General features: G+C 34.6%; 4 protein-coding genes, 1 long non-coding RNA gene and 1 other non-coding gene across 7 annotated transcripts; 3 read left to right on the top strand and 3 right to left on the bottom strand.

Annotated features, from left to right (window-relative positions):
* Positions 1 to 17722: 17722 nt before the first annotated feature.
* Positions 17723 to 21402, bottom strand: LOC101897739 (FACT complex subunit Ssrp1). Of its 2 annotated transcripts, none has more exons than XM_059127570.1 (5): positions 21175 to 21402; positions 20154 to 21100; positions 19458 to 20094; positions 18259 to 18705; positions 17723 to 18179 (listed from the first exon to the last, which is right to left on the bottom strand). In XM_059127570.1, the coding sequence occupies exons 1-5, from the start codon at positions 21223 to 21225 to the stop codon at positions 18036 to 18038; spliced, it is 2226 nt and encodes a 741-aa protein (XP_058983553.1). In that variant the 5' UTR covers positions 21226 to 21402; the 3' UTR covers positions 17723 to 18035. The 2 variants fall into 2 exon arrangements, with proteins under 2 accessions (XP_058983553.1, XP_005180369.1); XM_005180312.4 differs by having other exon boundaries at positions 17723 to 18188; positions 21175 to 21401.
* A 1705-nt stretch (positions 21403 to 23107) lies between these two features.
* LOC101898480 (NTF2-related export protein) lies at positions 23108 to 23891 on the top strand. The gene is made up of 3 exons (XM_011292900.3): positions 23108 to 23233; positions 23303 to 23389; positions 23450 to 23891. The coding sequence occupies exons 1-3, from the start codon at positions 23225 to 23227 to the stop codon at positions 23771 to 23773; spliced, it is 420 nt and encodes a 139-aa protein (XP_011291202.1). The 5' UTR covers positions 23108 to 23224; the 3' UTR covers positions 23774 to 23891.
* A 449-nt stretch (positions 23892 to 24340) lies between these two features.
* On the bottom strand, positions 24341 to 26685 carry LOC101898010 (gastrulation defective protein 1 homolog). The gene is made up of 2 exons (XM_005180314.4): positions 26341 to 26685; positions 24341 to 26278 (listed from the first exon to the last, which is right to left on the bottom strand). The coding sequence occupies exons 1-2, from the start codon at positions 26584 to 26586 to the stop codon at positions 24578 to 24580; spliced, it is 1947 nt and encodes a 648-aa protein (XP_005180371.2). The 5' UTR covers positions 26587 to 26685; the 3' UTR covers positions 24341 to 24577.
* A 2570-nt stretch (positions 26686 to 29255) lies between these two features.
* Positions 29256 to 71692, bottom strand: LOC101898182 (facilitated trehalose transporter Tret1-2 homolog). Its single transcript, XM_005180315.4, has 5 exons — positions 71261 to 71692; positions 42717 to 42891; positions 33666 to 33822; positions 33388 to 33596; positions 29256 to 31368 (listed from the first exon to the last, which is right to left on the bottom strand). The coding sequence occupies exons 1-5, from the start codon at positions 71275 to 71277 to the stop codon at positions 30304 to 30306; spliced, it is 1623 nt and encodes a 540-aa protein (XP_005180372.1). The 5' UTR covers positions 71278 to 71692; the 3' UTR covers positions 29256 to 30303.
* On the top strand, positions 31375 to 33449 carry LOC131804539 (uncharacterized). Its single transcript, XR_009343160.1, has 3 exons — positions 31375 to 32223; positions 32305 to 32408; positions 33362 to 33449. It is a non-coding gene; the product is annotated as an uncharacterized LOC131804539 (long non-coding RNA).
* On the top strand, positions 42268 to 42339 carry TRNAE-UUC (transfer RNA glutamic acid (anticodon UUC)). Its single transcript has one exon. It is a non-coding gene; the product is annotated as a tRNA-Glu (tRNA).
* Positions 71693 to 72089: the final 397 nt, after the last annotated feature.

The raw sequence follows: 72089 nt of genomic DNA, 5'->3' as shown, positions 1-72089 counted from the left end.
GGTAGTTCCCATTACGAACTCTAAATACGAAATTTGAAACAATTCCGGTGAATATTGTACGTAAAATCGTCAAAATACCGAATATCGGGTACCGATATATGGGACCTATACGAAGACCTGAACCCTCATAGACAATTTTCTGTCGCAAGCTGGAGTACCCATTAGGAACTTCAAATACGAAATTTGGAGTAACACCGGTGAATACTGTCCCTTAAATCAACAGAATACTTAATATAGGGAGTTACCGATATATGGGACCTATACGAAGACCTGAACCCTCATAGACAATTTTCTGTCACAGGCTGTAGTACCCATTAGGAACTTCAAATACGAAATTTGGAACAATATACCGAATATAGGGAGGCTATCGTTATATGGAGGCTATACGAGGACGTGGGCCTGCATAAACAGTTTTATGTTATAGGCTGTAGTACCCATTACGAACTCTAAAAATGAAATTAAAAACAACTCCCGAGAATAATGTCGCTAGAATCATCAAAATACCGAATATCGGGGGTACCGTTGTATGGGGCTATTCGATATCGTGGACCTGCATAGACAATACTAATCCAGGGGATAAAGTACTCAGAAGAAACTCCCTATGTAGAGTGTAAATAAATCATTTGTGTCTCGTACCATCGCTCATTACCGTGATACTGGTAGCATAGCCCGACGTCAAGGAAGTGGATGGAAGAAAACAGCAATATCAGCAGAAATGATTCAAAAAGTAAAGAAGCGACTTGATCGAAACCCGCGTCGCAGTGGCCGAAAAATGCCTTGTGAGCTGAACATATAGCAATATTCCATTCGGCAAATATTGACAAATGAGCTCGGGGTAAAGGCATCGAAATTGCAAAAAGTGCAAGAACTTACACCGCAACAGAAAGAAAATAGACTCAAAATAGCTAAAGAGTTGCTTCGCTTTTCCGAATTTGGTTTTCTCCGATGAGAAAACATTCGTCGTCCAGCAGTTTGTAAACAAACAAAAATTATCGTGTTTACTTGCCAGTGAGGTCAGCTGAAAATGTCCAGCTTCGGTTGACCACCAGAGCTCAAGCGACAGTCATGGTGATGGTGTGGGCCGCCATAACAGCCGATGGTCGCTCTCCGCTCGTATTAATCGACCGTGACATTAGAATAAATGCCGAATATTATCGCGAAAATATTCTGGAGGGTGTATTAAAGCCTTGGGCACGCAAATATTTTGGCCGCGGACCTTGAACATTCCAACAGCAGTCAGCACGGGCCACCCAAGAATGGTTACAAAATGAGGTTCCTCGCTTCATTTCCAGCGCACAATGGCCACCAAATTCTCCGAATATCAATTCGTTGGACAATTGTGTCTGGAGTATTTTGGAAAGCAAGGTTGGCACTAAAAAATGCCAAAGTGTCGATCATCTAAAGCAAGCGCTTCGCCGGGAATGGACCAAAATACCGCATAGCAACATTCGGGCAGCGTGAGACGGCTTCATTTGCCGTTTGAAGGCTATAATTCATGTCAAAGGTCACCAATTCGAACAAATCTGCACTTATTCTAAATTTTATGCTATTTTCGAGATTTTTTCCTTTCATGCAATAACATTTAAAAAATTTAAAACTTATGGCATTTGACTTTGTTGCAGTTTTTTTATCTCACACTGTATAGCCCATCTTCGAACTTCATCTGCATGTAGAGAAAAGACTGATCTGTGCAAAATTTTAGCTTCCTATCATTATACGTTTTGACTCTAGCCTGATTACAACAGACGGATAGGGCTGAATCGTCTTAGAATTTTACGCTGTTCAAGAATCCATATTTTTTGCTAGGTCTAAATATATTATTTCGATGAGTTACAAACGGAATGACGAACTTAGTATACCCTCCATACAATGTATGGTCGAGGGTATAAAACAACCACCCCAAGTGATTATTACAAAATTATTACAACTTGATTATAGCCGATTATAAATTCATTATGATTTTTGCTTACATTATTGAAATACAAAATTCAACGGCGATGACGTCTATTTAAATAGCACAAAATCGTTTGGAGGAGGGAGAAAAAGTGAGTAACTTGTGTTTCTCCATTATAGCACATGTTGCATACATATTCATAATTTCTTGTTGTTGTCATATTGAGAAAGATCTACTCTTTAACAAATTTATAAAATATCAGGTTTTTCATTTACATCTGTCTTGTTAAAAAAAACCGTTACATTTTTAGAAGAAATTAACATAGTTTTATGGGCGATGGGAGTAAAAAGAAACGTGTCGTTCATCGTTGGGTGGCTACTTCGATTATTAGGTGTTCATTATTCAAAACAAAAAAACGATATTATTTGTTGCAACATATTTGTGAGATTTTTATGATTTTTTTATCATTTTGGCAGGGGAATCTTTTTTTTTTTTGGTAGCCTAAAAATGTAAATTGCGTGAGTTGATGCTGATGGGGGCATTTTAACGTCTAAAAATCATTATAAATTATGTTATTTAACAGTTTCATTTTTATGGGAGCGTGTGGACCTATTACATGCCGGTTTTTTGAATCTGTTTTCCAAAAAGAAACTGATGGGAATTTGTTTCAGAATACATAAATAGAAATCTAATTTAATGAAAAACAGGCAATCTTTATATATTTTTAGAATTTCCTATAAAAAAGGACGTTTATATCGGGCATTTGTACAGGCTCCGATATATAACATTTCCTTTACAAACTAGTTTTATAGGGTGAGTTAAAAAACTGCAACAAAGTAATAATAATATATAATTTTTACTTTTTTTAAAATTTATTGAATGAAAGCAAAAAATGTCGGAAATAGCATCAAATTTTAGAATACGTTTAAATTTGTTCGAATTGGTCACCTTTGGCATGAATTATGGCCTTCAAACAGCCAATGTGTTTACTTCATTCAATAAAATTTAATAATTATGGTGTTTGAATTTGTTGCAGTCTTTTTTATCTCACCCTGTATGTTTCATCCGATTTGGTGTTAAAGTCCATCACATATGCTCTCCACAACCATAATCGTAGGTACCAGATATCAGATACAGCTCAGAAAAAGTGTTTAAAATATTGTCAAGATCGGTTCAGATTTGGATATAGGATATATTCTTTTCCGATATTAGGTTCATTGTGCACCAAATGGCTAATATTAGCTCAAATGGACTACCTCAGTCAAATTTTATGGAAATCGGTGCAGATTTTTTATAAAGCTTCGATATATATCTTCATTCGATTTAACGGTATTGCTCACCATATATGTAATAACAGCCCAAATTGAATAGATTTCTTTATATTCAACCGAATTTTACCATTACACGGTCCAATATATCTATTGATCCAATGAATATTTCTATACCCTCCACCATACATACTATGGAGGGAATATTATGTTATGATATTATGAAATAATAATTTTAGACCCACCAAAGTATCTTGGTCACCGTAAAATTCTAAGACGAAGGGCAGGGCTACCCTTCGATCCGTCCGTCTGTTTGTCCATCTGTTGTGATCACGCTAGAGTCAAAACGAATTAATATATGAAGCTAAAATTTTGCACAGATCTGTCTTTTGTTTAAAGATGGGTTCGAAGATGGCCTATATCGGTCCACGATATCATATAGCCCCCATATAACGGTAACCCCGATCTTCGTTATTTTGATGATTTTTGCCACATTTTTCAATGGAATTGTCTGAAAATCCACACAATGATAACTTGTGAGCACTTTATTTCTTGGAAGAGAATTATCTATATAGGTCCACGATATCGTATAAGAGTACCCCCCGACATTCGATATTTCGATGACTTCTGCCAAATTTTTAAATGGAATTGTCTTAAAATCCACAAAAGGAGGTCCATGTCAGTATATTACCCCCTGAAAGAGAAATAGCTATAAAGATCCACGAGATCATACATAACGGGAGGAACCGTTATGCTCCCGATGTTCGGTATTTTGATGATTTTAGCCACATTTTTCAATAGAATTATCTGAAAATACACACAAGGGATACCTTCTGAGTACTTTATCCCCTAGAAGAGAATTGTCTACATAGGTCCACATTTTATTATAGTGCCCATGTAACGGTAGCCCCAGATATTCGATATTTTTCATGATTTTTGCGACATTATTCACCGGAATTGTTTCAAATTTCTTATTTGAATTTTGGAACCGTTACTACTGCCTATGACAAAAAAATACTTATGCAGGACCACGTCTTTGTATAGCCCCCCATATAACGGTTTTCATATGAGTGGAATTTTTCAACAGTTTTTTTTTTTTTTTTTTTGAAAATTTTCAATTTTCTTCCATATGGTGGAGGGTATAAAAATTTCTGCCCCGCCAAACTAAGCTGTTTTTTTTACTTGTTTAATAAAATTCTTATCGAAGTCATATCATGTACAGCAATGTTATTTGGTTCATATTTGGTATGACCTACTTAACATAAATTCCCCATAAGATTTTTTTTGTTACGGGAGCTCTATTAAATACGCATGGTGGTGTAGGGTATCATATAATGTGCCCCGACCGACTTTTGACCTTTCCTTACTGGACCCCTCTTGGGAGCTTTAACCTGCTATAATAAACTGATCTATGCTTCAGTTATGTTTCCAAGGAACATCGATGGAATAGCTACCCTTCTTGTACAAAAACTATTTGAAATCATACAATACTGACCTTCTCAAATAATGTTAATTTCTTCAGAAATTGTCACACATTTGTTGTCAAGGGTGTTAATTACCCGGCTGCCCTAGACTGAGAAAATCCCAAAACAAAATTTGTCAAAATTAGTTTTTGGTTGAATGAGTTGCGAGGTTGCTTCGGTCGGTCGTTGGTGGTTGGTTAGTTGGTGTGAATTTCATTCTAGCCTGAATTGTTTGTTACATTTGTGTATATTTGTTTTTTTTTTTATTTTATTGTTGTCTTACATTTATCTCGTGTCATTGGCAACTCCATAGAGAAAACAACAGCAACAACAACACGAAACAAAAAAATAATAATTAAAAAGTCACAGCAATTGTTGGGGCCAAGTGTTGGCTTTTTGTTGCTGTTGTTGTCTTTGTTGTTCTTTGTAAAACATTAGAGGCTTTGTGCAAATAATTGTGGCGATGTCAAGGTTTGATAATTTAAACAGAGCTGTTGCCGTTGTTGTCGTTACATTTTATTTGTCCAGACTTCTTGAAAAACCTCCAAACACTTGAGTGCAAAAACCAAAAAGGTACATTTTTATTGGAACGGAAACGAAACATTTGAAGTTGGCAAAAACAGAGAATGCCTTAGGTGGAAAGGGGAGGGTGGGGTGCCAGTTTTTAAACTCAACGTAAAAAATGTCACAGTCTTACAATCATCATCATCATCATGATGGCTATGACGCATAATTGCAACAAAAAAAAAAAAAAACAATAACCAGCGCAACAAGGTGAACTAGAATTCGTAGAAATTAAGCCAAACATACCAACAAGTTCTGCCGGCAGCTAGGCCGCCAGCCGGTTGCCTAGTTCAGCAATGCGTGTAGCCGGCCAAGTATGTGTCTTAAGTCTTTTGTTATGGTGATTGCATTCATTCCATTTGCGGTGCTGCAATAATAATTGGCCAAAACATAGGAAATACAATATATTAATATATTTTTTGTTTTTTGTTAATTTTTTTAAACCACAAATTATCTCCTCTTTGCAGCCAGGAGTAGCATGTTAGTGTATTTTGAACATGCAACATTGTTAATTCGATAATTTTTGTATTAATTATTTGTTTGAAGTATATTTATTATGAAAGGTGTATACACAGATTCTTGGGAAGGGTTTTAGATTTAATTTAATATTTACGCTACACACAGGGTGAGATGAAAAAACTGTAATAAAGTCAAATGCCATAATTTTTACATTTTTTTAAATTTGAATTGAATGAAAGCAAAAAATAACGAAAATAGCATCAAATTTTAGAATAAGTTTAGATTTGTTCGAATTGATCACCTTTGGCACGTATTATGGTCTTCAAACGCCCAATGAAACCGTCACACACTGCCCCAATGTTGCTCTGTGGTATTTTGGCCCTTTCCCGGCGAAGCGCTTGCTTGAGGTGATCGACACTTTGGTATTTTTTAGTGCCAACCTTGCTTTCTAAAATACTCCAGACACAATAGTCCCACGGATTGGTAACCGGAGATTTTGGTGGCCATTGTGTGCTGGAAATGAAGCGAGGAACCTCATTTTGTAAACATTCTTGGGTGGCACGTGCGAGTGCGATGGAGCTGAGTCCTGTTGGAATGTCCAAGGTCTGCGGCCAAAATTTTTGCGTACCCAAGGCTTTAAAACACCCTCCAGAATATTAATATTCGGCATTTATTCTGATACCAAGGTCGATTAATGCGAGCGGAGAGTGACCTTCGGCTGTTATGGCGGCCCACCCCATCACCATGGCTGGCGCTTGAGCTCTGGTGGCCAACCGAAGGTGCTACCCTACCAGTACGGTAAAGAGCGATGGTACGAGATACAAAAGATTTTTTTACATTTAAATGCTGGAATGCTCTAACGATAACCACTTGGGGTTTTCCAGACAAATATAAAGAAATAACACTATCACGCTTGAATCACGAATATCTTTTTTCTGAAAAATTCTCACCAAAATGCCAGCAGTCTGAAGTTGGTTATAGTTTTTTCATCTAACCCTGTATATGGGTGCTATATCCAAATCTTAGCCGTTCCCGATAGTGTTAAAAATCTGGTACCAAATATCATTGCTGTCGAATGCATATTACGCATGTGAGGGAACACTAAATAGGATGAAACAAAAATATATGGGAGTTAAAGCTATATCTGAACCTATTTTCACCAAATTTGATGTACTTGCTTCTAGATTGAATTCGGTCGGATGTGCCAAAATTTTGCCGATTTTCACTTTCTTCTAGACTGAATTCGGTCGGATGTGCCAAAATTCAGGCCCATTGGACTTATATTGGCCATTTGGTGCGCAATTAACCCGAAATCGGTTGAAGATGTATGGGATCTGATCCGATTCTCACCAATTTCAATAGGGCTCGTCCTTGGGCCAAACAAATTTTGTTTGGAAATTTTCATCGCAATCGGATAATAAATGCGATCTGAATTTTGTTCACAAGAATACATGGACAGACGGACGGACAGAGGGACAGGCATGCATAAATCGACTTAGAAAGAGATTCTATGAAGATCCTCGAAAGTAACGATGGATATATCTCGCTTCCTTCTCCATGTTACAAAGAAATGCACAAAGACATAATACCGTTACCACTATGTGGTGTAGGGTATAAATATTTCGTACCTGACCTAGTACTGATACAAATATTGGGATTTGCAAAGTCGGAGCAAAATCGGATTATCCTTTCTCTTTCCGTGCAGTTAAATATTCCTTTTTTAAATTTCGACCTTTTTGTGGCGATCTAAGTTTGATAATAATATTATGATGTACCAAGTTTGGACCAAATCGAATACTCCGACAGTTTTCGTGCTCCAAATGTTCTGAAACGGATTTGGTCCAGAGAGACGTGGGATCTAAAACCGTTTTTATTGATGAGGCAAGTTTTGACCGTATTAAATGATATATACCCTCTCTAGCCATATGATAAAACGTCATACGTGGACTATACAGGAACCATGGTACAATAAGGAGGTAGAACAGCTTCTTAAATCTACAGAAATACAGCCCTGAAGTTATGCCCGCTTCCTGTCAAATTTGTATGCAACAAATTGTTTTCATTTACTTAGTATTTTTCCTCATTTTTAAAATCTCGTAAAACAGCGGGAAAATGAGTGAAATGTCTGGATTTTCTTTCAAAAACATGATCTAAACATTTCTACCTTTCAATTCCATGGCAAAATTGGCGAATAGCTTTAATGCGCGCCTCGCAATTTACGCGTCTCCCAATCATTGATTTTGAAAATATTCTGTTTTTATTTTTCAAAGCAATCAATACATACACAAAATTGGCAGAAGTCGGGCACACTTAGAAAAAAATTGTGATCAGCTGGTAGCTCTACCTTACCTTTTTATTGTACCATGACAGGAACTATCAGCACCGATAATTTTTCTTTAAGATGAAGAGTTTAAAATCTCTATCTTTATATATTTAAACTTCAGACAAAGAATGCGTCTTCCTAAGATATGGAATACATAACTATGCCAAGAAGCGCCGAAAATAATAGATTATGTATTACTTTTGTAAAATATGCCACTCGTCATACATAAACATTTTAGATAAGAAAAAAATTTGCTTTTGAAAAATGACAAGGTCAAGTTCGTCAGAAAAGGGTTGCCATATTCGATTTAGCAAATGAGTATTCCTCTATTGTTTTGCCATGTACCATGGTAGAAGAATATAGGTAGACGCGTCGATACAGCTGCTGGGACAATGAACTGTCAAACCAATTTTGGAATTGAAAATGTTGAATGAAAAAATATTTCAATTTGTAGAAATTGTTGAAAAACGCGAATTATAATAGCCTCCGAATGACATATTTTAAGAAAACATATAAAAAATCTTCTTATATTTGAAAAAAACATTTAAATTTTTTTTGACATATCAATGCTCCTAAGCGTTGATGCATCTACCTGTATTTTTCTGCCATGCCATGTACTATACAAGAACTAACAGAACAGAGATTGTTTCCTTTTGATAAAGAGTTAAACATCTCTATTTTTATATGCCTTAGATTAAGACATGACTAATAAAATTCTCTTCCTAAGATATGGGAGATGTAACTGTTTTTATGTGCCAAGGAACATCGAAAATAATAGATTATTTATTATTTTTTTGTAACATTTGTCACTAGTCATACGTAAATATTTGAGGTATGAAAACAAATTTTGTTTAAAAAATTACAAGGTCAAGTATTTCAGAAAAGGGTTGCCATATCCGATTTAGCATATGAGTGATTCGAAACAAATTGTCCTGTGTAAACAACAGTATAGAAATACATTTAAAATAAAAATTTTCCGCAATATGGGGTTCTTTCTTAACTCTTTTCGTACTTGTTTTATTTTAAGAGAACACTCCAGTATAAAGTTTTTGGGCCATTGGGAACAGTAGATTACCCAAAACGGATAGTCATTCGACCCTGATATCCTTTAGAGGATAGAAAGAAACTTCTTCACTGCAGCAGCCTGATAACACCTGCGTGAATTGCATCTTATTTAAATGCATCTTCCATTTTATCAATTCTTTTGAATAATGAATCCATTTAAAATGTCAATCAATTTTGACAGATCTCTTTCTTTTATTTCAACAAAAACACAACAACTCATAGCTGCATATGTATGGACTTTATTTTTATTTCAATAGAAACATTTCCATCTATTTTTGAAAACAAATCTCCAAACATCAACAAAACAATGGAATAATCGCAGTCATTAAAATGTTTACAATTGCACCCTCTTTTTAATAAACAAAACAAACATTTAAATACACAGACGCAAAAGAAATTTGCCAAATGTCGTAATAATTTTAATACAAAATAACCCCAAAAACTTTCGATAGCATCAATGTTTATAGCTTGTTTTGTTTTCTCATCTCCATTCTTAAATTCCTAGTAATTAAAGTTTATCATCGTCATCACCATTGCTTTTAATTGTTACATTAAGTGAATCTTGCGTCTGCTATCTGAATCACGCAGTTCGCTTGTCCTTTTGCACGTCATGCTACTTAACAGAACAATAACAAAACAAACAACACTCTCGCCTGCTTAAAAAATCTTCCGTCAATTTCGCCAAAAAAAAATGTCACAGGCTTGTCGCTTGCCCTAAGCGTTATTAATGGCCGGCTAATGAGTGTCGAAAATAAAGTCCCATTTGTTGACATTTTTGATGGATATTTCCTCATAAATTTTTCGGAAGCGTTAATGTATGCGAGGAGTTATTGAAAAAATGCCGCTGCCCCTTTTTACTCCATCGTATTGGGGTATTCGTAGTACAAAAGCGCAATAACCTTTCTGCTGCTGGGGACAAGTGTATGCGCTACTTTAGAGGAAAACAATTTCTGATGAATTAATTTTAAATGATTTTTTGAGAATAAGAATTGCATCAATTTGTCACATCGAAAATTTTATAACTCTTTAAAAAAATTGAAAAGTTAAAGGGAATTCGTATTCTTTTTATGGGTAAACAATGGAGGTAGAATAATTTGCTGAATCGAATATGGCAACCCTTTTCTGAAGTACTCGACCTTGTTAATTATTAGATTCTTCTGGAACAAAGGAATCATTTATTAACTTTGTAAAATCTGCCACTCGTCATACGTAAATATTTTAGATATGAAAATAGATTATATTTGAAAAAATTACAAGGTCGAGTTCATGAGAAAAGTGTTGCCATATTCAATTTATCAAATGAGCTTACCTCTATTGTTTTGCCATGCCAGTGCTAATAGTTCATGTGTAGTTTTCGAATGACATTGTATTTTAAGTCAGTCTTTAAAGATCAAATAATAATCAAATGACCGGCTGAATGTTTGCAAAAACTTCACAATACCTGCTATATGGATTTTCTATACAATGAATTCCAACGCTGATAATTTACTGCAACGAAATTAAGGTCAATTCGACTGAAAATTCGGGATGACAATCTTCTACCAGTATTATAGCAAAACAAGCTGATATTTATACTTGTCTTAGCCTTACATGAGGATGATATTTTACTTTTTATACCCTCCACCATACATTGTATGGAGGGTATATTAAGTTCGACATTCCGTTTGTAACTCATCGAAATAATATTATTATAATAATATTATTTACCGGAATTGCGTCAAATTTCATATTTGAAGTTCGTAATGGGTACTGCAATTTATGACGGAAACTTGTCTTTGTATAGCTACCATACAACGGTACCTCCCTCCACCGGAATTGATTCAAATTTCGTATTTGAAGTTCGGAATCGTTACTACAGCCTATGACAAACAATTACATATCCAGCACCATGGCTCAATACGGAAGGTTGCTCAGCTTCAAAGAAACTAGAAAAATATAACTCTGTGCTGGAGTCTTATAGTATCAAATAGACTTTAAAATATGCAACAGTTGTTTTTGTTTATTTTTTAACAAAATTCTTATTTTGGGGAAATCCCGCAAAACAATAATGGAATTTTGTGGTTCTTCCACAATATTAAATATAAAATAGTAGGACACTTTTACACCAAAATTTTTAAATTAACGTCGAAAATATGTACTTATTTTGCAACCGAATTTAAAATAATTGCAAATTATTGTATTTTTATTATTATTTATTCAAAACATTACACAGATATGCACAAAATGTGTATATGTTTTGACAAAATAAGCTCACAAAAGAAAAGAATTGTATCTAGGGGGTAGCTTTGTTGTACCTTCTGTAGTTGTGCCATGTCCAGCATCGCGTCTTAGTATAGCCCCCATATAAAGTTTTTTTTTTTTTTTTGTTTTGAAAGGTATTTTCCGATTTTCCGAATGGTGGAGGGTATAAAAAGTTGTAATATCCTTCCTTGATTTTTTATACGGATATATTTAAGGAATAACTACAAAATTTAAATTTGACAATTTATTGACATCAAATAAAAACATTTTAATCGTATGATTGCATGAGATTCCCTTGGAAATGGTGTCATGTATTCTTCTACAAAAGATTTCTCTCGGTGGAAGTAAATTTATTACTTAAATATCCAGTAATTGTCTTCAACTTAAACTTCTGCCCAGTGAAATAGCATTCCATTCAAAACAATGATCTGCAGATTCATTCAATTCATTTCAATTACAAATCAACTGTCAAAATTCTATCTGAATCATGCCAAACAAATATTATACCCTACACCACAAAGTGGTCAGGGTATTATGTCTTTGTGCATTTGTTTGTAACAGGCAGAAGGAAACGAGATAGATCCATAGTTCCTTTTGATGATTTGCATAGAATCACATTCTGAAACGATTTATGCATGTCCGTCCGTCTGTCTGTCCGTCCGTCTGTCTGTCTTTCCGTCCGTCCGTCCGTCTGTCCGTCTGTCCATGTATTTTTGTAAACAAAGTACAGGTCGCATTTATTGCCCGATCCAGTTGAAATTTTGTACAGATCTTTTGTTTGACCCAAGGACGAACCCTATTGAAATTGGAGATAATCGGTCAAAATTTAGATATAGTTCCCATATATATAAATTCATCCGATTTGCTTTTTATTGTGCACCAAACGTGTAATATCAGCCCGAATTGTATGGAATTTTGCACATACACCCAAATTAGGCCTGAAAATATGTATGCCAAATTTGATCGAAATCGGTTCAGATATAGCTATAGCTATATTGTTCATCCGATTTGTTATTTTTGTTCACCGCCGCCGTAATATGCACTCTACAACAACAATATTTGGGGAAATATATCAAATACAGCTCAGAAATACATTTGCTAAATTTTATCGAGATCGGTTCAGATTTGGATATAGCTCCCATATATATAACTTCGTCCGATTTACCTTTTATTGTGTACCAAACGTCTAATATATGTCCAAATGGGATGGAATTTGGCACTTACGAACGAATTGAGTCTAGAAGCTAGTATGTCAAATTTGGTGAAGATCGGTTCAGATATAGCTATAGCTTTCATATATATTATTCATCCGATTTGTTATATTTGTTACCCACAACCGTAATATGCACTCCGTAACAACGATATTCAGGGAAATATATCAAATACAGCTCAGGAGTATCTTTGCCAAATTTTATCGAGATCGGTTCAGATTTGGATATAGCTCCCATATATATCTTTATCCGATTTCAAATTAATTGTGCACCAAATGGGCAATACAATTCCGAATTTAAAAGATACAAATGCTTCGGCATATTTAGTCCTTTAAACTTTAAATTATAATTCTAATCATAGAGTGTATGAGTAAATTCTCCGATAAAAACTTTTAATTGTTATGTGGAGCTCTACTTAATTAGCAAAGTGGTGTAAGGTGTCATAAAGTCGGCCCGCCCGACTTTAAGACTTTCTTTACTGGTTTTTAATATTGTTTTCTATTTTATTTCAAACATGATATTGCACTTTCCTTGTGTTCTATTATTATAAAAACAATTTATTCAAATTGCATTAAATTTATTACAAAAAAGAATAATAATAATAAATGTCATTAAAAAAAGTTTAATATCTTCATTTCAAATCTGCTGATTCCATTCGAAATTGACTTGTCAATAATTCAAATGAAATGTTAGAAAGGTGGGTAGGTGTCTGTCAATTGGGCATCAACAACACCTTGTTTTGTGCATAAATCTTTAACAATAACAGCGAAACAATGTTTTCTCTTTTTTTGCATTACAATTCAAATGTCATAAACAATAATTACAGTTCATGAACTGTACATTTCTTTTTTAAAAATATTTTTAATAATAACAATTTTCGGTTTCACTTCTTAAGCACACAGTTTTATATTCCAAACAATAGATTAATCCCCTAATTACTTAATTGAAATTTCAGAATTAAAACAAATTTCTTTTGTTGTGGTTAAAACAAATAATTACTCATTGTTCTTAAATGATTAAATTCATACTATTTACATTCATTTCATTGACAGTTTTATTTCAATGTAACAAATGAAAACCGCATCATTTTCCAAAATTTTGCAAAAGTTAATAACCTTTTTATGCATTCGCTTTTTATAGCGAAAGTTCATGTAGGTGTAATTGAACTTTGCAGCAGCGTTTAATTTAGTTCATTCGATTACCTTTTAATTGAAATCTGAATCAGAATTTTTTGTAATTTACAACATGACAGTTGTGACAGAGCGAGAGTGAAAACCATCAGTTAAATGAAATTCAGAGTCTTATTGTGAGTCAACACATACGAAGGTGTTGGGGACCCATTTGGAGTATTTTGCGTAATAGAGTATTTGAAAAAAAATCAAAAAAATAGATATTTTGAAGAAAAAATCATTAAATTTATTCAATATGAAACAAGTAAAAATGTAGTAAGTTCGGCCCTCCACCATTTGGAATGAATTTAGAAATTTTCAAAAATAATAAAATTCGTTAAAAATTCTTTTAAAATCTTAAAATTACCGAATATAACCGTTATATTGGGGTCTACACGGAGACGTGGACCTGCATAGGCAACTTTCGTCATGAGCCATTACAATATGCAAATACGAAACTTGAAAAAAATCCGGTGAATAATGTAACTGAAATCATCAAAATACCTAATATGGGGAGATACTATTATATGGAGACTATACAAAGACGTGGGCCTGCATTCGCAATTTTTTGTCATAGGCTGTAGTCCCCATTACGAATTCTTAATATGAAATTTGAAACAACTCCGGTAAATAATGTTCCTAAAATCGTCAAAATATCGAATATGGGGGGGGCTATACGATATCGTGGAACTATATAGACATTTCTCTTTCAGGGGGTAAAGTGCTTAGAAAGAATTTCTAGTATGCATTTTTACAACAATTCCATTGAAAAATGTAGCAAACATCATCAAATTACCGAATATGGACCTAGAATAGACAATACTCTTCCAGGGGTAAAGTAATCAGAAGGAACTCCTTTTGTGGATTTTCAGACAATTTCATTGAAAAATTTGGCTACAATCGTCGAAATACCGAATATTGGGGGCTCTACGATATCGTGGACCGATATCGCCCATCTTCGAACTTGACGTGCCTGCAGACAAAAGACTGATCTGTGCAAAATTTTAGTTTCTTTGGCTTCTTTATGGCTTCTTTATTGATTCTAGCCTGATTACAATAGACGGACGGACACACAGGGCTTAGTCGTCTTAGAACTTTACGCTGATTCAGAATATATTTACTTTGTTATGTCTAAAATTATTATTTAAATGAGTTACAAACGGAATGACGAACTTAATGTACCCTCCATACTATGTATGGTGGAGGATATAAAAATGAGGGCTTTGTTCCCACTTAAAAAGATTGCCAAATTTGACCCTAGATATAAACCATTCAGGAAATAGCTTGAAATTCCTTAAAAAAAAATCAAGCCAATGGACCTTTGAGGGTCCTCTTGAAATTCCTTAAAAAATCCAAGTCCGTGGACCTTTGAGAGTTCACTTGAAATTACTTAAAAAACCCACGCTAAAAGACCTTTGAGAGTTCACTTGAAATTTCTTTGAAAATCCAGACTTATAAGCTTTGGAGAGTCCTCCAACAATTCTCTAATAAATCATGCCTAAAACCTTTTAAAATCCTCTTGAAATTCCTTAAAAAATACAGACCCATATATTTTTTAAATCCTCTTAAAATTACTTAAAAAAATCAGGTCTGTACAACTTTGATAGTCCTTTTAAATTTCCTCAAAAAATCCACGCCGAAACCATTTGAAAGTCCTCAAGAAATTTCTTAACAAATTCAGGCCTGTAGGACTTTGAGAGTCCTCTTGAAATTCCTTAAAAAATCCACGCCTTTAGACTTTTGAAATTTTGGAATCCCTTCAAAAATCCACGTTTCTTGACCTTTTAGAATCCTTTGAAATTCCTTTAAAAATCAACGCCTGTAGACTTTGGGAGTTATCTTCAAATTACTTAAAACGTGGGAGTCCAATTGAACTTCCTTAAAAAATCCACACCTATAGACCTACCTTTTTCACTATACTGGGGTGGGAATGGGACTTCCAGAATTTCAAGTGTGGGAATACATAAAGCACATATTTAGGTGGCTTAAGTCATCGGCTGGCTTCTTCGTGGAGGAACAAAGGAGTTTTAGGTTGACTTAGTTCGATTTTGGCCCTAGGTGCCTTTATTCATTTTCGAAGAAACCAGTCGATGACTTGAGCCAGCCAAATAAGCGCTTTATGTATTCCCACCTTTACGTTGAAAAATGTGATACAAATTATCAAAATATCGAATATCGAGAGGCATCGTTATATGGGGGCTATACCAAGACAAGGACATGCACAGTCAATTTTCTGCTACAGACTGTATCACCTATTAGTAACTTCAAATACGAAATTTGAAACCATTCCGGTGAATTATGTCTCTAAAATCATCAGAATACCGAATACAGGGAGGTGCAGTTATATGGGGGCTGTACCTAAACGTGGACCTATATATAGCCCATTTTCAATAACAAAAGTCCTGCATACCAAAGACACACCTTAATAAAATTTTATCAACCTTCTTCAATTCCTTTGGAAGCTGTGATTCCAACGGATGGACAGACAGACGGACGAACATTGCTAAATCGAAATCGAATTTGATGCCGAATATGTATATATTGTAAGGTCTAAAATTCGATGAGTTACAAACAGAATGACAAACTTAACAAACCCTCCATACTATGGAGACTTTTAAAATCATATTTCGCAATATCACCGATAAATAACACAATATTCGAAATTTCAGAATTGTAGCTCTAACAGTACAAATGTAAGTACCAGTATACATGTAGTAGCATTTTTGAATGAAAAATAATTAAAATTTGTATAAATTGTTAAAAAATATATTTCCTAACAACCTCTGATTGGCTTCGTATAGGAAAACATATGCATGCCAACTTATTTTTGAGGAAACATTAAAACGTGGTCCCAAGCGTTGATGCATCTACCTGTATTCTTCTACCATGGTACAGAGCAATATACAAGAAACAGGATTCATCGCCCACATGCCAAATTTCAAGATTCTAGGCCTTACCGTTTCTCCTGACATTAAAGAGAAAATCAGACAATCATGCTTCCAACTATTGACATATTTTCAATAACAATTTACCTCTTACAAAAACAACAATGTTCTTTTTGCTAAACTGTAAATTGTTGTATTTAAAGTCTACACCTTATTCATTGCACCATGCTACCTTGTTATAATTCTACCATGACCTTTCCTTTCAAAATGATTAATGTAATATAATAAAAACATTTTAGATCATAAATTCAAATTCAATTATTAAAATGTGTTAAATTCTAAAATAAAATCGATTCCCATAAAAAACCTCAAATAAAATAATGATATAAAACAATTTATAATTGTGCTGTAATGCTGTGGAATATATTAAGTGTGGTTGTCGCGTTGATATCAATTAAAATGGAATTTCACAATTTTGAAAGGTATTAAAACCAGGGAGAGGTCAATAATCTGCACCGTATAAAGTTTATACCGGTAAAACGAAATGTTTTCATTTGTCGGTAATATGCTCTCTTGTTACACTGCCCCCAAATGTATAAATTATGGATATATTGATCCCGTCTTTAATTTCATACATGTGAGTATCACCATCAGCATCGTATCTGATCTGATCTTGAATTTTGATTTTATTTCGATGTGAAATTCATATCAAGGGGTGAATGAACAAAAAAACACAAAAATATATTAAAAAGTATGGGAAAAGCAAAGGTTTTGAGGCAAAGATCTGTTTTGCTAATTCCAAAGGGAAAACATTCCAATACATTTTTTTTTAATTAAAATACGAATTTTATTTTATAAATCAATAGCTACAAAATACTCTGCAAATGTATAGTTTGCGGTGCCAAGTTCTCTCTGACATGCTTTTTTACTTCGGACATCTTGGCCCAATTTTTATCTACTATTCTCACTTTTCAAGTCAAAAATGTAAAGGAACAAATCTTTCCTTATCTTCCTTCAGAGTTCCTTTTTCTTTAAAACATGCCTTTTTATTCATAAACCAATAAACATAAAACATTTTGAAAATATGTTTTCTATAGATGTTATAATTCTCTGGCATTTTCCCTTAACTTCGATCATCTTGGCCCAAGTTTTTCTCTGAAAACAAAAATATTCCTGTATATATTTTTATATGTACATTACAATTTTATTAATTTATCATGGAATTCTTTTTGTTTTATTTTGTGAACTACAAAAAAAGATATGGATGTTAAAGGAAAAATTAAACAAAATTTTCACCAATAAAAATAGAAAAATGCATGGTGGGAGAAGCAAGTGAAACATTTAACATGGAAATGTTGGGGTTACAGTAGGTAAACATAAAGAATATAACATGTTTGGGGTTGGTTGTTTTTGTGTTTTGCTCTACAACTAAACTATGAATATTGGTAAAAGTATGGGGATGTTTGTTTTGCATTGAAAAATTACTAAAGGATCTAATCACTTTCATCACCGCCTTCTTCAGATTCTTCTTCTTCCTCTTCGGATGCAGAGGCTTCTTCTTCCTCCTCTTCTTCTTCACTTTCGGCTTTCTTTTTGGAATCTTTTGATTTTTTGTCCTTATCACCTTTGCCCTTGTCCTTGTCACCCTTGAAGATACATAAAAATTATTATAAAAGGAATATGTTTAAATTTGCAATTTAAGTTGCATTATTTTACCTTTTTACTCTTTTTATTTTCTGGCTCTGAATCGGATTTTTTCTTACCACCCTCATCCGATGAGCTATCATCCTCTGATATATATTCCTTGGACTTAAATGAACCTGAGGTATTTGCCGATTTTTTGGGTGAAGCACTTTCCTTCTTGCGTTTCTTGGTCGCTTTGCTTTTTGAGGCAGCACCACCTTCATCATCACTGTCTTCGGCTGCTGGTTTATAGTCTTTCATTTCATCAATATAACGTTGTTTATCCTTGGCTGCCAACTCTTCCCATTTTGACTTATCTTTAAGTTCCTTCCACAGTTCGCCAGCCTTTTTGGCAATTTCGGTGACCTTAATGCCGGGGTTGTCGTTTTTGATTTGCTCACGAGTATCATTAAGCCATAGCATAAACGCAGTAGTGGCACGTTTGGGTTTGTTGGCATCTTTCTTTTTGGAGGCTTTTTTCTAAAAGACAAAAATTTTGTTGGAGTTAAAAACTCAAAATTGGAGGATAAAATAATTTGTTTTAGCAAAAAGGGGAAATATACTAGGTAAAAAGGAAGTGTTTCTAATGAAATGTAGGATGTGTCGAGAGGAGTTGTGCGGCTTGGATTCTTTGCTCTTCCATTAGTTAAGTCTTGATCTCCCATTAGTCAAGTCTTGGGATAGTAAATGTTATAATTCTCTTTATATTGTGGATTATAGATGTCCTAGATAGAATGTAACATTCAATGTGGAATTAGCTCCCAAATCTTGGATCCTTTGGCCTCCCATCAGTCAATTCTTGGAGCTATTGAGGTGACAAAGTTTGGGTTCGCTTATATATATCATAGATCGTGTTTATATATCAATATAGGATTTGCTTCTAAGTCTTGCTGTTAGATTTCATAAAATATCCTTTTTTTATACCACCGTTATTGGTTCTGATCTGCGAGAACACAGCAAATTTATGCCTAGACCTGCAAACTCGTTTATTACCAGACTCCTCAGTAGAGGAGACTGGTACTTCTCCTTGTGACATGTTTCTATTAACCAAAAAGGAAAGCCTATCCAATGCTGATTTTATGCTTGATTCTAACATTTTGGTATTTCATTATTTTAAACCATTTCCAAATTATCACCAAAGAACCCTCTAAGACAGACCTCTCATAAATATTAAATAAACGATAAAAATTTATAAATCTTTCTATGTTGGATAATGAATTATTCAAACTCACCGTCTTCTCTTTCTTTTCCGTCTTCTCCTTTTTCTCTTTCTTTTCCTTTTTGGGTTTTTTCTTCTCCTTCTTTTCGGCACCACCCTCATCACCGCTACCGCCGCCACCACCTCCACCACTGGCATCTGAATCTTCCGAGTCACTGGCCACATTCGAGTCATATTCTTCGGCAACATCTGATTCATTTTCATTGGGTTTGAAATCTTCATCTGTCGATTCTTCTTCAGAGCCGTCTTCATCATCTGAATCCTTTTCCCTGGCTTCAGCCTTAACACGGGCCAAATAAGCATCCGGCTCATTTTCATTATCCGAATCGCCGAAATCAACATCTTTATAGCCACCCTTATCTTTGCCCACATTACTTATATTCAATTTCTTCTGGTTGATGAAGTCAAATAATTTGGAATATTCCTCCTTTTCGATGGAAGAGAATGTGTGAACTGTGCCATTTTTGAGGGTCACCTCAAAATCAAAACTACGTGTTGAGCCACCGCTACGGGCAAAGTTAACAGAGGCTATTTCTTCGAAACGTATGTGCACTGGGGGTTTGTGTATGTATATAAAGCCACGTTCCAAAGGATAAAGATAACCTGCGGCAGCTTTGAAAGAACAACCCACAGCAGCTGTACCGGAATGACTAAAACATAAATGACAGATTACTAAAGTTTCTAAGTTTTCTCAACCCTCTAAACTTACCCCACAAAGTTTCCAGGTCCAGTGATCTTGCGGCCAATTAATACCTTCATTACCTTACCCATTACCTCATACAACGGTCCAGAAATTTCCTTTTCCAGCTTGCCTTCATATTTCTCTTTCAATTCCTCCTCGGTGAATGGCAACTCAATAGAGGTTTCCTCTTCAGGACTAAACAACAACACCAAATAATGATAACGTGTCTGACCTTGTTTGATCGGAGGATCCAGGGATAAGACAAAGAACATCTGCCGATTATCTTTGTGTGGCAACAGGAACAGCCTCAGCACAGAATCCATGGGAATTTTGTAATCAAATGTTTTGCCATGAAGTTGAAAGAATGTGGAGAAAACTTTGATATCATAACGACCTCTGGGTGTAAGACAATGGATTTCCCTGAAGATGGCAACGGCATCACCAGACGCTGAAATAACCGAAGCTTTGCTCATAACATTTGTCTGGAACGTCTCAACAGGGTCTTCTTCGGCCGATTCCACAGCCGGTATATGAAAACGCATTTCCATTAGACCCACAGGGGCATCATCGTTTTGATGAAATTCAATGGTCACCTCGTTCTTGCCCGTTGTACATTGCGATACATGAGACAGCGGTATTTCGAAGATCATTTTACTTTCTTTGTCAAAACTTAGCACAGATCCTTTAAAATTGGCTGTACCCCAATTCCAACCCTTAACACACATTTCCTTTTCCACCATATCCTGATGATAAGCCTTCTTAATAAATTTGCCCAATTTCTCATTTTCACTGTCTTTGAAGCCAACAAATCGATAGAGATTTCCAGATTTGGTGAACACCCGTATGCCCCAATTACCCACGAATTTCTGGGAGTTAATTAAATCTATATCATCGGCTGATATAGTGTCCACTTTGCCTGTTTTACTATTTTTATAGACAATATTCTGTTCGGACAGTTTCAAACGGCCGGGCGTCTGCAAAAATATTTAAAAAATAATTAAATGCTTTTACTTCCTTGTTGCACGAAGAATTAAGGCATTCAACTTACCATTACACCTCGTACTTCTGCTGAGATATCATATTCCAGTGCATCAGTCATGTTTTTGCAAAGATAGTTTTGATAGTTTAAGGACAAGGAATTGATGAATTTTTATGAAATTTTGCGTATTTAATTTCGCAATTTTTTGAGTGCCGGCACGCTTTTCGATTGATTCTCTCGAACAAAACAATGCAGACACAAGCTTGCTTTGCGCCTTCTGCAAAATGATGGAATGAAAGAATGTCAGTTAAGAATCGCAATGAAGCAAAAAATAATTCACTGTGAATTGATAACTTTGGTATAAAGAATTGCCATATTAAATCAATGTCGGTGTTGCCATACTAAAAATATATTTTCTGCTAGAAGTTTAGACTATGGATCATGGTAGAAGAATATAGGTAGACGTATCGAATGTCAAACCAATTTTGGAATTGAAAATGTTGAATGAAATTTTTTTTAAATTTGTAAAAATTGTTGAAAAAGGCATTTTATAATAACCTCCGAATGACGTCGTATAAGAAAACATATAAAAAGCTACTTATATTTGAAAATAAATTAAAAAAATTTTGACATATCAATGCTCCCAAGCGTTGATGCATATACCTGTATTTTTCTACCATGCTATGGATGCACAAGAATTCAAGATCAAATTAATGCCAAATAAATGAAAATAGATCAAGTATCAGTTTAAAGGTTTAAAAGCAGCCTGAGCCTATCTTTAAATTATAAAGTGTTCAGACAACGAAAAAGTCGTTTTACCTGTGTAAATGGTATGTTTACACACACACAGCTTATACTTTTTTAAAAGTAAAAAACAATTCAGTCCATGTATAAAATATTTTTGGTAGACCCATTGTAGAAGAATATAGGTAGTTGCATCGACACAGCTGCTGGGACAATGAACTGTCAAACCTATTTTTAAATTGAAATTTTTGAATGAAAAAAATTATTAAAATTTGTTAAAATTATTAAAAAAAAATGCATATCATAACAAACTCCGATTTGTGTTGTATAGGAAAACATATATAAATATACTTATTTTTGAAAAAAATAAAAAATAAAACATTTAAACATTTTTGACATATCAACGGGTAGACAATACCATGAGTAGACTCATGGTAGAAGAATATAGATAGACGCATCGACACAGCTGCTGGGACAATAAACTGTCAAAACCAATTTGAAATTAAATATTTTGAATGAAAAATTATTAAATTTGTAAAGATTCTCCGAATGACGTCGTATAAGAAAACATATAAAAATCTACTTATATTTGAAAAGACATTTAAAAATTTTTGACATATCAATGTTGATGCGTTGATTGATCTACAAGTATTCTTCTACCATGGGTAGAGCATAGAAAACATCTGAATACAATTTTTTCTTTTTTCTTACGAGATTTTCAAACACAGCTGACAACTATACATTCAGAACAATGGCGCAATAAGAAAGGTTATTCAACTTCTAAGCATTATTGTGTCAAATAGACTTTCAAATATGCAATAGTAGGTTTTGTTTATTTTTATTTTTTTAACTAAATTCTTATTCTGAGAAAATCCCGCGAAACAAGAAATGAATTTCGGGGTTATTCCACAAGATTGAATCTAAAAGAATAGGACTGTACAGTTTTATCACAAAATTGTATAATTTGTTATCCATTTTGTCGAAAATTCGCGTTTATTTTGCAACCAAATTTGTAATAATTTAAATTATTGTAATTTTTATTCAAACAATACACACACAAAAAGAAAAAATCGCATATAGGGGGTAGCTTTGTTCTACCTAATTTATAAATTAAATTTATATAAAATTATTCATTTTTACCTTTTGTGGGGGTTTAAAGCTAGTCATTATCATAATTTGATTCAATGTAAACACATTATAAGCATTAATGAACTAATTTCCTAATATGGCAAGGCTACATAGTTGTTTTATACATGGCAATGCCATTAGTTTGTTTATAATTGCCGGTAGTTTACTGGCAACGCCATATAACATGTTGAAGTAGAAATTGACTATTGCACAAAATTATTAAATTTGTTAAGGAAATTGAACAAAAATGGATGCTGTAAGTAACATATGATAGTAATAATTAAATAAAATCAAATAACTACAGTGTATTATTTATTTTCAACAGGAATTGAAACAAAAAATTGAAAGTTGTGTCCGTACGGCCGAGGATTTCACAAAATTATACTACCAGTCGTTTGATAAAAGAAGACATGTAAGTGGCTGTCTTCTAAGAGTATTTTAAAAAGAATTTAAAAATGTATTTATCTTGCAGCAAATTAGCCGTTTATATTTGGAAAATGGTCTGTTTGTATGGAATGGCAATGGTGCCTCTGGCAAAGATAACATTCACAAATATTTCATAGAGCTACCCTCGTCGGAGCACACAATCTCCACACTGGACGCTCAACCCATAGTTGATGATGCTGTAGCAGGCCAGCTAACATATTTGATACAATCTGGTGGTACTGTCAAATATACAGATCAACCTGTGAAGCCATTTCAGCAAACTTTCATCATAACCGCCCAAGATGACAAGTGGAGAATAGCCAGCGATTGTTATCGTCTGCAGGATGCTTTGGTAACACAAAACAAATAAATGGTGGGGTGGGAGAAGCAATTTTCATCAGTAGTTCTAAGATAAAATTTTGTACTGACTTTGTAAAGAAAATAATAAAAAGTAAATGTAATAGTTTCTAAATTAAAATATATAGAAATGGAATATAATTTTTTAGGCTAAGATGGAAACATTTTTGTCGAGAAGCAGACGAACCAGCTACCATCATGGGAACCATTCTTCTGTGATGTCAAGCAAAAGCTAAAACCTTACCAGATTTTTTAACTTACAATTGTCGAGTGGCTAGGGTGATTTGATCATATTTTACAGTATCGAAACTCCCACATACTCTATCAACGCCCTAGATTTTCCCTTCCTGGAATAAATTCAATGGACGTCTAGGTCCCAGTGAGGAATAGTTAACATAATGTAAGCTAATATACTCTCGACTATATAGATGGTAACTTCTGAATAAAGATAAGAATGATGGATAGATTCTTTTCCAAGCTTCTGAATAAAACCAATTTGTTACCAACATTTTCAATTGGGAATACATCCAAACTATTTTAACACAATATAACCCAACCCCTTTAAAACAAAATAAAACAATTATATTTCATATTTTATTCTTTTCATAAACGCATTGAATACAAGTGTCATCATGCTTTAAAATTAATGTCTTAATCCATTTTACTTAAACATCTAATTGGCTCCTGTAGTTAGCATTCAAACCACATCAGTTTCTTAACTTTCCGATCTTAAATACTATACATAACCTCACATAAATATATATATGGACCTACAAATCAAACAGGCATATACATGTGTATACTTAAATATATACATTTATTCCTTCTTAGCTTTCTTATTGCCAGGTTCGTCGTCACCATCATCATCACCATCTGCACCACCTTCTGTGCCGGATGAAAACACTGGTTTCGGTTGTGTTTGTTTATAGGCCGGTGCAATCCAATATGGATTTTCTTCAGCTTCTTTGGCGTATTTCAAAATGGCTTCGCGGGGATCTTGATCATCATCGACACGCTTACTCAGACCCAAATTACGTATAACATATGAACTGAGAGTGCCACCGGAACTAGCAACACGACCACCCTGACCACTTGTGATGGGCAAATCTGGTCGCCTGGATTTAACTGGATCCAAACGATCTTTTTCCATTTTCTTGCGCGACGATCCCGATTTCTCTTGGCGGAACATAGGCAGGGCATGGGGAGTTATGATTTGCGAAACACCAACAACTTCCACTTGTCGCTTCTTGCGATATTTCTTGACGGCACACAATTTGGCTCCCCTCAACGATCTCTGCTCGTCGTAGTAACATTTTATGACACCATTACCACAGCCCACAAACAATTGATTTAGCTTGGGATGCCATAATGTTTTTATGATATGCGAATCGGTGACTGCAATTCTCTTGATTTCTTCAAATGTTTGAGTATTATAGAAATGTAAATTGGCTTCTTTCTCCCCCTTGGCTAGGGATTCTCCGGTTACCAATATCTTATCATCCGGACTAAAACAACAGTCGGTGGTGTCATAACGTGAATATAGATTTGACCAAACATGCAAGGGCTGTTTGAAACTTCTGATATCCCACAGCTTCATGGTTTCATCATTACATCGGGTGGCCAATTGCTGGCCCAAATATGAAAACATAATTGAGGTTATTTCGGAACCCTTTTGATGAGCACCCCTCAAGCAATGGGTTGTGTTGACGAACATTTTTCGTGTATCCCACATTTGTATGGAACCATCGATACAACCAGCCGCAATAAGAGTGGCATCCCGATTATAGGCACACGATGAGGCATTGGTCTTTAGACCACCCTGTGCCCTAATCTTTATGACCGTGTGCTGTTCCTTATTCTTTATGCCTTTCCAAATACGCAAAGTGCCATCCATGGCTGCAGTTAGAAATTCTTCTTTAGTATATGGATGCCAGCAGCCGGAAGTCAATTGTGCCGTATGTCCCTTTGTCTTGGACATATCGGTAATATAAAGATCACCCTTGACACATTCCATTTTCTCGAAACCATCTCTATCTAATATCTTTGCCTGGGAATTGCCGGAAATGACTAAAATCATATCTCCCGTTATCGAATAGTGCAGATCACGTATGGGATAATTTTCGCATGGTTGTATGGTACGGAAACTACGCATAGACGAATCCATACCAGCAAAATCCCAAAAGGATACTTCATAATCTATGGAACCAGATACCAAACGGGCACCAGCAGGATCTCCAGCTAAGGCCAAAATGGCTTTGGAGCCATGCTGCATTTTAACTTCATGACTATCGGGGATTTTCTTTTCCAAATCTTCATCTTCGTCGTCGTCATCATCATCGTCGTCTTCGTCATCGTCACTATTTTTTGATGGCTTTTTAGATGGTTCTTTGGTTTCGCCACCATTATCCCCAGAGGCCATGGAGGGCAGAGGTCCAATAATGTCCTCATCGTCGTCATCATCTTCATCACTGGCGGGTGGTGGTGCTGGAGCAACTTCCTTGGCTTTGGCAATTTGTTCCTATGAAAAAAAAAACTATTATAATTCATTCGGTTTGGGATTAAATATAAATCGAGAATTACGTTGATATCAAAAACTTTGGCCGTCTTCCTACCGAATCCGGTCAGACCCATGACTTCTTTTAGCCGCTGGGCCTCCAAGTCTTCAGTAACATCTTCAATTTGTTTGATCATCTGATTTTTATCGATTTTTTTGAAACCACCGCCATCACTTGGCCCGGCTTGCGGTTGGCTTTCATTTCCCGCAGCCGCAGGCGGCTTACTGAGATTCAAATTGATTTTTCCAAATGATATTTTACCCCTTTGCATGGTTGTTTAAAAATTCTTTATTTATTTGAGAAAAATCTTGTTATTTTCCAAAATTTACATTAGGCGCAAGTAAGAGAAATGGTAGGTACTGGCAATATCACGTTCCAAATGAAACAAACACGATGGCAAAACATAATGCCCGATAAAAAATAAAAGTAAAAGGGGGCTCTGTTGTTTACGAATGAGTATAAAGCATAACAACTCTATTGCTTACGAATGAGACGTGAGGACAACGCAAACAGCTGTATTATCGTCCATTAAAATCATTCACTTGATATGATCAAGTGAATTGATAACAGGGAACTTTGAGGCGAAGAAGAAGAACGAGAAACCATGGAGATTTACCTAAATAAAGGCGTTGGCGATTCCGATGATACTAAAGGTGATGATGCTTGACATCATAATATGGTATATAAATGACAAATTATAAAGGAAATGGACTAAAGGATTTGAGGTTCTTTGTTCCAAATGGCATCAACTTGATTGAATGGAGTATTCAGAGCAAACCAACAATTGGCTTATAGAATTAATGACTGGCTGCTTGAATATTCGAATTTTAGATAGATAAAATTTTTGATAGAAACAACTAGGGTTTATCTCCAACATTCCATCTTTAATATAATTTTATAGAATAACGCTGACATTCCATTCATGTCTTGGAATTTTCCTGAATTTTAAACTTCTTCTAGGGTTCTTTGAGATTAAACCAGCCACCAACCGTTGAAATCAAGATTTTATATATTGTTTACAACGGTGTCTGAGATTTGAACATAGTTAAATTTGATTTTAGTTAATGGAGGAGAGTATATTTATTTGGATTTTTTTGGACATTAATTACCTAGTCGATATAAAAATTTTCGGCCCAATAAATTATCTACATTCTTGATCAGGATGCCAGTCCATCCATAAATATGTTGTATAAAGTTCGTACGAGTTCCACCAGATATTTGATTTTTTTTGTAGACATCGCACCGCATATTATGCCTCAATTTTTATGTCCTCCACCATGGACGGTAATTAAATTTTGATATTCCGTTTATAAAACCTTTAAATATTCGTCGTATATATTCATGATCAGCATCAAATTCTAAGTCGATTTAACGATGTCCTGTTGAAAACGAGATACAGTCCACATTATAGTGTCCAGGATGGTTGGTATTGAAAAGTGCCACGTTTTCGCATAGCCCCAATACAAAGGTACCTTCCTATCCGAGTATCCGATTTGATCCAAACTTGGTACATCGTAATATAATTGCCAAACGTAGATTGAATTCGGAGATGGGCAATGTCGGTTCACTCCTTCTGGTACCTTCCACACAAAATATCAATATTTTTAAAGAAAATAATTTACTGCACAGAAAGAGAAAGGATAATCATATTTTGCTCCAACTTTGTATATCCTCATAACTGCATAAGTGCTAGGTTAGGGGCGAAAATAGACAATATCGGTCCCCTCAAATAGGTAATTCCCCCACAAAGGGTCAACATTTGGAATAATTATAACACTTATAAAATGTGATGTAAGTCCGATTGTCTTCAAATCACACACATTACAATATTTTTATTAACACAAGATCTGGTGTGAAGATGGGATATATCGGTCCACTTCTTCTGGTACCTCCCACACAAAGGGTCAACATTTTGAATATCCATGAAGCTCATAAAACGTGAAATTAACATCCGATTTCGTTCAGACTTGGTATATCTTAATATTTCCATCAACAAAAGATCTGTTATAGAGGAGGAATCGGATCATTTCTTTTAGTACCTCCCCCACATAGGATTCAAGATTTTGAAAAACCAAATGCTAAAAGCATAATAAGTATCCAACTCTATTCAAATTTCACACATACAAAACATTTTTGGTAACACAAGTTTTGTTGTAAAGATGATGTATATCTTCGAACCACTTCTGGTACCTCACCCACAACAAGGGTCAACATTTTCAATACTTTTGTCTATCATAAGAATCAAGTCAGTGATTCTTTACAAATTGATATGTCTAAATATTTCTCTTAACCAGAAATCTTATATAAATATGTAATTTATCGAAATTTAATTTTAAATTTTGCGCATACCAATATTTTTTATCTGTTTTGGTTTAAGCATGAAAATGGAATACCTCGGTCCGCTATATCTGTTACCTCACGCATATTTCCACTTTTTAGCAAAAAATTGCACATAACTTATATTAAGTACAGGAAACAGTCGATATAGACAAAATCTGTCATGTTGCAAATATTTATATCAGTCTTTGGTCAGGTACGAATTGGTCAATATTGGCCAACTGCTTCGGAACCTCCTCCATAAAGAGTCAACAGTTTGAATAATTATAAGTCATGGCTGGGAGCATATATCTGTCGGCAAAACCAACTGATACTATTTGACTTGTTTTTCTTGTGATTTAACTCGAAAAAGGACAATTAAAAATTTATTTAAAATTCTGTTTATTCGTATTCGTATGCAGAAGTAGACCATATATCCCACTCGAACATCGAATATAGACATATTTTCAAATTTGTATATCCTTTTCTAAAGATGGGCATCAAAAACATAAACCTGATCGAATTAAACAATAGAATTGAAACAACTAATAATTTATTTTTGTTCAATTTTTATTGCAATTATTTTTCTAAACTTTCACAGACTATTAAAATAAACTTAAGCTAATGTAAAAACATGTACATACATATAAAATAAATTGGAATTAAAAATGATCACAATACATTACAATTAAAACTTATATGACACAATGTTTAATATACTTATATACAGTAAAAGTTTGTTACATTAACAAATATATATTTGTGGTAACAGATCATAAAGACGGCTAAAATTTTTTAAAACAACAACCGTTTACACGATTATTAATATAAAGTACTATAACAACACTAAACAAGTTTTGTGATTTAAATGCAAAAATGAATGAGGGAAATATATTTTTTCTCAAATATTTAAAAGGCTCATAAAGAAGAAACACGATGAATCTGCTACTATAGGCGGCTTGTTTGCAAAATGTTATGAAAATCTTGTTCAATAAGATTTTTGGGTGTGTTTTGTACCCCTTTATTGCCCAGAGGGTTAGCTTCATTGTGTTTCAGCTTAAGCAAATGTTAACGACGTTTTCAATTCAATTCTGAAAAATGTAAAAACCTCGTAAGACAGAAACACAACGCTGCTGGCGGTTAAGGGAAACCTTGTTTAAATAAATTTGTGAATGTGTTTTGTTCCCGTATACCGCTTAGAGGATAAGCTTCATTGTGTTACTGCTTAAGGAGGGCTGCCAATGTAAACGATATTCATGACGTTAACATAACATAATTTCGATCTCAACTTAGTTTTGATATTTTCATTATTAACTAGACTCCATTGGGCTATGTTTGAATCGAAACATCAACAAATGTGTGTTTTAATTGCTGATGAGAGAAGAGTTCATTTTGCAGTCATAAATATCACTTGACATTCGACTTCCTCGATTACAATAATGGGACATTTATTCTAATATCCTTTCTATACATAAAAAGTCCTACTAAAATTTACGTAACTAAGTAGTGTTTTGGATTGCACATAATCTTTACGAGATTATTTCGGAAATTTCCCCAAATTTATAAATGGCCTCGGGGTGTGAAAAAGTAGCGAAGTAGGCGAGGTTTTTTATGGTTTATTTACACAAATGGGAATCAGAAGATTTTATTCCCTACTCTTTCAAGCATCTTCTCACGCCTTATTAATTTCTTCCTGATCCTTGGTGGGTACCATTTTATAAGTTTTATCTCTCTTAAACCATAGCCAATTGTTTTCATTGAAATAATCTTCAATTTGTTCCAATGTACGTCCCTTGGTTTCGGGTTGGAATAGGTACATGAATACTGACACCAAAATACTGGCCACGCCGAATATTATGAACACTCCCTTCATGCTAATATTCATATGAATCATTGGGAACATTTTCGTAAAGCCAAAGAGGGCCACATTCATGGCAGCAAAGACAGCTCCCGCAGTACGTCCTCTAATCTTTGCTGGAAACAGCTCACCAATCATAATGCCCGGCATAACCATCAACGAAGTGTTGAAAGCAATGTATGCCATTAAACATACACCGGCCACAATAACATCGGCTCCACCCTTTGGTTGTCCCTCGCGGGCAAACATATAACCACTTAAAACCAAACAGCTTAGACCCGAGCCAATACCCGACAATATCAAAATCAATCTTCTTCTGATAAATAATAAAATAATACAAAATATTAGGGTACAACACATTCTTATGACTGCCGTCCATATGGCGGCCTCTTTGGGATCAAAACCGGCTCCAAATTCCGAAATGATATCAATTGCATAGAAGACCACAATAAAGGTACCCGAAGCAATTTGTAGGAATGAAAATATAATAACAATCACCAATGGTTTGATGGCAACCCGCTGGCAGCATAGCTGGAATATGTTCTCATTGGTCTTGGTGGTGGCCTTCTCCTTTTCCAATCTTTCGGCCATGACATTCATTTCCTTTTGGGCCATTATATCGTTGCCACGTAAAAATGTCAATGCCTTACGGGCTCTCTCCAGCTTTTTATGTCGCAGTAACCAGGCAGGACTTTCGGGTATGAAGAAAATGGCTAAGGCTGCCAGAGCTGGTAATACATTTCCACACCAAGCCACGGCTCTCCAATGCAGCGCCGAACCCAAGGCATAAACGATGAGAATACCCAGGGAATAGGAAACAAAGGGGGCACCAATTAACAGGCCACGAAGATTTGGTTCGGCCGTTTCGGCAATATAGACCTGAAATGAGAAAGAGGAGAAAAATGGTTAATACTGAAGCACTTCAATTCGATACTGACTGGTTGCAGAGGAGGTTTCCATTGGAAAACTTTAATTCAACCCGGCCGAATAAAAACTTAAATTAACTTAATTAATGGGAGTTTCAAAAGAAAGCTGCAATTCACTCGGGAATAATAACCCCATAAAAAACTTTAATTCAGCCAGGCCTGGTCAAAAGAAGGTTGTTATGAAAAAAAATTAAATTCAACCTGGTTGGATGGTATTTTCCAAGGAAACACTTAAATTAAGTCCTGCTGAACGGGGATTTCAATGGCAAGATTATAATTCACAGGGGTTTAATAATACCTTAAGAAAACTTCAATTAATCCAGGCTGAATTCTGCCTGGTTTAACAGAAGGTTGCCATAGAAAAACTACAATTCAACCCCGCTGAATTATGTTTTCCATGGGAAATCAAATTAAGCTCGGCTGAATGGGGATTTCAAAAATCTGCAATTCATCCAGGCTTAATAACTTTATAAAAAACGTCAATTCGACCAGTTTGAATAGGGGGAGAGGAGAAAATGTATTAACTTTGAACCACAGCAATTCAATTCTTCCTGGTTTAATAGAAGGTTGCCATAGGAAAACTACAATTCAACCTCGCTGAATTATGTTTACCATGGGAAATCAAATTAATGGGGATTTCAAAAATCTGTTCAATTTATATTAACTTTATAAAAACATCAATTGAGCCAGGCTGAATAGGAATGAATACCACTTTATTTTTAAAATTAATTTCCTACAGAAATTTGTCAATCCTGTGAGTCTGAAATTGATTTTCCAATAAAAAACTCTACAGAAATTTGTCAATCCTGTAAGTCCGAAATTGAATCTCCAACAGAAAACTTTCCCTTTCCTTTTAAAACAATAAAAACTAATCCATTTTATATTTCAGTGTATCTCCCTGGTCACGTCGTTCCATTTCTAGAAATCAGTTTCAATTGACACGCTCTTCTCTTTTTTTAGAAAAAATGTGGGTCATTCACTTCAACGTAGCATGTACGTATGTTTGTATGTATGTCGTGGGTCGGAAACATGTGTCGGGTGGGGTGAGGTGGCTTGTGTTTGTACTACTGACCTGCTAAACTATTTTGTCCATTTAATTTTTGCTAAATTTAATAGTTATATTATGATGGCCTTGAACTTTTAAGATTCAGGTTCAAGAATATCGCCCAGTTGGCATTTGATTTGCGAAAACAAAATACAAATGACGTTTTCTGTCTTGTTCTCAGCAAGCTAGCTATTCATCATAGATAGACATAATAAGAAAAGGAATCTATGGAACTTCCGACAATAGACCCATCTATCATGTTTTTTCATTGTTATTATTGTGCGTTCAGCCACAGCCACAATAATAGCCGTGGCGGTGGTGGTGTCCGGCTAGGCGGTTCTTATTGTAGAATTAATAGAGCAAATATAAACAAATCCACTTATTTTTCATCGTGGATCACAAAAGTGTTTATCTTCCACTACGGCAAGCTAAAAATCTGATGATGAATATGTCCATGACTTTTCCAGCAAGATGTTTATTTTTTTCTTCTATTTTCTTTCTAATGTGGCTGGCATGCAATTGTGACTGCCTGCCTGCCTGGCTTTTGACATGTGCGCTCTGGCCAGGCAGTGGTGGGAATTTTTTATGCTAATGCACCATCACCAGACATTTTTTCTTAGGGACAATGGAGATTTCCGAGTTGGTGGCATGTAAAGGGGTGGGTGTCTGTGTGTAATTGGTGACAGCTATGCAAAATAGTTCCGCATATGTGTAAGGTTACTAAAAAAATACTATGTGGTGGCGTCTTGATTGTGGGCACACTTAAATGAAATGAAAACTGTATAAAAAAATGAGCAACCAAATCTGGGCTTGGCTTTCATTTAATCTTTTTTAAATCATCATATAACCCTGACTGGACATTTGGCGTAATTATTTTGTTTTCGTTTTCATTTGGCATTAGATTTATAAAGAAAAAGTTCTACACACCTGAGCGGGTCCACCCAAAATACCGGTGGCAAAGCCACACAATAGACGTCCTATCAACAGCATGGGATAGGACTGTGACAAGGCCAAAACACTCCAGCCCACAAATATTGGTATCACCGACACCAATAGCGTGGAACGTCGTCCAATGTAATCGGCCATGGGTCCAGAGATAAATGAACCCACCGGGGTTGCCAAACTGTGTACACTGGCTGTAAGGAAATTAAAAAGGAATTTTTTTTAAATTATTAAAACATTAAATTTGTGGTGTGCCAACTTACCAATCCATGAACCCATTTCAATGTCTATCACAATTTCTGGTGTGGAATTTGTGGTGGCACTTCCTCCCACCGTTAGCTGAGGTAATAATACTGCTGAATAACCAATGGGCATACCGCAAGCGGCTGATAACACCAGTACGGCACATGTGGAAATAATCTGAAAATGAAGAAAAATTAGGTATAAGTTTCGCGGTAAAGAAGTGAATAAAAGAATAAAATGAAGTCCTGGTTACCATTCATGTCATTTTTTAATACAAAAGGGATATTCTTGTTAAAGATATTTGTTGTTACTGTAAATTTGGTGGAGGCTATACAAATGTTGATAGATCGACATTATATACCTAAAACGGATTTCGTCCAAACGCACATTGTTTTAACCCTTGATTGTGGTGCGATATGTCATCCATATGGTTGTACGTATAAAGAAACGTTGAACTAAACTATTAAATTTTTATACCCTCCACCATAGTATGGAGGGTATATCAAGTTTTTCATTCCGTTTATAACACCTCGAAATATACATTTTAGACCCCACAAAGTATATATATTCTTGATCAGCATAAAGTTCTATTTCGATTTAGCGATGTCCTTCCGTCTGTGGAAATCACTCTAGCTTCCGAACGAAATGAAGTAGATTGATTGATTGATTTTACTCAAATGTATATTATGTCTGCAGGACTTTTGATATTGAACATGGGCCATGTAAGTCCACGTCTTCGTGTAGCCCCCATATAACGGTACTTCCCAATATTCGGTATTTTGATGATTTTTGCGACAATATTCATCGAAATTGTTTCAAATTTGGTATTTGAAGTTCGTAATAGATATATACAGCCTATGACAGAAAATTGTTTGTGCAGGTCGACGTCTTCGTGTAGCCCCCATATAACGGTACTTCCCGATATTCGGTATTTTGATGATTTTAGCGATGGTATTCACAGGAATTGTTTCAAATTTGGTACTGGAAGTTCGTAATGGATATTACAGCCTATGACAGAAAATTGTCTGTGCGGGTCCACGTTTTCTTGTAGCCCCCATATAACGCTACCTCCCAATATTTGGTATTTTGATGATTTTAGCGATGTTATTCACCGAATTTGTTTTAAGTGTGGTATTTGAAGTTCGTAATAGATACTACAGTCTAGGACAAAAAATTGTTTGTGCAGGTCCACGTCTTCGTATAGCCCCCATTTAACGGCACCTGCTGATATTCGCTATTTTCATCATTTGAGCGACATTATTCACCGGAATTGTTTCAAATTTGGTATTTGAAGTTCTTAATAGATACTGCAGCCTATGGCAGAAAATTGTTTGTGCAGGTCCACATTTTGCAGGTCGACGTCTTCGTGTAGCCCTCATTTAATGGTACCTCCCGATGTTCGGTATTTTTATGATTTTGGCGACATTATTCACCAGAATTGTTTCAAATTTGGTATTTAAAGTTCATAATGAATACTGCAGCCTAAGACACAAAATTGTCTGCGCAGGTCCACGTCTTCGTATAGCCCTCATATAATGGTACCTCCCTATATTCGGTATTTTGATGCTTTATTCACCGAATTGTTTTTAGGTCTCGCATTTGAATATTGTAAAGGCTTATGGCTTAGAACCTAATATAACGGCTACATTATGTACTTTGCAGATTTTAAAAGAATTTTAATTTTTTTGAAAATTGCCAAATTCGTTCCAAATGGTGAAGGGTATTCAAAGTTTGGCCCGGCCGAACTTACAGTTTTTTACTTGTTTTTTTTTTTTTTTTAATTTCAAGTTTCTTTAAAATGGTACAGGGTATTAAAAATTCGGCCCGGTGAGACACTTTTTGACGGTATGTTATCCGTATGGCTGATGATAATAAAAAACGTTCCACTAAAATATTCAATTGTTGTTCATTCGCACTCCCATTTGTTTGTGCTGTGATTTCATTACTTATAGGCAATTTCACATTATTAATATCATGGCCATAGTACTGATGACCTACTTTTCGTAAATTTCACTATAAAAACATTCTCATAATTAATAATATTGCCCACAAATAAAGAGTACAACCAAAATATGAGGTAAGTTTGCAAAATCTGGAAAATTTATTAGGAATCGCATCCGATTTTATTCGTTTTAACAATATACCTCGTATATTGTCTTTAAGTGTTGATAAAGTTCATTGTGATGCGAAAAAATGATGATTATGATGTTTATTCTCATTATCATCATTATATACTGTTTTATGTCATTTTGTTTGACTATCATTTAAATCTGTCACTTTTGTTGTATATGTAAGTGATATAGAGACAAGTTACATATTATACATTCGTTTGTGTGTTAATACCCTTTTATATACAGTTAAACAGGGTTATAACGAACACTTTATATCTCCTGTTTCCACTTTTTACAAAAATGTTTAGAGTATCTCATCCTCATGGAGAAATTCACAATATAAGCATGGTATGTACTTTAACTGGTCATGCTTCAGAAAAGGAACTATGACAATTTAACAATCAAAGGAAAGTGTGTGTGCATTTCACTAAGAATTCCAATTTACATTCCAAACTGATGTCTACAGCTATCAATGTTCTCCTCCATAGCCATATATGACTGTTCACCACACGATGTACGCTTTGCCAGAATAAATGAATGTATGAACATTTAATTGATTTGTTACTTCATTCGAATTCATTTAAAAATATTTGTGGTTTCACTTTCGATGGGGGGCACGCAATCGATATCGTTACATGGTGGTAAATTAAAATTTCATAAACAAGTCATTAAATCAATTAGAGGCAAGCAATTATGTAGTAATATGAAAACGTATGAACAAAATGAACTGTTTGAGGCTAAATCGAATACATTTGTCATTATGGATTTTCAGTGAAAGACTTTGTATAGACGTTTTTTCTATAGATCTTATGATATTTTATGGACAAAAGAATTTATGTAGGTCTTCAATGGATGTTCTGGAATAGAAGACTTCATGGGGGAATTCTGAAGATCTTCTATTGAGATAAGAAAATATAGATCTATTTGTAGCACTTCCTTACACAAATCCTTTTTAACGGGTTATGTATTCATGGAAAATTGTCTATATCAAGAGGACTTATTTTGTTAAACTGATAGAATATCATTTTATATCAAGGAACCTTTCTTTAAGAAAGTATTATGCCTAATTCGTTTATTCTCAAGCTCAATAAAATTGAACATATTTGACAGGTATATAAAAAGGAACCCGGTGCGCTTCGCTACCCCTTTTGAAAATATATATGGGAACTATAACTAAATCTGAACCGATTTCAAAATAATTTGACAAATTTATTTTCTGATCAAATCCCGTCACACATTCCAAATTTCATTGGAATCAAACATGCATATCGTGTTTGGTGCATCAAATAAACGAAATCGGACGAAAATATATATGGGAGCTATAGAACAGTGTTGGCTTGTTTGTTCGGGATACCATAGTATTTTGTTGTTGCAAAATGGTCAGGCTTAATCCCTTTATTGTTTTTTTAAAGCTATATCCATGTTCATTTTAAAATCCGTTACACATTCCTAATTTCATTGAAATTAGAGATACATAGCGGGTTTGGTGCATCAAATACAAATATATCCAAATCTGTACCGATTTCAATATAATTTAGCAAATTTATTTTTGTTCCGAATTCCGTTACGCATTTCAATTTTGGAGACTGTATCTGTAATCAATCAATAGATATGTGCATATAAAATCTAAATTTTTGGAAGATACCTTCGATTATGATGCTATATCTCCAGTTCCAAGTGGAATTTCAAAAATGTATATAGCCTATGTTACTTTCATGCGATGTTGTAGTATACTTGGAAATTTCCGCTGTGCAGCGGTTTCGAGTCTATAAATTAAAAATAAACAAACATTTTCCTCTTTTATAGATATAGATATGTGATAATTTTATAAAAATCGCTGACTTGTATCGAAAGTTATGACAGATAATAGAATTGAAAATGGTGACCCTTTGTAAGTGAGTTATCAGAAAGGGTTCGCAGTTATATATAAACTTCACAAAAAATGTTTGTATGTTTGAAATTTGAAGAGAGTTGAATGCTTATTTCGCTTTTTTGAGCGATTTGATTATCAAAATTTTGAATCCTATGTGGGGGACGTACAAGATCTTGTGATGACAGAAATATTGAGATGTGCCAACTCCGAATGGAATTGGATGTTAATTTCGCGATTTATGAGCTTAACTGATATTCAAAATTTTGACCCTTTGTGGGGGAGATAGCAGAAGTAGTGGACCGATTTATCCCATTTTTACACCAGATCTTGGGTTAATGAAAATATTGTGATATTTGTAATTTGAATCGGTCTCTTACACTACATTTTAAAAGAGTATAATTATTCTGATTTACTGATATTTTTTATTTTCGCACCTGACCTAGCACTAATGCAAATTTTAGGATTTGCAAAGTTAGAGCAAAATCGGATCATCCTTTCTCTTTATGTGTAGTAAAATATTTTCTCAGAAAATGTCGACCTTTTTGGGGAAGGTACTAGAAGGAGTGGGCCAATATTGTCCATCTCCGAACTCGATCTAAGTTTGACAATAATATTACGATGTCTCAAGTTTGGACCCAAATAGGATACTCCCCTCGAGAGTTATAGTGCGCAGCCACACAGACGGACACGCGTGCGGACACCGCTAGATCGACTCCAAATGCCCTGAAACGGATTTGGTCTAAAGAGACCTAGGATCTAAACCCGTTTTTTCGATGAGACACGTTTTGGCCGTATCAAAGGATGTACACCCTCTCTAGCCATCTGGCTGAGGGTATAAAAATGTAATCAGCTGATAGCTCTGCAATACTAGGTGCGTCTGGTTACCCTAAACTTTGTAACAATCTGTTATCACAAAATATTTGCAAAAGAGTGTGATTTCGGAAAAAATTTCAGTGAGGGTTTGCAAATTCTTGCTGGACAATTTTCTTCTTACAATCACTTGGAACTCTTCTTCTTCTCCTTCCAGTGATTTATATTCGTACAAGCAATTTAAAAACATCTTTATTTTGGAAATCGCAAGCGTAATTGTTTGTAACCAGACACACCTAATTTTTTTGTACATGGATTTAGCTATTATTAAAATATTTCGAAATCGAATATTTTTCATGGTCATCGATTCTGTCATTTTTCAAATAAAAGTTCATTTAAATAAAATTAACTGATTGGCGTTCCATTGTATATAAAACTGTTATTTATTCCATATTTGACGAATAAACATTTTATCAATCTTTTCCAGTCTTTAACATTTAAAAAAACTAGATTTTTATAGAATAAATCATCTTTTCTTAGCGAAATTATACTCAAAGATAACTGACATGATATTAGAAGCTAATATAAATTTATTTTTACATTTAGTTACAAAAATTTATAATTTGAGTATAAATATAAATAATACCGACTACTGGGACATGCCGAACATAGACGTACTTTTAATTTTTATACTTTCTTATTGATTCAGTTCAAATTGTAGATATAAGTAGTAACTGTATTGTCGCAATTATGTCTCTAAGACATGAAGCTATAGCTAAGAAAAAATTTTGTTAATTTTTAATCACAAAGACAAAAGAATTTATGTAGGTCTTCAATGGATGTTCTGGAATAGAAGACTTCATGGGGGAATTCTGAAGATCTTCTATTGAGATAAGAAAATATAGATCTATTTGTAGCACTTCCTTACACAAATCCTTTTTAACGGGTTATGTATTCATGGAAAATTGTCTATATCAAGAGGACTTATTTTGTTAAACTGATAGAATATCATTTTATATCAAGGAACCTTTCTTTAAGAAAGTATTATGCCTAATTCGTTTATTCTCAAGCTCAATAAAATTGAACATATTTGACAGGTATATAAAAAGGAACCCGGTGCGCTTCGCTACCCCTTTTGAAAATATATATGGGAACTATAACTAAATCTGAACCGATTTCAAAATAATTTGACAAATTTATTTTCTGATCAAATCCCGTCACACATTCCAAATTTCATTGGAATCAAACATGCATATCGTGTTTGGTGCATCAAATAAACGAAATCGGACGAAAATATATATGGGAGCTATAGAACAGTGTTGGCTTGTTTGTTCGGGATACCATAGTATTTTGTTGTTGCAAAATGGTCAGGCTTAATCCCTTTATTGTTTTTTTAAAGCTATATCCATGTTCATTTTAAAATCCGTTACACATTCCTAATTTCATTGAAATTAGAGATACATAGCGGGTTTGGTGCATCAAATACAAATATATCCAAATCTGTACCGATTTCAATATAATTTAGCAAATTTATTTTTGTTCCGAATTCCGTTACGCATTTCAATTTTGGAGACTGTATCTGTAATCAATCAATAGATATGTGCATATAAAATCTAAATTTTTGGAAGATACCTTCGATTATGATGCTATATCTCCAGTTCCAAGTGGAATTTCAAAAATGTATATAGCCTATGTTACTTTCATGCGATGTTGTAGTATACTTGGAAATTTCCGCTGTGCAGCGGTTTCGAGTCTATAAATTAAAAATAAACAAACATTTTCCTCTTTTATAGATATAGATATGTGATAATTTTATAAAAATCGCTGACTTGTATCGAAAGTTATGACAGATAATAGAATTGAAAATGGTGACCCTTTGTAAGTGAGTTATCAGAAAGGGTTCGCAGTTATATATAAACTTCACAAAAAATGTTTGTATGTTTGAAATTTGAAGAGAGTTGAATGCTTATTTCGCTTTTTTGAGCGATTTGATTATCAAAATTTTGAATCCTATGTGGGGGACGTACAAGATCTTGTGATGACAGAAATATTGAGATGTGCCAACTCCGAATGGAATTGGATGTTAATTTCGCGATTTATGAGCTTAACTGATATTCAAAATTTTGACCCTTTGTGGGGGAGATAGCAGAAGTAGTGGACCGATTTATCCCATTTTTACACCAGATCTTGGGTTAATGAAAATATTGTGATATTTGTAATTTGAATCGGTCTCTTACACTACATTTTAAAAGAGTATAATTATTCTGATTTACTGATATTTTTTATTTTCGCACCTGACCTAGCACTAATGCAAATTTTAGGATTTGCAAAGTTAGAGCAAAATCGGATCATCCTTTCTCTTTATGTGTAGTAAAATATTTTCTCAGAAAATGTCGACCTTTTTGGGGAAGGTACTAGAAGGAGTGGGCCAATATTGTCCATCTCCGAACTCGATCTAAGTTTGACAATAATATTACGATGTCTCAAGTTTGGACCCAAATAGGATACTCCCCTCGAGAGTTATAGTGCGCAGCCACACAGACGGACACGCGTGCGGACACCGCTAGATCGACTCCAAATGCCCTGAAACGGATTTGGTCTAAAGAGACCTAGGATCTAAACCCGTTTTTTCGATGAGACACGTTTTGGCCGTATCAAAGGATGTACACCCTCTCTAGCCATCTGGCTGAGGGTATAAAAATGTAATCAGCTGATAGCTCTGCAATACTAGGTGCGTCTGGTTACCCTAAACTTTGTAACAATCTGTTATCACAAAATATTTGCAAAAGAGTGTGATTTCGGAAAAAATTTCAGTGAGGGTTTGCAAATTCTTGCTGGACAATTTTCTTCTTACAATCACTTGGAACTCTTCTTCTTCTCCTTCCAGTGATTTATATTCGTACAAGCAATTTAAAAACATCTTTATTTTGGAAATCGCAAGCGTAATTGTTTGTAACCAGACACACCTAATTTTTTTGTACATGGATTTAGCTATTATTAAAATATTTCGAAATCGAATATTTTTCATGGTCATCGATTCTGTCATTTTTCAAATAAAAGTTCATTTAAATAAAATTAACTGATTGGCGTTCCATTGTATATAAAACTGTTATTTATTCCATATTTGACGAATAAACATTTTATCAATCTTTTCCAGTCTTTAACATTTAAAAAAACTAGATTTTTATAGAATAAATCATCTTTTCTTAGCGAAATTATACTCAAAGATAACTGACATGATATTAGAAGCTAATATAAATTTATTTTTACATTTAGTTACAAAAATTTATAATTTGAGTATAAATATAAATAATACCGACTACTGGGACATGCCGAACATAGACGTACTTTTAATTTTTATACTTTCTTATTGATTCAGTTCAAATTGTAGATATAAGTAGTAACTGTATTGTCGCAATTATGTCTCTAAGACATGAAGCTATAGCTAAGAAAAAATTTTGTTAATTTTTAATCAGCCTGTTTTCTTTTTAACTTGGCAAAAATTTGCCGAATTCCCCTACATGTTTATCGTTTGAATGTTTGGCCGGCCGGCATTTGTGAGCATTATTTATATCGAGATTTTACCACTTCAAGTCTACACCAAATAAATATTATTTTTGTAATCATTGGCAACACTGTTGTTAATAGCACATTAAAAGAGAAAATGTCGCTAAAAGAGAATCATAACAAAACGTTTGCTCTTTTGGTTCAATTCTCTCTGTTGTGCTCAAAGAATGGAATAGCAGAAGGGGGAAATACATTTTTAATATCGTTGTATGTGTGTATGCCGTCTCTTGTTATTAATCATTTGGCTTCATTCATCGTATATCCCATATGGTCTAGTGGCTAGGATATCTGGCTTTCACCCAGAAGGCCCGGGTTCGATTCCCGGTATGGGAAATTTTTTTTATAGTTTTTTTTTTCATTAATGATTTTTTTTTAATTTTTAAAGAATGTACTTTTTACGATTTCTACTGCAAACATTTGCTTTTACCCTAACCTATGCTAATTTAACACTTGCACTTGTCCCCTAATTGATATTTTGGTTTTATATTCTTTTGTTTACATTTCACCTTCAGTTTGCCAAATTAGCAAAAATTTGAAATCGTATTAATTTTGGCAATGCCATTGTTAAATCGCTGTTGTTTTGAAATCTAATTTCTTTTAGCGTTTTTTGTTGTTTTTTTTTTTTTTGGTATTACAACAAATAAGCCGTATTGCTCTGCTTTTTTATCTATTATAGGAAACAAGTGTTGTCCAATTTGTACTCTACCCACCTGGTGGTAAATACCCCGTTTAATTGTTTTGTGGTCGTGTTCATTGTCGCACTGCTTTTGCCGATAGATATCCGTTGTCTCGATGCCATTGTTGTTGTTATTGTTGCCGTTTGCTGTCGGTACGATTTGATAATTGAATTTTGTCGTCGGCATTATTTTGCTGTATTCATCTTCCCTATAAAAGAAAAGAAAAAAAAAAACAAGACCAAACAAATGCACAATTAGTTAAGACAGTTCTATTGCGAATTTATAAAGTATGTAAATATTTGATTAGTTAGAAACAATAATTATAGGCACATGTGGGTGAGGAGGTTATGCAATGCGGGTGAGGAGGTTACTACTACCGCATGGGGTGGATCTAAAAATTTGTAGAATATGAGAAACATGAAAGTGCGTTATAAGTTATAACTCCGAGATTTTTCTTTCTTTATTAAGAAGCAATTTGTTTTGCAGGGCAATATCTGTTTCTAATTAGAAAAATAGTATGGAAGTTCACAAATATTAGATCCCTTTTGAAAACTCCTGTTTGATACTATAATATCTCTAACAATCTAACTTAAACTTGAAGGAGGAATGAACTTATGTATTCCAGACCCGATTCCCAGAGATTAGAAAGAAAGTAATTGGCCTATATAATATCTATTGATCTTCCACTAAAAAATCAGAGAGAGTACCTGTTGGTTTTCTAAGAGAAAACCTTGTGTATATAAGGCTAGCTTACACATCATGTCTTTCATATTTAGCATTTTTACAGCATACTTTTAGTCAACTTATAAAATAATTCTTTATAGTTGAAACAAGTTAATAAGTAACAGTCGGTATTACCGGCAGATGTATACCTTCAGCCAATGTTTGATTATTAAAATATATTTTGACTTCTGTTATAATTACTGAAATTGTTGACCCTCTATGGAGTAGGTTTCCTTGGAATGGGCCAATATTGTCCATTTCGTAGCGGATCTAAATAAATATTATATAAATATTGCGACGTGCCAGGTTTGGACTATACTGGTCAATTCGTTGACTTGATATGAGATAATTTTTAGAAAATGTGCGTGACGTGCCAGATATAGTCGACCGAAGTATTCCATTTTCATACTTCATCTAATACACATAAAAATATTGGCATGAGCAGAATTACAAGAAAATCGAACATTTATATCCAATTTTATGCGAAATCGTACATTCAATACTTATCTCAGGTTTCTAGTTGAGAGAAATATTTAGATATAGCAAGTTGAAAATCATTGCTGACTTGTTATGACATATAAAAGTATTAAAAATGTTGACCCTTTTGTAGAAGAGGTACCGGAAGGGGTTCGCAGACATACACCATCTTCATGTGTGAAATTTTAAGAGAGTTGGAAGTTATTTTCGCTTTCTTTGAGCGTTTTTTTTTTTCAAAACCTTGAAACCTGTATCATACCCTGTACCGGAAGTATCATAAGAAATAGTCCGATCTCTACCATATTTAACAGATTTTGTACTAATGGAAATATTGAGATGTGCTATGCCTGAATTGAATTGGATATTATTTTCGCGTTTAGTGGTTTCATAGGTATTGAAAATGTTGGCCCTTTGTGACCCTGTTCTCTACCAACTTCTTAGCAAATCTTGTATTAGTAGAAAAAATGGGATGTGTGAAATATGTAGAGAACCCGATGCTTATTTCGTATTTTATAATCGTTTTGATTCTTCAACATTTTAAACATTTGTGGGGGAGGTACCAGAAGAAATGGTCCGATCTCTACCATCTTTATAAAAGATCTTGTGTTAATAGAAAAATTGAGATGTGCTGAGTCTGAATGGAATAGGATGTTAATTTCGCGTTTTATGGACTTCATGAATAATCAAAATTTTGACCCTTTGTGGGACAGGAACTAGAAGCAGTGGATCGATAAAATCCATCTTCACACCAGACCTTGGGTTAATAAAAATATTGTGATGTGTGTAATTTGAAGACAATTAGACTCACATTGCTTGAGAGTTAAAAATGTTAAAAATTTTGACCTTTTGTCGGGGAGTTACTTGATGAGATGGACCGATATTTTCTATTTTCGCACATAACCTAGCACTGATGCAAATATTAGGATTTGCAAAGTTAGAGAAAAATCAGATTATCCTTTTCTTTCTGTGCAGTATATATATATATATATATATATATATATATATATATATATATATATATATATATATATATATATATATTTAATTCGACTTCTGTGGGAGAAGTACCAGAAGGAGTGGACGTTTATTTCCCTTCTCCGAATTGTTGCCACAAAACATGCAAGTAGTGCTAGGTTGGTGTTCCGTAGGCGAATACAACCTTCAATACTAAAATGCGCAATATATTTCCTAGGATATAAAATATTTTATCTCACCATAATCTTTTTAAGACAGAACTTCTTATAACTTTGTTTTTGTATTGTGTCAGTAGTTATAAATTACGTATATATATTTTTTTGATATTAGACACAGGAGTCAATTAGGTGTCACATCAGATAATATGAGATTTGATAACTATTTTGCATTTAGGTTTTGTTATCATTTTCAGTGAAAAACTATAGGCTTTATTCAGAATAATATAGGCAACAAAATTTCCAAGGAATCTTTAAAGAAAGTTTTAGTATGGGAGATAATAATTTGATTGCTTGTGGGAGAATATTTGATCCCTATAAAAATATCAACAGCCATCTTAACTTGAAAACCGGGAGAGATGTTGTTACATTTCTCCCATGTTGCAAAGTATATAATGTTGGGCGCCACATGAAATTGTGGTTTAATTTGTATGGAAAGGTACGAAAAAAATATTTAATATTTAAACAATGTTGCCAAATATGTATATAGGTATGGTTATGTATAGTATAGGTCCATATATGTACAGAGTGAGATAAAAAAATTCAGCAAAGTCAATCGCCATAATTTTTACTTTTTTCTTTCAATTTTTTTGCATCAATGCAAAAAATGTCGGAAATAGCATAACATTTTAGAATAAGTTTCGATTTGTTCGAATTAGTTAACTTTGGCAGGAATTAAGGCCTTCAAACGGCCAATGAAACCGTCACATGCTGCCCGAATGTTGCTCTGCAGTATATTGGGCCATTCCCGTCGAAGCGCTTTCTTGAGGTGATCGATACTTTGGTATTTTTTAGTACCAACCTTGCTTTCCAAAGTACTCCAGATACAATAGTCCCACGGATTGGTATCCGGAGATTTTGGTGGCCATTGTGCACTGGAAATGAAGCGAGTAACCTCATTTTGTAACCATCCTTGGGTGGCGCGTGCTGAGTGCGATGGTGCTGAGTACTGTTAGAATGTCCAAGGTAATGTTCACGATAATATTCGGCATTTATTCTGATGCCACGGTGGATTAATACGAGCGGAGAGCGACCAACGGGGGTTATGGCGGCCCACACCATCACCATGGCCGGCGCTTGAGTTCTGGTGGCCAATCGAAGGTGTACATTTTCAGTTGACCTCCTTGTCAAGTAAACACGATCATTTTGTTTGTTTACAAACTCTTTAGCTCTTTTGAGACTATTTTCTTTCTATTGCGGCATAAGTTCTTGCACTTTTTTATACCCTCCACCATACTATGGAGGGTATATTAATTTGGTCATTCCGTTTGTAACTCCTCGAAATATTCATGTCAGACCCAACAAAGTATATATATTCTTGATCAGCGTAAAATTCTAAGACGATTTAGCCATGTCCGTCTGTCTGTCTGTGTGTCTGTCTGTCTGTTGTAATCACGCTATCTTTCGAACAAATTGAGATAGAAGGCTAAAATTTTGCACACATGTATATTTTCTCAGTAGGCAGGTTAAGTTCGTAAATGGGCCATGTAGGTCCAAGTTATCATATAGCCCCCATATAACGGTACCTCCCGATATTCGGTATTTTGATGATTTTAGCGACATTATTCACCGGAATTATTTCAAATTTGGTATTTGAAGTTCGTAATGGATACTACAGCCTAAGACAGAAAATTATCTGTGCAGGTCCACGTCTTCATATGGCCCCCATATAACGGTACCTCCCGATATTCGGTATTTTGATGATTTTAGCGACATTGTTTACCGGAATCGTTTCAAATTTGGTATTTGAAGTTCGTAATGGATACTTCATCCAAAGTCAAAAAATGAGCCATGTAGATCCACGTCTTCATATAGCACCCATATAACGGTACCCCCCGATATTCGGTATTTTAACGATTTTAGCGACATTATTTACAGGGATTCTTTCAAATTTCGCATGTGAAGTTCGTAATGGATACTTCAGCCCATACCAGAAAATTGTCTGTGCAGGTCCACGTCTTCGTATAGCCCCCATATAACGGTACCCCCATATTCGGTATTTTGACGATTTTAGCTACATTATAAACAGATTTTTCTTCAAGTTTCGCATTTAAATATTGTAATAATTTATGACAAAAGTTGCCTATGCAGGCCCACGTCGTCGTATAAGCATTCGGTACTTTTAAGATTTTAACAGAATTTTTAACGGTTTTTTTTTTTTGGAAATTGCCAAATTTGTACCAAATGGTGGAGGGTATTAAAAGTTCGGCCCGGCCGAACTTACAGCTTTTTTACTTGTTGAATTTTTGGCTTTACCCCGATCTCATTTTTCAATATTTGCCGAATGGAATATTGCGATATGTTCAGCGATGGTACGAGACATCACGCTTGAATTCAATCACGAATAACTTTTTTTCTGGAAAATTCTCACCAAAATGCTTTTGTACACTTATAAACAATAGAATGAGCTGTCACTGGAATAATTTTAATAGCTGTCGGACGAGTGGCTTAGAAATGACAGCAGTCTGAAGTTGGTTGCAGTTTTTTCATCTCTCCCTGTAAATTAATATAAATACACTAAATACGATACCCTTGTATTTAGTGTATTTATATTAATTTACAGGCAGGGACCTCATATGGCTAAGTATGCAACGTTGGGCGCCACATGGGAAGGGGTTGGCCAGGTATGGAGAATTCTGAAACTTTAGAGGATTTTAAATCGACCACAAGGAGACAGGTTCTTCGATACTGAACGTATCATATGTGATTTCTGTTTTAACGATAATATTTAAATAAGATACAAAAATTAAAAAAAAACCTATCGTATCATCCTTTGGCTGAACTACATATCAAATCTGATATTGACTTCGATTTGAAAAGAAAAAACTGAAAATCGAAGTCGACTTTTTTGGTATAGACAAAAATCGAAAAAACTAAAATTCTATTTTTTTCAATGATTTTTTTTTGGCGCATTTAATTTTGAAACATGAAGTTATTAATCCGCCATCCCACCCTATTAGCTACAGAGTTTTTAATATCTCTCCAAAGACAGTCATTGAACTGAAAAAAAAACTCCACCCTCCTCAATGATTACCTAGTCTAACGGTCATTGCACCTAGAAATAACATTCATGAACTGACAATGCCAATATCCACACACTATGACTTCTCTCAATCTATTGGATGTAGGTAATGATTGACATCAGCAATCACGCGACGGCTGTTTCGAACAATTCTATTATCTGACATCGGAATAACCGTAAAAATAACTGATTATTGCAGTGTCACACAGTGTCGGGGTGTACTTCAAACCCCTTGGCCAATTTCAAGTTCATACGACAAAGATTACGACACACACGAGTGGTAGTGGAAGGGTATTTTGCGAGTATTAATCGATAATCGTATTGTTTACTTGGTCGTCAGTTATATTGGAACCAATAGCAAGTGTCCGTACTATATTTTTTTTTTGGTGATAAGACATTGTTTGGCATTTGCGACATGGAATTTTGCGCTAGTTTTGCCCACAAATGAAAAATGTGTCAACCGCGAGGAGGAAGTGAAAGTGTGAATGTGGCGAGACGAAAATTAGTTGACAAAATTTTGGCCACTCTAAAAATTATAGATTTTTGTTTAGATTTGCGAAATGATAATTTTGTTATAAAATACAGTTCCTGGACATAGAATGGGAATAATTTGGAGGAAAGTTACCAAAACAAGTGGATCACTTAATAAATAATAAGTGTGTCTATTTACTCGATATGTGATAACAAATTTGATTGGATGTTTTTTTTTTCTTAGAAGACCAGAAAGTGAGAGCGGGAGGAGAGATCCATATTGACAATTGAGTTATTGAGAGTTTCGAGGCATCTGCTTTTCGGTATTTGGAAGTTTTTATCGCCAAGTTCCCGCCAAAGTGGTTGTACTTTTACACTGGGATTTTATGGGATGAAAATTTACCTTATAAAAATTTTGTAGTACAGGTCCACGCTTTGATAAATTTTCCGGCCGTAGCGAATGCAATTTGACAAAAAATATATTGAAATCATTAAAAAATGCAAATATTAAAAGTTTTTCTTATCAAATATTCAGATCTAAAGGTTAGGTAGCAAAGAGAGGGCCAAAAATACACATTAAGGTGTTTAAGAAAATACATCCAGTTTATTGTTCTATATGGGTTAAAATCCGTAAAACATATTTATATATACATCAGATAGGAGAAATTCTGTTTTGCGATGAACCTTTCATTAACGTGAATAGCAACAATTGACGATAAGATGATAAGTTCGGTGGTTTATGAAGGTTGAACGATAAGCGTGCTACCAAGTGAGGCCGAGACCAATACAAGATGATCTAAATCAGTTCAATTGAAAAGTTGAGTGGGACTCGGAAGACTTTTACAACCTCTGCCATAAAAAAATAATTAATTCAAAAAATACGAAATCTAAGATAGATATAGAAGGAAAATAGAAGGGCGGGGGTTGGAATTCAAAGACATTGGGTCTGTAAATTTCTTCATCATTGACTGAAAAATATTTTCAGTTTTTTAATAACTTTTATAACTCTTCGAAAAAAATAATAGTCAGGATGACCAAATCTTAATCACTATTAATTTTAACCAGTCTATGTTGTGACGACATCCGTCCGATATATGCAATACAAATACTTATTTTCAATCTTATATAAAGTCTTCATATTGAAGGATAAGAAAGGATAGGAGAATTATACGTAAATACAAGGTGAGATGAAGAATCTTCAACCAACTTCAGACTGCTGTAATTTCTAAGCCACTCGTCCGACAGCTGTTAAAATTATTCCTGTGACAGCCCATTGTTTGCAAGCGTACAAAAGCATTTTGGTGAGAATATTCCACAAAAAAAGTTGTTCCTGATGGAATTCAAGCGTGATAGTGTAATTTCTTTATATTTGGCTGGAAAACCACAAGTGCCTATCGTTAGAGTAAAAATCTAAATTCTAAAAAATCTAAATCTATTGTGTCTCCTACCACCGCTCGTTACCGCGAAGCTGGTGGGGTAGCCTGATGTCAAGGAAGTGGACAAAAGAAAACAGCAACATCAGCAGAAATGATTCGAAAAGTAAAGAAGCGACTTGATCAAAATCTGCGTCGCAGTGGCCGAAAAATGACCCGTGAGCTGAAAAATGAGCTCGGGGTAAAGCCATTACAATTCCAAAAAGTGGAAGAACTTACACCGCAACAGAAAGAAAGTAGACTCAAAAGAGCTAAAGAGTTGCTTTGCTTGGCCGAAATTGGTGAACTGTCGTATTGGGTTTTCTCCGATGAGAAAACATTCGTTGTCCAGCAGTTTGTAAACAAACAAAATGATCGTGTGTACTTGCCAAGAAGTCAGCTGGAAATGTGCACCTTCGGTTGGCCACCAGAACTCAAGCGCCGGCCATGGTGATGGTGTGGGCCGCCATAACAGCCGATGGTCGCTCTCCGCTCGTAGCTCAGAATAAATACCAAATATTATCGCGAAAATATTCTGGAGGGTGTATTAAAGCCTTGGGCAGGCAAACATTTTGGCCGCAGACCTTGGACATTCCAACAGGACTCAGCACGCGCCACCCAAGACTGGTTACAAAATGAGGTTCCTCGCTTCATTTCCAGGGCACAATGGCCACCAAAATTTCCGGATACCAATCCGTTGGACTATTGTGTCTGGAGGATTTTGGAAAGAAAGGTTGGCACTAAAAAATACCAAAGTGTCGTTCAACTCAAGCAAGCGCTTCGCCGGGAATGGACCAAAATACCGCAGAGCAACAAGCGGGCAGCGTGTGACGATTTCATTGGCAGTTTGAAGGCCATAATTCATGCCAAAGGTGACCAATTCGAACAAATCTAAACTTTTTCTAAATTTTGATGCTATTTCCAACATTTTTTGTTTTCATTCAATAAAATTTAAAAAAATGTAAAAATTAGGGCGTTTGACTTTGTTGCAGTTGTAGGAAAAGTACTAAATAGTACAAAATTTGGTATTTGGTGAAGTGATAGAGATAAAATTCTTAATTTTGATATTTAGATTCTTGATGGTACCTGTGTTTGAGATTTGGCTGTGGACGAAAAGTAAAAGTACTAAATGGTACTAAATTTGGTATTGGTGAAGGAATATAATTGGAATCCTAAATTTTGATATTGAGGTCTCTGTTGGTGTCTGGAAATTTGTTATTAGGGTCGCCTGTAGCCTGAACATATGAGGTGTTTTAGGAAAGGTGCACTATAATTATGCAAAAAGTACTGAATGGTACTATATTTGGTATTGGGTAAAGGAATAGAGATAAAATTCTTAATTTTGATACTTAGATTAATGATGATATCTGAGTTTGAGATTTGGTGCTGGTTTGTAAATGCGACCTTTATTTGTACGAAATGTACTAAATGGTACTAAATTTGGTATTGAGTGAAGGATAGAATTGGAATCCTCAATTTTGATATTGAGGTCTTTGTTGGTATCTGGAAATTTGTTATTTGGGTCACTGTTCATGTGTAGTCTGAATATATGGAGGTGTTTTAGTTGAGTTTGAGATTTGGCGCTGTTTTGTAAATGCGACCTATATTTGTACGAAATGTACTAAATGGTACTTAATTTGGTATTGTGTGAGTGAAAAGGGCTGGCATCCTCAAATTTGATATTGAGGCCTCTTTTGGTATGTGGAACAGAGATATGGTGGTGGTGTGAGAAATGTGTACTATAATGGTACGAAAAGTACTATATAGTACTAAATTTGGCATTGAGTGAAGGAACAGAGCTGAAATTTGATATGGATGTCACTGTTGGTGTCTGTGGTTGAGAGAAGGAGATGTTTTTAGATACGAGTACTATAACTGTACTAAATTTGAGGGAAATAAAAGACCTGAATAGACAATTTACTGTCTTTGACTGTAGTTTCCATTACGAACTCTAAGTACGAAATTTGAAATAATTCCGGGGGATAATGTCTCTAAAATCATCAAAATACCGAATATCGGGGGTATCGTTGTATGGGGCTATACGATATCGAGGATCTGTATATACCATTCTCTTTCAGGGAGTAAAGTATCAGAAATAAATTTTATATGCAGAATTTTAAACGATTCCATTTGAAATTGTGGCTTCAATCATCCAAATCGTGGACCGATATAGCCCATCTTCCCTACATGCAGGCCAAAAGACTGATCTGTACAAAATTTGTCGGCTTTATATTTTTCGAAAATGTGCGGATATAAAAGACTTATATAAAAGACTTTAACATTATAACCACAAAAACAGTTAGGTATCAATCCTAATTGCTAGACTAATAAATATTACTTTTTTTGAAATCACATTATGATTTAGGCCCTCAATCAAGTCCGTGGTATTTAAAATGAATCAAAAAAAAAAAAAAAGCAAGAGTTCATTATTCATTCATCATTTGACAGACACCTGTTGTTATCACTGCTCTTTTGCGGTTTAAAGTAGAAATGTTTTTCTTCTCTTCAACAGCAAAACAAAACTGTTAATGAAAAAGTAAAAACAATAACAAATCAGACGACGTACTACTACTACGTTTTTTATGTTATCAATAAATTAGAGATTATTATTTTTTTTTTCGTTAGCAAATACATACATACATGCGTTTTTTTATTGAATAGTGGGAAATTTTTTTGTGGGAGCTTGTGGCTGCTACAAATCAATTACGAAGCTGGAATGTGTAACGAGCGTCAGAGAAATGCCATGAAATTGGCAAATCATTCATTTAATATTGGAGAAATATGTGTGTGTGTACGATTTTTTTTTGTTTTGTTTTGAACATTGAACTTTTGCTTTCAATAATAATAATAATAATAGTTGCAATTGTTTATTTATGTTACTAATGATTGGGGGTTTTTTGAATGGTTGTGTATTTTTTTTATTATTTTCTAAAAATGCTTAAAGGAGAATTGCTGTAGAATTGCGAACCCGCTCATGTGAATTGTCTTTTTTTTGCCTAGACCCATAGAATATCAAATAATGTGTTGTTTTTTGTTATTCCGAAAAAAAATATTCTCACCGAAGGTTAATTAATTTTTGTTAAAAACAATATCTTTTTTTTGTTTTGTTTTAACAACCTTATTTTGTTTTTTCTGCATTAATTATACACACAAATTAGCCGATATCGCAGCAAATGGGATTCCATTGTAAATAGATATTGAAAGAAGAAAAACAAATTGTTTAACGGTTTTAAATGTTTTATTGTATAAACAATTTCATAAGTTAACCGACAATTAACCTGGGATACTGCAAACATATTTGCATAAACTCGTTGAGTGGGGTCGAAATTGTTATAATTTTTAAGAAATTACTTTTTTTTATTGTGATGGTAAATTTAATCTTTGTTTATAAACAGCATATACAATGTATGCCCATCACAGATAATTAAACGTGGACTTGTATGTGTGCGTATAGCGTTTAAGCACGTGTGGGAGAGAGATTGGGGGCAATTTGGGAATATTAAACATGTGATGATATATGTGTGAAATCTTAAACATTTATGGGCAATATTTGAGAAGGTATAAATCAATAGAAGGTATAAATATAGTAGTTAGTATTTTTAAGGAAAAGACTAGGCAACAAAGAAATTAAGATCTGTTGGGATCTGTTTTTATATCCTAAGCCGCATGGCTAGAGGGTATATAGGGTGAGATTAAAAAATTGCACCCAATTTCAGACTGCTTTAATTTCTTAGCCACTCGTCCGACAGCTGTTAAAATTATTCCAGTGACAGCTGATTACATTGTTTACAAGCGTACAAAAGTATTTTGGTGAGAATTTTCCAGAAGAAAAAGTTTTTCGTGATGGAATTCAAGCGTGATAGTGCGATTTCTTTATTTTTGGCTGGAAAACAACAAGTGGCTATCGTTAGAGCACTCCAGCATTTAAATGTCAATAAATCTTTTGTGTCTCGTGCCATTGCTCATTACCGTGATATTGGTAGCATAGCCGAACGTCAGGGAAGTGGACGGAAGAAAACAGCAACTCATCAGCAGAAATGGTTCGAAAAGTAAATACGCGACTTGTTCGAAACCCGTGTCGCAGTGGCTGAAAAATGGCTAGTGAGCTGAACATAAAGTAATATTCCATTCGGCAAATATTGAAAAATGAGCTCGGGGTAAAGCCATTGCAATTCCAAGAACATACACCGCAATAGAAAGAAAATAGACTCAAAAGAGCTTAAGAGTTGCTTCGCTTGGCCGTAAGTGGTGAACTACCGAATTTGGTTTTCTCCGATGAGAAAACATTCGTTGTCGAGCAGTTTGTAAACAAACAAAATGATCGTGTTTACTTGCCAAAGAGATTAGCTGAAAATGTGCACCTTCGGTTGGCCACCAGAACTCAAGCGCCGGCCATGGTGATGGTGTGGGCCGCCATAACAGCCAATGGTCGCTCTCTGCTCGTATTAATCGAACGTGGCATCATAATAAATGCCGAATATTATAGCGAAAATATTCTGGAGGGTGTATTAAAGCCTTGGGCACGCAAACATTTTGGCCGCAGACTTTGGATATTCCAACAGGACTCAGCACCATCGCATTCAGCATGTGCCACCTAGGAATGGTTACTAAACAAGGTTCCTCGCTTCATTTGCAGCGCACAATGGCCACCAAAATCTCCGGATACCAATCGGTTGGTCTATTGTGTCTGGAGTATTTTGGAAAGCAAGGTTGGCACTAAAAAATACCAAAGTGTCGATCACCTCAAGCAAGTGCTTCGCCAGGAATGGGCAAAAATACCGCAGAGCAACATTCAGGCAGCGTGTGATGGTTTAATTGGCCATTGGAAGGCCATAATTCCAATTCGAACAAATCTGAACTTATTCTAAAATTTGGTGCTATTTCCCATATTTTTTGCTTTCATTCAATTAAATTTTAAAAAAATGTCTAAAAATTATGGCGTTTTACTTTGTTGCAGTTTTTCATCCTACCCTCCCCACAAAGGATCAACATTTTGAATAATTATAACTCTTGGAAAATGTGATGTAGGAGTCCGATTTTCTTCAAATCACAATATTTATATTAACACAAGATCTGATGTGAAGATGATTTCAAATCTATATCCATGAAGCTTATACAACGCGAAATGAAAATACGATTCCATTCAGACTTAGTACATCTCAATATTTACATCAACACAAGATTTGTCAGCAAGATGACAGAGATCGGACCATTCCTTCTGTTACCTACCCCTCAAAAATTTGAAGTTTTGAATAATCAAAACTATTATAAAAACCGAAATAAGCATTCGGTTATCCATGAAATACCTCCCCCACAAAGGGTTAACATTTTAAATTTATCTGAAGCTTATGAAACGCGAAATTAACATCCGATTCCATTCAGACTTGGCACATCTCAATATTTCCATCAAGACGTGATCTGATTAAATATAGCTATAACTCCCATATATATGTTTCTATCGATTTGGGGTTTTAAGTCCCTCACGTCCGTAATATGCACTCCACAACAATGATTTTTGGTACCAGATATCAGATACAACTCAGAAATAAGTGCCTAAAATTTGCCTAAACAAGATCGGTTCAGATTTGAATATAACTTCCACATATAACTTTATCCGATTTCAGGTTTCTTGTACACCAAATGGCTAATATCAGCTCAATTGAACTGAAATTTAGCTCTTCCGGCGGAATTCTGCCCAGAAGCAAGTACTTCAAATTTTGGCGAAAATCGGTTCAGATATAGCTTTAGCTCCCATATATATGCTTCATCCGATTTGGCGTTAATGTCCCTCACATGCGTAATATGCACTCCACAACAAGGATATTTGATACCGGACATCAGATACAGCTCGAAAATACATCTGACAAATTTTATCGAGATAGCTTCAGATTTGTATATACCTTCGATACATACCTTCATTCGATTTTACAGTTATTGTGAACCATATATGTAATATCAGCCCAAATTGGATAGATTTTTTCATATTCCACCGAATTTTTACATTTGATGAAACTCGGTCCGGTATAGCTATTGCTCCAATAAATACTTTTTAATATATTTATTATTGAAGTCATAAGGTACAAAAGCCTCTATCAAATTTGTTGAAAATCGATTCAGATTTGGATATAGTTACCCAATTGTGACTACTCTTAAACCTAGATACGCATTCAAATAAGGTTCACAGTTGCTATGATCTACTTCACTTTAATTGCCAATATAAACTTTTTTGTTACGGGAACTCTACTCAATACGCATAGAGGTGTAGGGTATCATATCGTAGGCCCCGCCCGACTTTTTGCCTTTCCTTACAGGTTTTATTTATTTTATACTTTTACTTTATTTATATTAATTTATTCAACTGTGCGTCTAAAAGTATGCAATAAAAATGCAAAAGATAAATGCAGAAAATGTCGCATTACATATGACTTTGACACAATGTGTAATCTGCCCTTAATGTGCAAGGATTCGATGTTTACAATGTATTTTGCATTATTTCATACAGATTGGATTTGAAAAAGTGGCAAAAATTAATGGCTCGGATCAGAAGAAAAACATGTTTTATTAATGCTTTGATGGAGGAAATGGACTTTACGATCGCAATAGTGCTAAGGGAGTTTCTGCCAACCTGGCTTAGCAAAGTTTATAACTGGCATTGATGATAAATCAATTACTAGTTTTAGTACTATACTCATATGAACAATGAGAAAATATGAACATAAACTGAGGAAACATTTAATCTTTTCGTGGAAATGTGTCCATGGTTCTACACTCCTTCAAGCAAACACAAAATATTCGTGCATGCTGCTGTTCTATATATTTAAATGTGCAACTTTCTCATAGCAATTCCATGAAATGTTCCAAAGATGAAATAAAAAGTTATTGTTAGGTAATCTTAAAACAAGATATCCGGAAGGCGACCTCCAAAAGTCGTATTTTTTTCCACAATGTCAACCCAATTTGAAATAATTTTCCATCCATCACAATGATAGTTCCAATAAACATGTTTATGAAAACCAAACTGCACCCAAAAATTCTCTAACACGCAGATAGAGTTTTCCATTTAATTATTTGTCTGGCCTGATTTTTTATTTTCGTCTGCGGATTTGTTTTGAAATGACAAATCGTTTTCAATTCAAACTCAAAGTGATAAGAAGTGTGGCTAATGATTTGCAAAATTTTTGATGGAATTTTGTTGTCGGCATTATTATTTGATTGATTACAATGGAATTTCACAACGAGAGGTGATAGAACTAAATTTGCAGGTTTTATGTAACTGTAATTTGCAACTATTAATAGTTTCCATAGTAACATCTGGGTTGAAAAAAAAAAATATATTTGTGAAATTATGAAATAAATCGCCAGGTTTCGCGTTTTTTATAACCTCAGCCATAGTATGGAGGGTATATTAAGTGTGTCATTCCGTTTGTAACACTTCGAAATATACATTTTAGACCTCAAAAAAAATTTATATTCTCGATCAGCATAGAAATCTATGTCGATTTAGCGATGTTCCTCCGTCTGTGGAAATAACTATCGTTAACTAAGTTAACGATATAACGATGGAAATAACGATATAAAGTAGGTTGATAAAATTTTATTCAAATGTTTATTATATCTGCAAGACTTTTGGTATTGCAAATGGGCTTTATAGGTCCACGTTTAGGTACAGCCCACATATAACTGCACCTAAGCTATGTTTGACATTATTCTCCGGAACTGTTTCAAATTTCGAATTTGAAGATCCTAAAGGGTAATACAGTCTGTGACGGGTTCGTAATGGGTACTACAGTCTGTGACAGAATATTGTCTATGCAGGTCCAGGTCTTCGTATAGCCCTTACATATCTGTACATCCCTATATTCGGTATTTTGATGATTTCAGCGCCATTATCCACCGGAATTGTTTCAAATTTCGTATTTAATGTTCCTTTTCAGGTTCAAGCCTTCGTATATACCCTAAGCGATAACTCCCTGTATTCGGTATTTTTAAGATTTTAACAGAATTTTTAACGGAGTCTTTTTATACCCTACACCACATAGTGGTAAGGGTATTATGTCTTTGTGCATTTGTTTGTAACGTGGAGAAGGAAGCGAGATAGACCCATAGTTACTTTTGAGGATATTCACAAAATCACTTTCTGATTTATGCATGTCGGTCCGTCTGCCCACCCGTCCGTCCATGCATTTTTGTAAACAAAATGAAGGTCGCATTTATAATCCGATTGAGATGAAATTTCCCGAACTACATTTGTTTGGACTAAGGACGAACCCTATTGAAATTGGTGATAATCGGACCAGATTTAGATAGATACAGCTCCCATATATATGCCGATTTCGGGTTAATTGTGCACCAAATGGCCAATATCAGTCCAAATCGCCTGAATTTCGGGACATCCGACCGAATTCAGTAAAGGAGTAAGTACCTAAAATTTGGTGAAAATCGGTTCAGATATAGCTTTAGCACCCATATATATATGTTTCATCCGATTTGGGGTTTTAAGTCCCTCGCAAGCTTAATATGCACTCCACAAGATGTTTGGTATCAGATACAGCCCAGAAATACCTCTGCCAAATTTTATCAAGATCGGTTCGGATTTGTATATAGCTCCCATATATATCTTCAACCGATTTCGTGTTAATTGTTCACCAAATGGCTAATATCAGTCCAAATGACCTGAATTTTGGCACATTCGATCAAATTCAGACTAGAAACAAGTACGTCAAATTTGGTGAAAATCGGTTCAGATATAGCTATAGCTCTCACATATATTTTTTATCCGATTTGGTGTTTTAAGCCCCACACATTCGTAATATGCATTCCACAAGAATGATATTTTGTATCAGATATCAGATACAGCTCAGAAATAAGTGTTTAAAATTTTGACAAGATCGGTTCAGATTTGGATATATCTCCCATATATAAATTTATTCGATTTCAGGTTTTTTGTGCACCAAATAGCCAATATCTGTCCAAATGACCTGCATTTTGGCTCTTCCCACCGAATTCAGTAGAGAACTAAGAACATCAAATTTGATGAAAATCGGTATAGATGTAGCTATAGCTCCCACATATATGCTTAATCCGATTTGGAGTTTTAAGTCCCTCACTTGCGTAACAATGATATTTGACACCGGGCATCAGATACTGCCCGAAAATACCTCTGCCAAATTTTTATCCAAATCGCTTCAGATTTGTATATAGTTTCGATATACATCTACATCCGATTTTACGGTTATTGATCACCATTCATGTAATATCAACCCAAATTGAATAGATGTTTTCATATTCTACTGAATTTTATCATTCCGTGAAATATTTTTTTTTAATAATCCTTATTGAAGTCATATCATGCTCATCAATGTTATTTGGTTCATAGTTGGTATGATCAGCTTCACATAAATTTTCATTAACTTTTTAACTTTAACTTTTTTGTTACGGGAGCTCATAGGGTATCATATAGTCGTTCGCGCACGACTTTTGACCTTTCCTTACTGTTTTTTTTTGGGTATAACGAAAGTGGAATAAAAGTTTATGTTTTTTCTTCATTTCATTTCCATAAAAAAGGATGAGAAACAGAACTGCATTATTACTTTTCGATATTTTCTTTTTGACTTTGCTAGACACCGAAAATTTGTGGCCGTACGCAAACTTTTGGCCGCTACTGTAAGTATTTCCAAAAATAAATTCACCCTAGTTTTTTTTCCCGAAATGTGTAGAACTATAGGAGGAATTTTTAGACATAAATCAATCTCGTGATACCTTACACACGCAATAAGTTCTTGAGAATACCATGAATGAAAAAACGACGACAACAACACAATAAATATTAATTTTTAATTATACTTTCTAAACTAAATATACTAAATAAATTATTTGGGAATTTTTGCCAAAAAGAAAAAGATTATATTTTTTCTTTTAATGTTAAATCTAAATATTTACGATGTGAATGTTAAGATTCAGGGAAGAGCTAATTTGCAAATATCATAATCTCTTCTATAAGACACGATTCTGGAAAGAATGCCATAATTTTTTTCTCGCAAATTATTTGTTTATATTTTTTTGTGAGATATGTACATAATATATGAATATATCTGATATGTAAATAATTTTGTTTAATATTTAGGAAGCCATTTTTTGTGGGATAGAAATTCGCGTGAAGTAGCAAGTAAATAATGAAAACAAAATTGGTGGGAGGGGGCGGTAATTGATAATGAGAAACGGAAAAGAAATGATATTTGGCCTAGGTCGAATTTGAGATACCCTACATTATGGAGTAGGGGACTGTGGTAGGTATTGTTTTTCTGAATTGTTATAAAAGATAAAATAATTCCTTTTGTTGAAATCTTAAATTCCCATATTATAAAAATCAGGGAAAATTCGTAGACTTCTATTATGGAGCCTAACATCATTATTTCCAGACGTTACATGTACTTCGATGAACCCAATATGCCCCTTATCTCCTATACCGATTGCTATCAAAAATACTGATACAAATTATTAACGTTCCATTTATTATGTGCTCTATTTCGTCAATTTTGTTTGGTGTGACTGTTCCTAAGCGCAAATTATTCGTCACTCGCCAAACATTTAGCAAAGTTGTTGGTGTTTTTTTAGTTTGGTTGGCGATCCCAAAAGCACATGTTATGTTGTTGGTTCAAAAGTTTAGCCCAAATAGCGCAAAATTTTTGTTTATTTTGTTTTTTGTTGTTGTTGTTGTTGCTCATTTCAGTTACTGATAATTTATAACGTCATCCGTGTTTAGCCATTGGTATATTAAAATTCAAGTTGTCACTGATAACAGTGACTTGTGCAAATATTGATCTACATGTCTGCATATACCTATACACCTGTATGTGTGTGTGTGTTTTACCAACAATTTCATTATCTCTCTCTACATTTTGTGTGTCTGTGTGAGCTATTAAATTTAAGGTAATTTAATATTCAATATGTTAAAAAAAATAAATAAAAAAATCTGCCAGTCATCCTCGTCCAGCCATTGCCAGAGACTGCTTGTGATTGATGCGCTGACAAAAACCTATCGAGTCCCGAGTGTTTATGGATCACAGGTTGAAAATCATACCACACATTTAATTTTAGAATTTATCAATAATTACAATTGTTTTCCTATGTGAAATTAAATAGAAATTGTCCTCGATCGGTTCCGGTTTGAACCGGTGTGTTTGGAATGGTATGACAACGTTAAGTACAAGAAAAAAAAGCAAAGAGCATTCAAAATTTGGAAATTTTCTCCACTAATTTTGCTATATTTATGGGGAGTTTTAGATTGTGCGAAAATCGAATACTTTAAAATGTTTCCCTCTTTTAATAGAAACTCTTACTCAAACAATGAAACTCTTACTAATTTAAGAGAATGCCAACAAAAATGGTGAGAAAACCCAAAGGTGAGCAAAATAGAAAAAGAGAGCTAATTTAAAAGAGAATTGAAATTTCAGTTTTTTTGATGTTCCATTATTTTTTACCCTGAGCCATATGACTAGAGAGGGTATAGATATATCATCTGATACGGTCAAAATGTGCCTCATCGAAATAACGGTTTTAGACCCTAGATCTCTTTGCACCAAATCCGATTTAGGGCATTTGGAGTCGAAATAGAAAATATAAAGAAAAATATAATTTTTGTTTTCTCTTAAATAATCTCTTTTTATACCCTCCATCATAGTATGGAGGGTATATTATGTTTGTCATTCCGTTTGCATTTTGATGATTTTAGCTACATTATTCACCGTTTGAATATTTGTAATGGCCTATGGCAAAAGTTGCCTATGCAGGTCTGCGACGTCGTTTAGATCCTAATATGACGACTATATTTGGTATTTTTAAGATTTATACAGAATTTTTAACGGATTTTATTTTTTTCAAAATTGCAAAAATTCGGTCGAACTTACAGGTTTTTAACTTGTTTGAATTCATGTGGTAGCACACGGTTTTGAGTAGTACTGGTTTATCAGACATGGGCTTCATCGTACGTTAGCGAATGTGATCTCTTACTATTTTGCTGTGGAGAAAAAATTATATAACAATGGGAAAAGTTCAACCCTCTTCCAATTTTTTTTTTCAATTTTTAGATTAAGATTCATTGGATGCTTTAAATTTTAGGTATATACGAGGAATTTTTGGTCTTTTTTGAAATTATGATAAAAACTTCCTTTAAACGGGATCGTAGCAAATTGAAATATTCTAAAAATTCATTTGGCATAAAATTTTCTACAATAGATTCCAGAATTTAGCCCGATTTAGCCCCTGTTCGTATGTCCGTCTGTTGTAATCACGTTAGAGTCAAAACGAATAAGGATAGGAAGCTAAAATTTTGCACATATCAACCATTTAACTACAGGTAGGTCAAGTTTGAAGATGGGCTACATCGGCCCACGATATCGTATAAACCCCATCCCCCAATATAACGGTATCCCCTGATATTTCGTGTTTTGATGATTGTAGCCAAATTTTTAAATGGAATTGTCTGAAAATGCACACAAGGAGTTCCTACTGAGTACTTTATCCTCTGTCTATATAGTTCCACGATTTCGAATACACCCCCTTACAACGTTACCCTCCGATATTCGGTATTTTGATGATTTTTCCAGCAGTATTAACGGTACCTCCCGATATTCGATATTTTGATGATTGTAGCCAACATTTTCAATAAAATTGTCTGAAAATCCACAAAAGAAGTTCCGTTCTTTACCCCCTGAAGGAGTGTTGTCTATATAGGTCCACGATATCCCCCATATAACGTTACCTCCCACTTATTCGGAATTTTGACGATTTTAAATACATTTTTCAATAGACAGACCTACAAATACATACTAGAAGTTCTTTACATTATTAATCGGAGTTGTTTCAAATTTGGTATTAAGAATCCGTAATGGGCACTTCAGCCTATGACAAAAAGTTGCCCAGGTCTTTGTATAGCCTCCAAATAATGGTACCTCCCAATATTCGGTATATTGATGATTTTAACGACATTATTCACCGGAATTGTTTCAAATTTGCTATTTGAAGTTCGTAATGGATATTACAAGCCTATGACAGAAAATTGTCTGTGCAGGTCCATGTCTTCGAATACCTCCTATATAGCGGTACCTCCCGATATTCGGTATTTTGATGATTTTGGCGATATTATTCACCGGAATTGTTTGAAATTTGCTATTTGAAGTTCGTAATGGATATTACAGCCTATGACATAAAATCGTATAGACCCCAATACAACAGTAACTCCTTATATTAGGCACTTTTTAAGATTTTAACACAATTTTTAACGGCTTTTATTATTTCTGATAATTTTCAAATTCGTTACAATTGGTGGAGGTTATTCAGACTGCGGCCCAGCCCTGCTTTTTACTTGCTTTAATATGTTTTTATAACAACGATTTTCTGTCATTTAGTTTTTGAGCAAGCCCACGACATAGTGATTAAGTCTATTCCAAATCTTAGGTATCTCCTGCAGATTTCCACTTCAGGAAATTTCCTCTTTCAGGGATTGGAACCATATAGCAATTTTCCTACAGTTGTCTATAAACGGACAGCTTGTATTGAAATCAATACCTTCCATTTCATCTCATTTATTTCATTAGAAGTTTATTTCAACCGGTTTCATATCTGAACAACGAAAATGCTAATGAAAAAAATATATGAAAATGACTTGCAAAAAATTGCTGTGAATAAATAAAATGTCTGCTCATCTATCTTTTTCTATTTTTAGGTAAATGTATATTGTCTCTGTTAGAGATCGTGATTGCTAATATGGCAAAATTATTAAGTCTAGACTACCTCGTTTAGATATTTATGGAGTATTTTGTTGTTGCAAAATGGTCATAGAGTATTTAGTTTTCAGTTTCATTTCTAATTCAAGTAGCAGTTATTTAATATTTATACCCTACACCACAAGGTGGTCAGGGTATTATGTCTTTGTGCATTTGTTTGTAACAGGCAAAAGGAAACGAGATAGACCCATAGTTCCTTTTGATGATCTGCATAGAATCACTTTCTGAGTTGATTTATGTATGTCGGTCCGTCTGTCCGTCCGTCCGTCCGTCCGTCCATCCGTCCGTCCGTCTGTCCATGTATACTTGTGAACAAAATGCAGGTCGCATTTATTATCCGATTGAGATGAAATTTTCCAAACAACATTTGTTTGGCCCAAGGACGAACCCTATTGAAATTGGAGATAATCGGTCAAAATTTAGATATAGCTCCCATATATATCTTCGTCCGATTTGCCTTTTATTGTGCACCAAACGTGTAATATCAGCCCGAATAGTATGGAATTTTGCACATACAACCAAATTAGGCCTGAAAATAAGTATGCCAAATTTTGTCGAAATTGGTTCAGATATAGCTATAGCTCCCATATATATTGTTCATCCGATTTGTTATTTTTGTCCTCCGCAGCCGTAATATGCACTCTGTAACAACAATATTTGGGGAAATATATCAAATGCAGCTCAGAAATACCTTTGCTAAATTTTATCCAGGTCGGTTCAGATTTGGATATAGCTCCCATATATAACTTCGTCCGATTTACTATTTATTGTGCACCAAACGTCTAATATTTGTCCAAATGGGATGGAATTTGGCACATACGACCGAATTTAGTCTAGAAGGTAGTATGCCAAATTTGGTGAAGATCGGTTCAGATATAGTTATAGCTCCCATATATATTGTTCATCCGATTTATTGTATTTGTTACCCACAGCCGTAATATGCAATCCGTAACAACGATATTCAGGGAAATATATCAAATACAGCTCAGAAATATCTTTGCCAAATTTTATCGAGATCGGTTCAGATTTTGATATAGTTCTCATATATATTTTTATCCGATTTCAAATTAATTTCGCACCAAATGGGCAATACAAGTCCGAATTTAAATGATACAAATGCTTCGGCATATTTAGTTCTTTGAATTTTAAATTATAATTATAATCATAGCGTGTATGATTGAATTCTCCCATAAAAACTTTTAATTATTAAGTGGAGCTCAACTAAATTGGCAAAGTGGTGTAGGGTATCATAAAATCGGCCCCGCCCGACTTTAGGACTTTCTTTACTGGTTTTATTTATACCTATCGTTTTCCTTACATTTTGTAGTTAATAATAGTTTATAGAAATTTGAATTGTTCACAGGATCATCCGACTTTAAAGTTTTTGGAATTTGACAGAATACAGAAGTTGTTTAATAAGATTAATTATTCGATAAATTTTGTAGATACTGTTAGGTGTGAAGCATATAGTTTTTTATAGCTCGACCCTTTTTCAAATTCTCTAATTTTCCATAAGTGTGGTAATTCAATTCTCTTTTGTATTAAAGTTTCACACTTTGTGGTATTACACTTCGACATTATTTGACATTCAATACTTAGCAATGTTTCAATTGCATACAAACACACAATTGAAATGTATGCCAGCCATGTGTCTGTTGTTGCTGGATATTTGATATATGAAAGGGCTCGTGGCAAATATTACTCATAGTCCAACTAATTATTCATTTGAATTAAAAGCGAGTAAAACCGAAGTGAAGGTTCCCTAATAAGATATGCTCTGTACCAGAATTTTCATTTTTCCTTCGTAATATCAAAAAACAAATTAAAGAAGATTCTTGCAGGTTCTGGATCAAAGCAGTTGCTTTTTATACCCTACACCACATAGTGCTAAAGGTATTATGTTTTTGTGTCTATCTTCTTTTGAGGATCTTCATGCAATCACTTTCTGATTCGACTTATGCACGACAGTCCGTCTGTCTATGTATTGTTGTGAGCAAAATGCAGGTCCGATTATCCGATTAAGATGAAATTTTCCGAACAAGGATGAAACCTTATTGAAATTGGTGAGAATCGGTTGAAATTTAGATGTAGCTCCCATATATATTTTCAACGGATTTCTGGCCAAATCAGTTCAAATGACCTAAATTTTGGCACTTCCAATGCTACAAGATATCAGATATAGCCCAGAAATACGTCTGCCAAATTTTATCAAGATTGGTTCAGATTTTGATATAGGTCCAATATATATCTTCGACCGATTTCTTGTTAATTGTGCACCAAATGGCTAATATAAGTCCAAATGAAAATCGGTTCAGATATAGCTATAGCTCGCATATATATGTTTTATCAGATAAAGCCCAGAAATACCTGTATTAAATAATATTGAGATTAGATCAGGTTGCACCAAATGACCAATATCAGTCCAAAAGTCCTGAAGCTCTACTAAATACGCATAGTGGTGTAGGATATCCTATAGTCGGCCCCGCCCGACTTTTGACCTTTCCCTACTGGTTTTACTTTCTAACTGCACAGCATTTTCATTGTCGTTTGATATTCACTCTTAGTTTTCCATTTTTTAAATTTATCATCAAACGTTATTGCGAATCCAATATTTGTGCAGTCTTTGTTCTTGATATTGTCCCCATTCGCATGGCTTGGCATTATTTACTGTTTATCAGCTCAACTGATTAAATTCATTACAAGCACTTAAATATGTAACACATACTTCAAATTATTTTACGCTGATTTTCTTGTTATTGTACAAATGAGTGTTTAAATGAATTTCATGGATGGTGGATTTTTGAAATACGTTACAGATCTTACGTTATATTAGGTATACCAGGGATAAAATATTTACCATACCCTCAAATGTATGTAAATAAATAGTTATTGTTGATACGTCGTGAATGCATCTGGTTACTGGAAGTTTTCGCCCTCTCGCCTAAGGTGAATCGTTCGCTTTGACCACTTGTATTCTTAGTCATCATAACACAATTAATTAAATTCGTGTCTAGGTATATTTGTTTTTACACTTGGACGTTGACCCGAGAAAAATTTTTCCTCAGCTGTTCACTGCAGTTTATTGTATTCAAATAGCCTAGCCGTCTGCCTATTTGGTATTCTTCAATTAATTAACTAAAAAAATAGGGCGTGCACTTATAAATTTAGCCCATTTCTAATGTCAAAGATGACAAGTGGAATTTATTTGTTGCGCAAAACAAAAAATTAGCAAACAAATTAGAAATGTGTGATTGTTTCCGATGACTTCGCAAAAACTTTATCAGGGCTTAAAACAATGTATTGTCAACTTACTAAGTGGGGGGCATATTCGAAATATTAGAGCTTGTTGGGAAAAGTTTTTGGGAAATTATAATTTAGTGTCATATATAAGTTGTTCTGAAAAGGCATTTTCTGGCAGAGACATTTTTAAGTTGTATCTGATGGCCGGCATCAAATATCCTTGTTGTACAGTGCATATTACTCATGTGAGGGAGATAAAACCTCAAATCGGACGAAACATGTATATGGGGGCTGTAGCTATATTTGAGCCGATTTTCACGAAATTTGAAGTACTTGTTTTTAAAATGATTTCAGCCGGATGTACCAAATTTCAGGACTTTTGAACTGATATTGGCCATTTGGTGCACAATTGCCAAGAAATCGGTTGAAAATATATCCAATTCTCAACCTATCTTGATTAAATTTGACAGTGGTATTTGTATCCTGATATCTTGTACCAAATGTCATTGTTGTCGAATGCATATTACGAATGTGAGGGACTTAAACACTAGATCGGATGAAACATATAGAGTTATAGCTATATTTGAACCGATTTTCTACAAATTTGAACCGATTCTCACCAATTAGGGTTCATCCTTAACCAAACAAATATTGTTTGAATAAAAATATGTGTCTATCCTTTTTACATTCTTCACCATAGTATGTGGGGTATATTAAATTTGTTATTCCATTTGTAACACCTCGAAATATAAAATAATAAAGTATATATATTCCTGATCAGCATAAAATTCTATGTCAATTTAGCGATGCTCATCCGTCTGTCCGTTCGTCTGTGGAAATCACTCTAGCCTTCGAACAAATTGAAGTAGGTTGATAAAATTTTATTCAAATGTGTGTTTGGTCTGCAGGACTTTTGGTACAAAGACATAGAAGTATAAAGATGGGACAAGGCAGAGTCAAAATATTGTCACCAGGTGTAAATAGCTCTGTTGTTACGATATCGTAACAACATAGTTACCAATGTTAAGTTGTTTTAACAGCAAATGCAATTTTCAATTAATTGAAAACGTCAAAGGAATGCAATTTTGAGACCAATTTTTTGGTTTACAGAAAATGTTATTCGTAAAATTGCTCTGTAACTATGATTTTTATGCTAACTTCTAACTGTTGTGAGGAGCGCCCCTATATATTTTTCACATCAACTATTCTTCCAAAATGCATTTTGTCCAGTCTTTACCATTTTAGGTCTTTGTTTGGTATTGAAATAGGGCTACATAGGTCTACGTTTAGGTAAAACCTCCATATGACTGTACCTCCCCATATACGGTATTTTGATGATTTTAGTTACATTGTTCACCGGAACTGTTTCATATTTAAAGTTCCTAATGGGTACTACAGCCTGTCACTGGAAATTGCTTATACCGGTCCAGGTCTTCGTATAGCCCCCATATAACGATACCTTCCTTTACTTTTTTATACCCTCCACCAAAAAAGGTATGGAGGGTATATTAAGTTCGTCATTCCGTTTGTAACTCATCGAAATAATCATTTTAGACCCAACAAAGTATATATATTCTTGATCAGCGTAAAATTCTAAGACGATTTAGCCCTGTCCGTCCGTCTGTTGTAATCACGCTACAGTCTAAACGAATTAAGATAGGAAGCTAAAATTTTGCACAGATCTCTCTTTTGTCTGCAGGCAGGTCAAGTTCGAAGATGGGCTATATCGGTCCACGATATCGTATAGCCCCCATATAACGGTACCCCCGATATTCGGTATTTTGATGATTTTAGCCACATTTTTCAATGGAATTGTCTGAAAATCCACACAAGTAGTTCCTTGTGGGTACTTTATACCTCGGCAGAGAATTATCTATATAGGTCCACAATATCGTATAGCCCCCATATAACTGTACCCCCACGGTATTCGGTATTTTGATGATTTTAGCCACTTTTTTCAATGGAATTGTCTGATATTCCACAAAAGGAGTCCCTTGTGGACATTTTACCCCTTCAAAAAGAATTGTCTATATAGGTCTACGATATCGTATATCCCCCATATAACTGTACCCCCCGATATTCGGTATTTTGATGATGTTAGCCACATTTTTCAACGGAATTGTCTTAAAATCTACACAAGTAGTTCCTTGTGAGTACTTTAACCCCTGAGAGAGAATTGTCTATACAGGTCCACGATATCGTATATCCCCCATATAACGGTACCCCTGATATTCGGTATTTTGATGATTTTACCCACATTTTTCATCGGAATTGTCTGAAAATCCACACAAGGAGTTCCTTGTGGGTACTTTATACCTCGGCAGAGAATTATCTATATAGGTCCACAATATCGTATAGCCAACATAAAACGGTACCCCCACGGTATTCGGCATTTTGATGATTTTAGCCATATTTTTCAACGGAATGGTCACAAGGGGTTGTTTGTACACAAGGGGTTCTTTGTGAGCACTTTACCCCCGACAGAGAATTCTCTATATAGGTTAAAGATAACGTATGGCTCCCATATAACGATACCTCGCGATATTCGGTATTTTGAAAATCCACACAAGGAGTTCGTTGTGAGTACTTTACACGCAGACATAGATTTGTCTTTATAGGTCCACAATACCGTATATCCCCACATATCGGCACCTTCTTATATTAGATATTTTAAAGATTTTAAAAGAATTTTTAATGGATTTTATTTTTTTTGAAAATTTTCTAATTCGTTCCAAATGGTGGAGGGTATTCAAAGTTCGGCCCGGCCGAACTTACTGCTTTTTTAATTGTTAAATTTCATATTTGAAGATCCTAATTGGTATTTTAGTCTACGAGAGAGAATTGTCTATCCGGGTCAAGGTCTTCGTATAGATCCCATATAATGATACCTCCTCGATATTTTTCTGATTTTACCGGCATTATACACCGGAATTTTTTAAAGATTAGTATTTTAAGTTCGGCCTATTTAAGCCTGTGCCGAAATATTACTTGGGAAGGGCCACGTCTTCGTATAGCCCCATATGAGAGGTATCATTTGAGAGGTATTTTATAGATTTTTTTGAAATTCTATTAAGTTCCTTCAAAATGGTGGATGGTATCAAAAGTTCGGTCCGGCCGAATTTAGCTCCTGGAAATATTGATATGTGCCAAGTCTGAATGGAATCGCATGTTAACTTCGCGTTTTATGAGCTTCATGAATACTCAAAATTTCGACCTTTTGTGGGGGAGGTACCAGAAGGAATGCTTCGATCCCTACCCATTCTTACAGCAGATCTTGTGTTTTCGAAAACATTGAAATGTGCTAAGTTTGAATGGAATCGGATATTAATTTCGTGTTTTATGAGCTTCTTGGATATTCAAAATTTTTTACCTTTGTGAGGAAGGTACCAGAAGGAGTGGACCGATATATTCCATCTTCGCACCAGACCTTGGGTTAATATAAATATTGTAATGAATGTAATTTGAAGACAATCGGACACATTTTATTAGAGTTTTAATTATTCAAAACTTTTACCCTTTGTGTGGGAGGTACTTGATAGAGTGGACCGATATTGTCCGTTTTCGCACCTGACCTAGAACTGATGCAAATATTAGGATTTGCAAAGTTGGAGCAATATCGGATTATCCTTTCTCCTTCTGTGCAGTAAAATATATTTCGATCTAAGTTTGATAATAATATTACGATATACCAAGTTTGGACCAAATCGAATATTCCCTTCGAGATCGTGCCCACCAGCCAGCAGACAGACGGACGGACGGACATCGCTATATCGAATCCAATGTCCTGAAACGGATTTGATCCAAAGAGACCTAGGGTCTAAAATCGTTATTTCGATGAGGCACGATTTGATATATACCCTCTCTAGCCATATGGCTGAGGGTATAATAAATATGCTTTGCTTTTCTCAAATTAGTCATTTTTGGTTGAAACCGGCTTCAATAAAAAAACTGGGTATTCGAGACAATTATTTTGTCAATTGGTGCTAATGGAGCAACCATCATTTTACACTTCCCCATATTGAATGGTAACTCAGAATTTGGTGTCTCAACAAAAGAATTTCAAAACAATGATGATTACAGCATACTTTACAAAACAACCAAAATAATAATAAAAAATATTCTGCAAGCGTAATCCTTCACAAATGCGGAAGAAATTTTATATGTCAGTTTTAATCAAATCAACAAAACAACAACAAAAAATTGGGCAGACACACATAAAGGCCGGCTTTTTTGAATGTTTTTTTCTTTTATTCATTACCTTTCTTTTGTTGCCATTTTTTCGGTGTGGATGGATCACAGATGTTGGGGAGGAGTGAAATTATGTTATTAAATTGGCTTTGGTGGTTTCCCCCAAAAAAAGAAGAATTTATTTATTTCACTTAATCGGACACACGGCTTCACTGCTACGCAAGCACCAAGACCAGTAAAACAAGTTTTGCACTGAGCTTTGATGCAAACAATTTTTATTTTGCAAAACTAAGTTTGTTGTTGTTTTCTTTTTTAATTTGCATACAATTAAAACATTGCAATTTTTAATGAAATTTAATTTTTTCAATATTTGTTTAACAAATATTTTTTTCTTAACTTAGCACTTTGTAAAACACACTCTTTAAATATTTAACCGGTATTTTCTTATATTTTTATTTTGTCTGACGCTTCTCTGACACCCAAGCAGTAGTTGGGGCATTTGCTAAACTCAAACTACCATAAAATTGTCAATTGTTGCGGTATTTATGGCTCTCAATGAATGGCAATTTCGTTGATATCATTCTCTGCCACTCGTGATCGATTTGCTCTCTTTGCAACTCTCTCTTATCACGCCACAAATCACAAATGTGTGGGGCTCTTTCATTTCTTCGGTAAACATTTTCTCTTTGGAACATTGAACTTGAAATTAACAGCCAGCTCTCTGTTATCTGTGGGTTTTTCTGATACGTGTTGTTGTTGTTGACTGTAGTTGGAGCTGGGGAGATATGGAATAGCAATAACGACGAGCAGCTATTCGATTTTTCTTTTCGAATTTTCGAAAAATGTTCACTGTGGTTTGGATATTGGAAAAAAGATTTAGTGAATGCACAAACCAAGCC

The sequence above is a fragment of the Musca domestica genome, unplaced genomic scaffold (assembly GCF_030504385.1).
Source record: "Musca domestica strain aabys unplaced genomic scaffold, Musca_domestica.polishedcontigs.V.1.1 46, whole genome shotgun sequence".
Classification (NCBI taxonomy): Eukaryota; Metazoa; Arthropoda; class Insecta; order Diptera; family Muscidae; genus Musca; species Musca domestica.
Note: the sequence above shows the minus strand (reverse complement) of the source record. Positions and strands in the feature narration are given on the sequence as shown.

Bases quoted from the DNA above. Each gene is read 5' to 3' on its own strand.
- LOC101897739 (XM_005180312.4), bottom strand. From the start codon at position 21,225: ATGACTGATGCACTGGAATATGATATCTCAGCAGAAGTACGAGGTGTA. The intron at 18,706-19,457 runs GTGAGTTTGAAT...TTTGTCTTTTAG, and splicing joins CGGAAAAGAAAGAGAAGACG to AAAAAAGCCTCCAAAAAGAA. The intron at 18,189-18,258 runs GTAAAATAATGC...TGTATCTTCAAG, and splicing joins AAAATAAAAAGAGTAAAAAG to GGTGACAAGGACAAGGGCAA.
- LOC101898480 (XM_011292900.3), top strand. The intron at 23,390-23,449 runs GTAAGTGGCTGT...TTTATCTTGCAG, and splicing joins CGTTTGATAAAAGAAGACAT to CAAATTAGCCGTTTATATTT.
- LOC101898182 (XM_005180315.4), bottom strand. The intron at 33,823-42,716 runs GTGGGTAGAGTA...CTTCATTTTCAG, and splicing joins AACGGGGTATTTACCACCAG to ATTATTTCCACATGTGCCGT. The intron at 31,369-33,387 runs GTGTGTAGAACT...TTCTCATTTCAG, and splicing joins TTTTGGGTGGACCCGCTCAG to GTCTATATTGCCGAAACGGC.
- LOC101898010 (XM_005180314.4), bottom strand. From the start codon at position 26,586: ATGCAAAGGGGTAAAATATCATTTGGAAAAATCAATTTGAATCTCAGT. The intron at 26,279-26,340 runs GTAATTCTCGAT...TTTTTTTCATAG, and splicing joins CCAAAGTTTTTGATATCAAC to GAACAAATTGCCAAAGCCAA.